At 42.9% G+C, this 72,089-nt stretch overlaps 1 protein-coding gene across 1 annotated transcript; it reads right to left on the bottom strand.

Moving 5' to 3' along the window:
• Positions 1-17,974: 17,974 nt before the first annotated feature.
• LOC134594283 (interleukin-18 receptor 1-like) lies at positions 17,975-59,830 on the bottom strand. The gene is made up of 7 exons (XM_063444631.1): positions 59,742-59,830; positions 54,176-54,241; positions 36,065-36,242; positions 23,546-23,685; positions 22,399-22,548; positions 19,188-19,343; positions 17,975-18,457 (listed from the first exon to the last, which is right to left on the bottom strand). Exons 1-7 carry the CDS (start codon positions 59,812-59,814, stop codon positions 18,117-18,119), a joined length of 1,104 nt encoding a protein of 367 aa, XP_063300701.1. The 5' UTR covers positions 59,815-59,830; the 3' UTR covers positions 17,975-18,116.
• Between the last annotated feature and the right edge of the window lie 12,259 nt (positions 59,831-72,089).

The raw sequence follows: 72,089 nt of genomic DNA, 5'->3' as shown, positions 1-72,089 counted from the left end.
ACTGGCCATCGGGCACACTGGGCAAATGCCCAGTGGGCCGCGATGGCCGTGGGGCCGATGCCGGCAGGGAGATCACAGGATCTCCCCTGCCGGTCTATGCAGGGCCGGCACTATCCGAGCGCCGGCCCCGCTGTTTTCAATGATGGGCCGGTGGTGAGATCAAAGATATCCCTCACCGGTCCACATAGAGAATATTCCGTCCGCCAGCGGGGAGAGAGGGAGGGAGCCAGGAGAGGACCCGGCGGAGCTCTATCTTGCAGCTCCGCCGGGTTCCTCTTGCGAGATCCGGAGCGTTGCCATGGCCCATGGACGACTGGACCACCCGGGATAGTGCCTGAACCCCCCTCCCAGATACCACCATGCCTGTCCCCCCCTCCAGGCTAAAAGGTAAGAAGGGAGGGGGGGACATAATGCCTACTTCATCCACAGCACTTTCACACTCAGCAATCTCACACACACCACTCTCACACCCATCTTCCACAGCACTCTCACACACAGCACTCTCATAGACATCACACACAGCACTCTCATACACATCACACTCAGCACTCTCACACCCATCATCCACAACACTCTCACACCCATCATCCACAGCACTCTCACACACAGCACTCTCACACACAGCACTCTCATACACATCACACCCAGCACTCACACACAGCACTCTCACACACAGCACTCTCACACACACATCACACACAGCACTCTCACACACACATCACACACAGCACTCTCACACACATCACACTCAGCACTCTCACACACATCACACTCAGCACTCTCACACACATCACACACACACATCACACACAGCACTCTCACACACATCATACACAGCACTCTCACACACATCATACACAGCACCCATACACACAAATCACCCACAGCACCCTCTCACACACATCACACAGCACCCACACACACATCACACCTCACACACACATACTGCACCCCTCACATACACACAGAAACCCCGACACACTGCACCACACACATACACAATACTTCCAAACATATTTATATATATATATACAGGGGCGGACTGACAGGTCGGGCAGATCGGTCATGGACCGAGGGCCCGAGGCAGTCAGGGGCCCGGCAGCACAGTCATGCTCTGGCTAAGGAGATCAGAGATCTCCTCAGCCAGAAAACATGATTTCTCCGTTATTCTAGTGATATGCTGCAGGGCCCCTGCAGCATATCACTCTGTAGTTAACCCCCTCCCCCCTCACCCGTTTCCCTTCTCTCAGGGAGACCTGGCAGTGAGTATTCACTTCTTGCTGCCAGGTCTCCAGCCGTGCGGTGCTGTGTGTGAGGAGGAAGAGGCGGGGCCAGGAAGTGACATCACTTCCTGCCCTGCCTGAAGAGCACTGGACGATAAGGAGCTGGAGCAGCCTGGCATACAGCACAGGTAAGCTTCTTATAATTTTAATTTACCCCCCTGTCTCCCTGTACCCAAATCAGCCCCCCCCCAGTACCCACATCAGCCCCTCCCCCCAGTACCCACATCAGCCCCCCCCAGTACCCACATCAGCCCCCCCAGTACCCACATCAGCCCCCCCAGTACCCACATCAGCCCCCCCAGTACCCAAATCAGCCCCCCGTACCCAAATCAGCCCCCCGTACCCAAATCAGCCCCCCCTGTACCCAAATCAGCCCCCCAGTACCCAAATCAGCCCCCCAGTACCCAAATCAGCCCCCCTGTACCCTCCTCAGCCCCCCTGTACCCTCCTCAGCCCCCTGTACCCAAATCAGCCCCCCGTAGCCAAATCAGCCCCCCCCCAGTACCCACATCAGCCCCCCCAGTACCCAAATCAGCCCCTACCAGTAGCCAAATCATCCCCCCTGTAGCCAAATCAGCCCCCCCAGTACCCAAATCAGCCCCCCAGTACCCACATCAGCCCCCCCAGTACCCAAATCAGCCCCCCCATACCCACCTCAGCCCCCCTGTACCCAAATCAGCCCCCGTACCCAAACCAGCCCCCCAGTACCCAAATCAGCCCCGCCAGTACCCACCTAAGCCCCCCCAGTACCCACATCAGCCCCCCCAGTACCCACATCAGCCCCCCCAGTACCCACATCAGCCCCCCCAGTACCCACCTCAGCCCCCTGTACCCACCTCAGCCCCCAGTACCCACCTCTGCTCCCACCTCAGCCCCCTGTACCCACCTCAGCCCCCCCAGTACCCACATCAGCCCCCCCCAGTACCCACATCAGCCCCCCCATTACCCACCTCAGCACCCCTGTGCCCACCTCTGCTCCCACCTCAGCCCCCAGTACCCACATCAGCCCCCCTGTACCCACCTCAGCACCCCTGTACCCACCTCAGCACCCCTGTACCCACCTCAGCCCCCAGTACACACCTCAGCCCCCAGTATCCACCTCTGCTCCCACCTCAGCCCACCAGTATCCACCTCTGCTCCCACCTCAGCCCCCCTGCACCCTCCTCAGCCCCCCGGTACCCACCTCAGCCCCCCGGTACCCACACAAGCCCCCCAGTACCCACCTCAGTCCCCCTGTACCCACCTCTGCACCCACCTCAGCCCCCCAGTACCCACCTCAGCCCCCAGTACCCACATCAACCCCCCCTGTACCCACCTCAGCCCCCACCTCAGCTCCCCAGTACCCACCTCAGCCCCTAGTACCCACATCAGCCCCCCTGTACTCACATCAGCCCCCCTGTACCAACCTCTGCTCCCACCTCAGCCCCCCTGTACCCACCTCAGCCCCCCTGTACCCACCTCAGCCCCCAGTACCCACCTCAGCCCCCTGCTCCTAGCTCATCCCCCTGTATCCACCTCAGCCCCAGTACCCATCTCTGCTCCCACCTCTACCCCTCATTACCCACCTCAACCTCCTTTACCCACCTCAGCCCCCAGTATCCACTTCTGCTCCCACCTCAGCCCCCAGTACCCTCTTCTGCTCCCACCTCAGCCCCCCTGTACCCACCTCAGCCCCCAGTACCCATCTCTGCTCCCACCTCTACCCCTCATTACCCAGCTCAACCTCCTTTACCCACCTTAGCCCCCAGTACCTACTTCTGCTCCCACCTCAGCCCCCAGTACCCACCTCTGCTCCCACCTCAGCCCCCCTGTACCCACCTCAGCCCCCAATACCCACCTAAGCTCCTCCTCCACACACCACATCTCCCCTTGCACCCACCTCAGCCCCCTTTCTCCCTGTACCCACCTCGGCCCCCCTGTACTAACCACAGCTCCACCTGCACCCACCTCAGCCCCCCTGTACTAACCACAGCTCCCCCTGCACTTGCCTCAGTTCCCGTGCACCTATCTCAGCCACCATTCCTCCTTGCACTTACCCCAGGATCTACCTATCCCTGTACCCACCTAATCCCCTATGCACCAACCACATCCCCTATGCCACCTCCACCTACCATAGCTCCTATGCCTTCCAGCACCCACCACAGCCACTATGTCCCTCCCTGTGCCCACTACAGCCTCTATGTCCCATCCTGTGCCCACAACAGCTCCTTGTCTATCCGCACCCACCACAGCTCCTTCTGCACACAGCACATCTCCCCCTGCACCCACCTCAGCACTCCCTTTACCCACCTTAGCCTCCTTGTCCCTGCACCAACCACAGCTTCCCCTGCACCCACCTCAGCCCCGTCTGCATCCACCACAGCTGCTCCTGCACCCACCTTACCCCCCCTGCACTCACCTCAGCCACCATTCTTCCCAACACTCACCCCAGGATCTACCTATCCATGTTTACACCCAAGCCCCTATGCTCCCACCACATCCCTTATGCCACCTCCAACTACCATAGCTCCTATCCCTTTCAGTACCCACCACAGCCCCTATGTCCCTTCCTGAGCTCACCACAACATCTATGTCCCACCTCATACTCTGTCCAGCCCCACCCCCACTTCAGTCCCCGTGCCTCCCTGCGCCCACCTCAGTCCCCGCGCCTCACAGTGCCCACCACAGCCCCTGTGCCTCCCTGCACCTATTTCAGCATTTATCCCCCTACACACACACACTACAGCCACTATCCAACTTATGCACAGTAGAACCTCTATTATCCAAACACGCACACACACTACAGCCCCAGTAACCACCAGATGCCTACTACAGATTCTATCCCACACACACTGCAACACAGCCAGCCCTCTACTCACATAAGGCACTGCAAATAGCCCCATTCACACACGCAAAAACCCACAAGGAGCCTTACTGTATAGACACACCACAAGCAGCATCCCCACACATACAAAATGACATGCAGCCTCCCTTCACATACACATCACAAACAGCATACCCACCATTGCAATACTGCACACAGCCTTCACACACACAACTTTTACAATCTCTTATAAAGCGCCAACATATTCTGCAGCGCTGTACAATAGGTAAAACAAGAGAGGATTAATCTAACACAACACTTTGACATACAGGAACACATCACTAACCACATCCCCACACACGCAACCCCACAAGTAGACACCAAACACATGTGGCTAGTTTTAAGGTTGTACATGTGGGGGATGCTGCTTGTGATGTCCAAAGCAAAATTAGTGGAAGTGTGTAATTAAATTTGCTTTATTTTAATTGCTGGGGAGGCACGCCAGCAAGGGTTACTCCATCTAAAAACAGTGTTTATTAAAACACTGGTTTTGGTTGGATTAACCCCTTAAAAGTAAATCTGGCCATTTTGGGGGGCACTCGTGGATGTGGGAGTCAGGGATGTGTGGCTCTCACACATCCATTCTGTGTGCTGGGCAGCTTACACATAATATATGTGTAAAAGCACCAGAAAGAAGGGGTAGAAGAATAGCAGGGAACCAGAAAACCTTGTACCAGGACCAGGAGGGCGGGCCCTTGATCACCCACTGCCCGAGGGCCCTGTGAGGTGTCAGTCCGCCCCTGTATATATATAATATTTACACACACACACACACTATAGCCTGTATGCACACTTTTGCTACATCCCCAATACACACGTTCTCTACAGCCCCTAGCCACATATGCATTACATTACACCACACACACAACACGACTAAAACCGACCTTATAACACAATACCACACCACAATCTGCTCACTCTGCACACACACAATGGCAGGCTCCAAACACATGCACAATACTCTTTCCTGGCATTTTTGTCTCCTGGTATCCATTTATATAGACACCAGAGACAAGTTGCAAGGAAACACAGTGCAAGCATGTTATTAAATTTGCTTGCGCTGTGCAGAACAAATACAGGGCTTTTTTCTCATGCTAGAGCTCTTCAGCAGAGCTCTGCGCATGGTCTGCCCTGGAAGAGCATTGTACCAAAATGCTTACTTTGAGAGGGGGCGTGTTTGTCATTAATGATGACAAAACACACTCTCTCTGCCCCACCCCCTTCTTAGTGGGCCGCTATGATAAAAAAATGCCCGGGCCGAATTTTTTTCCCAGTCCGGCCCTGCGTTAGACCATATCAGACTGAGCAGGATACGGACGCAGGATTCCAAAACCAGCAGCAAGAGATTTCTTCTCCTCTCCATCGAAAGTGTAACATCCTGAGATCCGGGGACCGGTCGGCCAACAGCATGCATCACCCAGAGTGAGCTCTGGGACGCACGCCAACCTCACAGCCGACAGCCAGAGATCACAGTTTTTGCAACACTGTATCTATATCCATCCTGGACGGTCCCTGCGGTTTACCTGATTTAAGAACTGCCAAACTACTGGTAATATCCTTGCAATACGTTACTGACTCATATTTTTTATATTTTTAATACTTTTAATATATTTCTAGTGTTTTTACTCGATTTAATCATATGTCTAATAAACTTTGCATTAATTCTATCCATCTATCTATTTAATCATTTATTTAATCATTTTTTAATATCTTAAAGTGATATGGCTTTTTAATGCATTACAGAATACAGTTACACATACTGTATGTCTATTTCATGAGGTTTACATCTTTGCCATAAAGTATAATATATGGTATATACCTCGCCTTATTCTGTCTCTAACAGATTTAAAGACGTATACACCGTATATAATTGTGCCAGTTTATACCATAAATAGGAAGCAGTTCCTCATACTGTCTTCCTATATCATCTTTGCAGCTTTTAATTAAAAGTATATTATTTGGTGTGTAGTAAGTTTGACTCTGCCTTTAGCAGATTTAAAACCATACACCCCATATATGTGAGCATTGTGTTCCTCTTGAACCACTAGAATCTATAGAAAGCCTCACTGAGTGAATCGACTCCTGGACCCACTGCACCTGATTTCAGGTGCGATCTTAACTAATGCTTTTATATAAGTACATCAATTAAACAATAAAAACAATCAAACACACATGTTACATAGGATACTCCTATTTCCATATATGGTCCGGAACGGATGCACGTTCTGCCATCCCCAAAATGGCGGCCATGTTTCACCACTATGTTGGTGGTCTTAAATGCATAAAAATACATACAGAGGAAAGGAGTATCTATAAATAATAGATAATCCTATAAATAAAAAAATAAAAAAACAACACAATTATTCAAAACATAGTTCTGGATATTTTCCAAATTATCTAAGGTTGTAATGATCGCGTGGATATCCGTCGCGTGTTTGATTCCGGCTTGATAGTCTGTCGCGTAATTTCCGTTGAGGTATTCTTTTCCGGCTATTCATCTCTGACGGGTGCCGGCATTGTCCAAAAAGTGCATAGAGACAATATGAGTCTCATGTGCCCGAGGTCTCGGGCACCATTTATAAAATGGTATAAAATCCCAACATATGCATAAAGATATAAGGACAATAAAAGGTAAGGGTTATAAGAAGGGAGTAAATAAGAGACATAAGAACCACCAGCTGAAACAAGTATGTGCAATAATAATTTTAAAAAAATGCAAAAACATTTTAAAAAAAATTTTTAATAGGGGTGTGTGGGGAGAAGAGGAAAATAACCTTTTATAAAATCTTGTTATCCAATCTCTATAAAGAATATTTTATAGAATAGTATTGATTTCCAAATCAATATTTAATCCTTTAGGTGTTAGAGTACATAACTCAAATATACATTTAGACTCCTGGATACTTAATATCTTAGCAATATTCCCTCCTCTCCAATGGGTATTGACCTTATCAATTGCACAAAATTCTAGATGACTTGGGTTAGACATATGATGCTTTAAAAAATGCCGGATTACGCAATGGTTTAAAAAACCTTTTCTAATATTTCTGACATGTTCACTCATTCTAACTTGTAATGGTCTAGATGTCTTACCTATATATTGTAGACCACAAGTACACTAAAGTAAATAGATGACATTAGAAGAGTGACATGTAACAAGGAATCTAATTTTATATTATTTTTTAGTAATAGCGGAATGGAAATTCGAAACTTTTTTATTTGATATTGTGGTGTTGCGGCAAAAATTGCACATCCCACAATGAAAAAATCCCTTTTGTTCTTGTGACCAGTCTGTTAAAAAGTTTTTTGGAGCATCGTTCTTTATAAAACTTTTAGTCAGAATTTGTTGTAAGATTTTTGTACCTCTAAAAATAAATTTGGTGCTATATGCCTGGTAGCCCACCTGGTGGGGTATCTGCAGGGGTGCTCAGTGAATGAAGGTTCCCTACTTGTCCATGAGGATGGTACATCTCTTTCCATGTTTCAGTTTTTTTGGGTGTTTCGGAAAGGTTTAACAGAGTTAGGTCTTTTGGCAGTGGACTTTGGAACGCACTCTTTCAGGATTTGGGCTGCAACCGAGGTTTGCGCCTAGGTGTCAGGGATATGATCAGAAGCCAACTTATTCCAGACATACGTACAACCACATCGATTGCTGTAGGGGCTGAGGGGCTGGTGTTGGTGTTTTGGTAGGCTTTTCCTTTCCTGTCATTGTAGGGATGAAATACATGGCTTGGATCAATGGTCACTCTTTTGAGGCTTGCAGCTGGGCTTTCCTACAGAGATGTTGCAGATAAAGTGGCTTGGGGTCCTGGGTATGTGGTGGGATGGTGTGTTTTGCCTATGGTGCTTCAATCCATTTGCCGAGGCAGCCACCCTGACGTTGTAAGGACTAATTTTGGGGGGATTGATAAGGGGCTGGTTCTGCAAAGGAAGTTGGTCCAGGTGATGTGGAAAAATGCATGCTGTGCATTGGGAAGTTGGTCCATAGGGTGAAATTGGTTTGGTCCGAGAAGGCCATTGTGGAGGTTTGCGAGGAATGTCCCGGCAATGAAATGCATCAGGGAAAGGTGAACAAGTTGATGGCCATATTTTTTAGGAATTGAAGAGAGTCATCTGCTAGGGCAGCGGTGGTAGCTTGCTCATGGAGATGGTCGATGGCTTCACAATGAGGATGTGGTGATAGCTTAATTTAGGCCTGGTGGGAGGTTTTGTGCTAGAAGAGGGGTTCTCTGCCTAATTGGGGGCTGGGCAGATGGTTTTGTCCCAGGAGTTGGATCATTTTTAATAGGAGGGATCCTGGGGCCAAGCTGGGTGGTTAAATTGTTAATGGTTAAGTATGTTAATTATGGTCTATAAGTTATTTATGGTTATGTTAACCCTGTATTTGTCATTGCCTAATGTTACTATAGGGTCCAATGTATATGCTATGTTAATTGGAGGCAATGATTGTTTCTGGAAATAAAACGGCTGTGGCCTTTTCTACCCACTATGTCTGTGTAATGTGGTTTGATTTATGTTAGACACAGCCTGGTAGTCGAGGTTGTGGCAGAAATGCCTCTGCCACGTGTTCTTGGAGGGGCCTGCTTGCCAGCCTCCTGCCAAAAGACTATGGGCCCTTTCCACCACCCATGGATTTTATATTTGGTTTGGGAACCGAACAGGCGTACGAACCAGAGACCACAAGGGAGCTTGTTAGGCCCAATTGACAGTTTGTAACATTTTCCACCGCAGTATTCTGAGTGTTCGTCTGGGTGGCCGCTGTTCGCATGAACGACCACGAGGTGGCGGCCATCTTGTTCACGCGAACCTAGGCAGCGGTGCTTGGTCGTCGAGTTCATGGAACTGTTTTCGGACACTGAAACTCCTGAACACCGCTCGACTTCCAGGATCACCTGCATTCGGTTCTACACAACTTAGAAGGGCACTGTTTGGTGGAAACTTTCCCACGAACATGGTGAAAAGCTGCAGAGTAAGAACATTGACTATGTTTGGACCTGCATGCAAGGCCAGTTGGGGCCGCCAATAAATGAGTTCCTCGTCACCCTCAACATAGAGCCTCATCTCATGTGTGGAGGGGACAGCTATATTCACTCCCTTGGATTATAATCACTAGCTCTTGTAAGAGCTACACTGCTATACCTGCTATACTCTCTTGGAGGAGAGGTCTTCTCACTGGAAGCTGGATCCAGGAATTTGGTCCAAGGTGAGAAGGTACGGCAAGACCCCAGCCAAACTGCGGCGGCTAAGGGGCTACGGTGCTTAATTTGTCCAGTGTGGTGCTTATGGTACTCAGCGACAGCTAGGAAGCAGCGATTGGTGGAAACACCCAGTCAGGGTGCCAGGCGGTTCACCAAAGAGGTTACCACTGTCAAGAACACAGGACTGAGCCCCTGGTACATGGCAGTTTTACTTAAGCTGAAAACTAGCACCCTGAGAAGTGGAACACCGGTGGAAGGAGGTAAAAGGGGCAGGTTAGTGATGCAATTGTGTCTCTGGCTCTGCCTAAAGAGGTTGATCCTTCCTGGAATAGCAGAGTATCCGCCAAAATTACTGGCAGGTCAGCCTGATGGATGTGAATCCATGTTAGACTGCCTGTCTTTCAAGCAGGCCTGCTGGCCCCCTCAGGGCAAGACTTGCAGGGAGCACTGTTTAGTTTATGCTGGATTTAATGATGTGTTTGCATTTAACATTTTGGGGATGGTTCCATGGTTGGAACGACGAGGCAGGATACAAAAATTAGGAATGTCCTACCAAAATTGGGATGGTTGGGAGGCATGGTTTTACGGTATGGCAGCTATGCTGAGAGGAAGTGATTACACTTCCTTCTAATGAACAGAGAGCCTGGGTGCAGGGCCACCATCAGGGCATGACAACCGCAACGGTTGTCATGGGCCCGGCGGTCCTGGGGGGCCCGGACTGCTCAAGTCGTCCGGGCCCCACATTCAGTGGGTACATACCGGGTCGCAGGGGGCCCTGCGACCCTGGTATGTACCCACTGGGCCAGCCTCTTCTCCTGGGGGGCCCAGTAGCCGGTCACCTCAGGGCCCCCCAGAGGCTGGCCCTGCTGACACCCGGCGGGCGCGTGAGGGAGCACTCTCCTCTGAGTACTTCCTCTTCAGCTCCCTCGCGCACCGTACTGATGCCGGAGCCGGAAGATGACGCCATCTTCCGGCTCCGGCATCAGTACGCGGCGCGCGAGGGAGCTGAAGAGGAAGCACTCAGCCAGGGAGAGTGCTCCCTCGCGCGCCCGCCGGTTGTCAGGGAGAAATTTGAGTGGGGGAGAGGGAGGGAGAAATTTTAGTGAGTGGGGGTGGGGGAGAGGGAGGGAGAAATTTGAGTGAGTGGGGGTGGGGGAGAGGAAGGGAGAAATTTGAGTTAGTGGGGGTGGAGAGGGAGGAAATTTGAGTGGGTGGGGGTGGGGGTGGGGGGAGAGGGAGGAAATTTGAGTGAGGGGGGAGAGGGAGGAAATTTGAGGGAGGGGGAGAGGAAGGAAATTTGAGGGAAGGGAGGTAATTTGAGGGAGGGGGGAGAGGAAGGGAGGAAATTTGAGGGGGGAGAGGAAGGAAATTTGAGGGAGGGGGAGAGGAAGGAAATTTGAGGGGGGAGGGAGGAAGGAAATTTGAGGGGGAGAGGGAGGGAGGAAGGAAATTGGAGGGGGAGAGGAAGGAAATTGGAGGGGGAGGAAGGAAATTGGAGGGGGGAGAAGGAAGGAAATGAGAGGGAAGGGGAGAAGAAGGAAATTTGAGGGGGAGGAAGGAAATTAGAGGGGGAGAAGGAAGGAAATGAGAGGGAAGGGGAGAAGAAGGAAATTGGAGGGGGGAGAAGGCAATGAGAAGGAGGGGGAGAAGAAGGAAATTGGAGAGGGGGGGAGAAGAAGGAAATTGACGGGGGTAGGGGCAGAGATTGACATCCATCACACACACACACAATGCACCCCTTGCACACAGAAAAACACACAATGCATTACACACAGACACACATACACAAGCAATGCATCCCTTACACACAGCAACACACAATGCACCCCTTCCACACACTCAGTGCATCCATTACAGACACACTGTCAGGATCGGGACAGGGATCCAACACGCAGAGTACAAACAGTAGAAAGGTACGTATACCGGACCTTAGAATGGCCGGACTAACGTACAGAGAATAATAGAGAATGGTCAGAGACAAGCCGAGGTCGAGGGAACGAGAAGACAGGTAAGCGAGAGACAAGCCGGGTCAAAGGGGTAACAGAGATAAGCAGGGTAGTACAACAAGCCGGGTCAGAACCAAAGAGAAAACTAGAATACAAGAGCACTGAGTGACTAGACAAGCTAGAACCACGACAGGGCAATGAGCTGAAGAGAGAAGCAAGCTTAAATACCCTGGCTCCGGAGAGTAGACACGCCTCCGACGAGTGCTGATTAGATATCAGTCAATTGAGTGACAGGTCGCTCGGGATTGGCGTCATGACGTCAAGTACCGAGCGTCATGTTAGAAAAGGAAGTGGATCCCTCGCGGCCAGCGTTTAAGTGACCGGATGGACCGCGAGGAACGGAGGAAACGGCTCGTCTGGACGGATAAACGTCTAAGTCTCTACCTCTCTCAGAGGTAGAGACTTCAGGTACCCTGACACACACACACTGCATCCCATACATACACAAACTCACCTTGCAGCCCTTACACATACAAACACAGATTCACACAATGCATTCCTTACACACATCAGGACATCCCCCCCCCACACACACACCCCTGTGAACAAACTCATTGGTGGAACATGAAGGTGGACCCTGGGACCCAGACCTTGCGCTGTGTAAAGGGCCCTCAAAAAATGGAGCTGCTTCCCGTTCTCCCAGAACATTGATTTTTGTGACCATAGTTACAAACCGCCTCCAAAGAGCCTGTTCTACACCAGACCAGTGGAGCCAGACGGCAGCTGAAGCCCATCATCATCCTCATCTGGTTGTAAGTAGGCAATCTAGTATATTATTCGTGGCACTAATCTCTAATTTACCTCACATTTAAGGGACACTATAGTCCCCAGAACACTGCAGCTTAATGTAGTGGTTCTGGTGTCTATAGCCTGTCCCTGCAGGCCTTTTATTGTAAACACGGCGGCACTGCAGCACTGTGTTAGTTAACATGGCAGATCATATGGGTGGGGCACTGTGATGTCACATGGGGGGCGGCAAACTTTACTTTTGCCTAGGGCGGCAAAAATCCTTGCACCGGCCCTGCAGACACTGCATCCCTGTGGGCGGACTCGGGGGGGCGGGGGACTCGGGTGCAGGCGCCGGGGGGCCCAGACCTTGAGCTGTGTCAGGGGCCCCAAAATTTCTGATGGCAGCCCTGCCTGGGTGCATGAAAAGAAAGGAGGGGAACATAACCTGTAACAGCACACAATTCCTTAAGCCAGCCACAGTCAGATTTCACTGAACCCCAGGAAGCAATCTTCCTGCACCCAGTGGTGTATTTTGGATTTGTGCTGCCTAAATTCGGGCACCCCTAAAGTCTAAATGTGCCCCCCCAATTTGTGTTAAGGCCATTTTTTCGACTGACAGACACCCTCATTGATACATGCACTGATATACACTCACTGACAGATACACAGTCATTGGCACACACATACAGTCAATGGCACACACATACAGTCTTTGGCACCCCCCCCCCCCCCCCCCCGAAACTGCCGCCCTAGGCAAATGCCTTGTTTGCCTTGTGGTAAATACATCCCTGCCTGCACCCAAAAGGTATGGAAACATGTGGCTGTGGGGAGGTAGATGCTAGGGGAAGAATGGGGCTGTGGGAGATCCACTCTCTGTCTTTTGAGACATTACGCATTTAGATTGTTGTCCTGGGAGAGGAATGTTACTGTGGAGTGAGATGTGCTGGGGAATATGTAGTGTGGGAAGGATGTAGTGGGAGATGTGCTGTGTATGAGCATGTGGCTGTGGGAAGATGAACTATACATGGTTATTTTTGGGTAGAGCAAAGTGATTAAATCTGTGGAAAGCCATTAGCTTGAATACTTGTCACAAAATGTCCCTGGAGCTTTTTGTCTAAATGCTTGCAACTGTGCTGCTTGTCTGTATATCTCTCTCTCGTTCAATGTCCATCTGTCTCTTGAGATGCTAAATGCACATTTTCATTTAATAGTGTTATGGAAATCTTTACTTACTAAAGGTTATTTCTTGGAAACTCCTACGGCTTACTCATTCAGACAGAAAATATTTCCCAATTAGAGTTTTACCTCAAGTATGACTTTTCACACCTCCAACTAATACAGCATAATCTACCTTCATTTAGTGGAAATCTTGGTATATTTTGTGAAACTCAATACGTGTCTCATTATCTTGATGGCGGGCAGGAAATTGAGCAACTACTGTTGGTAGCTCAACCAAAGAAACCCATTAGGCAATATGTAAATCTGATGTTCCACTTTATCTAAATGTTGTATTTTATTATGTCATCAATGACTTGCTCAGGAGAGGGCTGGACTTTTTTTGCACTTTAAACTCACAGATTATGTGGATGGTCCTACTGATAATGAGAATGAAATATAAATAAACATGATATATTAAGGCCGATAACTTAATGAAAATAACCTGTATAGTATGAATGAACACCTACAGAGACCTGTGCGTTGCCACCAGCAACAACTGACATGAGTTGTAAATAGACTTGTGCATAGCAGAAATACTTGGTTGTGCTGAATCACTTCACCTGAAAATACAATTTAGTTCCGGCAGTCCATGCAAATAATCTAGTGAAACCATTAGGACAAACTAAAAAAATATGCATATATTGTGCATTACACTGATAATAAAATCCTTAGTCACAGTCTCTTAACCATCAATCATTTTTTTCTAATCAATCATCTGTTGTTTTGGCCTACCATATGGGAGTGTAAATTGTAAGCCTTTGGTATAGCATTACAAAGTGCTCATTGCACTCACAGATCAATGCCAGGTGGGTGTTTGGGTTCAGATAATAATAATTAGACACATAAGTCAGGGCATGCATATGCATACACATTGATGTAAGGATGAATGGTAAACCAGGAGGTATGTCTACTTACAATTCAACAAATAATGAAAAAAAGTACCGGTATTTAAAAGTTGACAGACACATTAACAGGAATTGCTGCAATCAACTTTGGAGGGGACCTGCCTATCAGGAAAAATACATTTGTCTTATATAAGTATAGATTTAAAATGCATAGTTTCAACTAGGACCTCTAAAGCTACAAGTAACTGTGAAACCCAGTAGTCTCTAAGGCAGGGGTGTCCAAAAGGTAGATCCCCAGATAAAGAACTACAGCTCCTATGATGTATGGTCATTATACAGCATTCTAAAGGCTACCAAAGCATCATGCGGGTTGCAGTTTTACAAAATCTGAGGATCTACCTTTTGGACACCTCTGCTCTAAGGGAACAAGGATGGATGTATGTATGTGATATCACTCTTGTGCACCACATGGATCTTTGTGACATTTCATTGAGCCAGACAACAAATAGGAATACCACTAGAGGAACATTTCTATCAGCTATGTAAAACTCAAACGAGGAACATAAAGCATTAATACTACATTCTTCTTTTTAATCTCCCCATTCTAATCCGTATACCCATTTTAGTAATCCTACCTTTTTTCACATACCCAATTCCTTCTGCCCTCTCCATATTTTGGGCAATTGACTCAAAAGCTGTTTTATAGGGGGGGGCGGGCCTGACCACAGAGCTGAGCGGATGCAGGATAGAGCTGCTCCTGCTCCTCGATGCAAATTTTCCTGCTTAGAAGCCCTAAACGGAACTAAAACGAATCAAATAGGCCACCAACCGGGAGCTGATGGCAGAGGCTACACGCTGGCACCAAACATGCAGCATAACCGGCAGGAACCCCAGGAGAAAAAAACACGGCCTACAAGCATGGTCAGCGTGGGGGAGACTGACGCTCCCCCATCGCCTTCAATGGCTGACATCTTGAATATGGACCCTCGTTCCCAGGAAGTCCCCCTCAGATGCTGTGGCAGCAACGCCAACCGAGACCTGCTAGCCACAAAATGGCGGCGACTGTCCCAGAGACATCCATCACAACACAAGAACTTGACATTCTGCTGCGGCTGGATGCCTTATTCGAGGCCTTCTGGAACAAACTAGAAGAGAGACAGGCTACCGCACCCACTCCAGTCGAGTACTTACCAAAGGCGCTGCCCTCTCACTCGTGGTTCGGAAGCACGCCAAGCCGAACGCAGCAAAACAGAAAATGGCACAGCAAAAGACGTAACATCCCGCCGGCACATAAACCTGAGTGGCAGTTGCACACGATTGCAGCTAACATCCCGCGCAAGTCACAGCCAATTTTATCCAAGCCCACCTCCAATTCAAAGCTCGGCACAAAAGCCATGAAGAGCCTGCACTCTTATCCACGCTGGACCTGAACAACACCGACAAGCAGCCCTGGTCAGTCTACGGCATGACTCTACATGCGCAAGCAGATAAGCCTGACATCAGGGCTCTCAGGACTGGGATCTGTGATGGGCGAGTCCCTCTGCGGATTACAGGTCTGGGCAGTAACCCTTGAAGGCATAGGCTGAATGTGGAGGCCCTGCGGGACTCTCTGGGACACAGGGCCTATGACTTATTACCTACTATAAATCCATATTAGCAGAAAGCGACATGGCCATACCTTTTGCATGTGAACGAAGCTACCTTTTGAATAGAGTGTTTTTTTGTTTAGTTTTTCTGAATTGATTACTCATGTATCACAATATACAATTCAGCAGATCTACATGCATCTTCATGCCCTTTCCTGGGGGGGGGAGTATGGGGCTGCCATAGGGGGGGAGCTCCTAGGAAGATAAAGCTAGACAGTAGCTAGACATTTCAAACCTTGTTTTTTACAAATAGTGAAAATAAATGTACAATATAAGCTTACCTTCCCATAATCTTTCCAAACTGTCAGTAAGTTTAATCTGACTTATTCACACACCTGCCTTGTCTGGTAGCCAACGTGTTAGTTTACCTCTTGACCATTCTACATCATAATATAAAATGTGCAGTGTATTGGATGCCAAACAAATGTCTCTAAATGTTGATTAACATGCTAGCAATAGCTGTTGAGGCTTTGCTTGCCTCTTTGTATTTTCCATGCACGACAAAATAAAGAATTTAATTATAAAAAAGCTGTTTCATAGACAGGTGTGCGTTATTCCTTAGTTATTTCTTCATCAATTAATCAGGTAAAAGGTCTGGAGTTGGTTCCAGGTGTGGCATTTACATTTGGAAGCTGTTGCTCTGAACCCACAACATGCGGTCAAGGAGAAAAATACCCTCACAGCATCCAGCCAAGTAAAGAATGTTCTCCAGTAGGTAGGCATGTCATCATCCAAGTCTACCATTTAGAGAAGACTTCACGAGAGCAAATACAGAGGGTTCACAACAAGGTGCAAACTATTCATAAGCTTTAACAATAAAAAGGCCAGATTAGACTTCGCCAAAAAAACATCTAAAAATGTCAGCCCAGTTCTGGAACATCATCTTTTGGACAGATGAAACTGAAAAAAACCTGTACCAGAATAACCTGTATTGAAATGTTACATTTTATTTATTGACATTGTTTTTATTATTGTCCTAAATTGTCCAATTACGTTTGTGCCTCAGAAATAAGGGGACTGTGTATGAAAATAGTTGCAATTCCTAAAAGTTTTAAACAATATTCAACTCCTTGAATTAAAGCGGAAAGTCTGCACTTACATCTCGGGTTGTTTAATTTAAAATCCAATGTGGTGGTGTACAGAGCCAAAACTATGAAAATTGTGTCAGTGTCCACTTATTTCTAGACCTAAATGTTTATCTAGAACAATGTAATTGACCAGCCTTGGTCTTACGATGACACAATGCAATGGATAATGACTCTTTAGGTGCCTGGGAGTTTGTCATGTCTTTGACACTCAAAGGGTTAAATGCATTCTGCATTTGCCTGTCGATAACCAATGGCAGGTAATATATATATATATATCTTTTTTATTTATTTCATTACAAAACACACATTAATCAAATACATGTATGTAGTGATTATTCTCTTATAAGATGCAAATCATTTAGCTTATTTTATGCCAACATAAAGCAAAAATATTTTTATTTGTACATGTAATTTTATATTTACAAATGTTTTCAAGTAAAATACATAACATTAAGAACACACATAGGAAAAACATATGGTTAGTAACAGCATCATTTGAAGTTACAAACTTATCACTGTACTTCTTGCTCCCAGGTAGGTTGAGCAATTCAGAAAGTGAGATTTGTATATAGCACCATGATTTGGAAGTAATACATTTAAAAGCAATTCACTTTTAAAATGTGAAATAAACAACAAAAAAGTGCTTGTCCTTGCTTTACCCTGACTTCATGCTCCACGTAATAAAACCATAAATTAAATATAAATGGCATGGTAGTACTATTTCAACCATTGGTAACCTTGCAAAACATTAAAATAACTTGATGAGAATTTATATTTGTATACATAACATTTACTATTGGTCCATCTATTTTCTACAGTGTTGCTGTTCTTTCAAGTTAATTACCTTCATTCCTTATCCTAATGTTTTCCACCAAACTAAAATAGATGGGAAATAGTGCAACAGATCACAGGACAAGAACGAAAATGGAAAAAAGTTATACGGTATATATTATACATTAGAAGTAGTCTTTTAGATGCAGTACATTTTCATTCATTGTATTTTTCAGATAGAAGCATATTGAAGTAATATTGCATTTTTAACCTTGATTATATTGATTATATTACCTAATATGACAAATCTACCCACGTTTTTGCATTGCCAAACTGCTACACATGTTATGTATAGCTTTTATTTATAAAAACCTGTTCTTTATTTTGTAGAGTGAGCACCAAACTTGTGTATCTTTCTATTATTCTTTTTAGTTGGCTTCCAAATCATAACATTACAAAACAGCATAGACTAACATTCACATGAATATGACATTTTCGGCTTGAATGGCTTGGCTGGCATTAGGTACCGGATTTTTTTCCAGAATCTGGATTTCACCGAAAACGACTGATCCTTTCTCCATTTAACTCGACTGCTGGCTTTTAAAAGTTTCAGAGAATCTGGCATGACTTTAATACGTTCATTTAGTGACGTAAATTCAATCACGATAACTTTAATCTTCCGTTCTACCATGGCTTTGTGCATTCCACTTTCAAGCTCATACATTGCTCTGTCAGATATGTAGTTCTTGCTCAGGAGTATGATAAGCCTTCTGCATTTTTCAAGATAGGAGTCCATATCATCTACTGTTGCTGTGAAAGCATTAATTACAACATACAGAGGGAATTAGTGCATGTTTTATTAATGAAGTTGTCTTTGCTTGTATCTCAGTATATGTTATTCCAGGTTTTTGCAAGCTGCATGGCTACTTGCAAAATCTTTTTTAAGCACTCTCTTTATTCTTGCAGAAATACAAAATTTTCCGCTTGGTTAGATATGGAAAATGTTGTTTTTTTCCAAGTTGCCGTTTAGTAAAGGAAATTCACCATACTATTTATTTAAATCTCTATTAAAAGTCTATCAGGGTTATTCACTACAGTGAGAATTCAAAGTGAATTTCACATTTCAGACCAAAGTAGATAAAAATTGAAGCATACATGACATACATGAATATCTTCCAGTTCGGCCATTTTGAACTTAATTTGGAAATTAACTTTGAATTCACCTTGTTTTCTCTCTTTGGCTAATAAACCTGTGTATTGTAAAATATGTATTTCCACTTATATATGCAAAGGTCAGGTAAGGGAGTGGAGCATAGACCTAGCAGGGCCCCTTATTGCTTCATAACTCTCTGTATGTGGCACAAACCTACCCACCTACCTAAAAGGGTTATCTAGAAATTATTTACTACATGGCAGCGAGGTTGATGTATTGCATTCCTGAACTGATGCCCTTTGCATTCCAAACAATGGAGTGTAAAACATTTACACATGACCAATTATACTGGAGAAACTAGAAAAGCTTGTAACATTTCACACTTACATCCTCCTGGAATAATGTCTCGTTCAAGGAAGCATAACTTATAACCAAAGTAATTTTCCAAAATATTTGGTAAATTCTGCAATGCAAAGCTTCTCTCTTCCACATCATTGGATGAATCATAAACACAAGATACATAAGCGTCATACTCCTTTCCATCTGCAAAATAATGATAATCTCAAAATGGGAATTGATGAAGAAGAAGATTATCTGTCTGTCTGTCTGTCTGTCTATCCATCCATCTATCTTTCTCTATGTCCGTCAATCCCTCCATCCATCCATCCATTTATCATCTGCATATTTAAACTTGAGTAAGAAATATAAGCAGCCAGCAGTTATAACTTTTGTTTTGGAACCTTAGGTTTGAGAAAGACTGTTCTGACAGCTGAAATGTTTATATTATTATCCCTTAATAAAATGTCCGTGCAGTGTAAATGATGTGCATGGCCCTTCTTTTATTGGACTGCGGTTTGGTGAAATGACAAGCTATAATCATCAAGCTATAACACTAGTTTAGCCCTGTCTAACTCTAACCCTTGCTAGTCTAACCCTAGCTAAACCTAACTTTAGCTAACCCTAGCTAATTGTAACCTTACTAAGCCCTAACATTAGCTAACAGGGCACTGATTATTAGATTGGCTCCCAGGATCAATGATCATTGTAAGACAGCAGAGGCATTTTATTACTATGTTTGGCTGCCAGGATGATATTGCCTCCAAGTCTCTGTTTTGTTCATTGCATTCTTAGCCATCTCCTTCTGCTTGTTTATATGTCTGATCATACAGAGTGGGCCAAATTTCAGAGTACTATTTGACAGAAAAATTACTTATGTGTTAGTAGTTATTTTGTTGTTGTTGAAAGTACATATTATAGCTGAGGTCTTGGGAGATCCATCATTGGTAATTTCACCAAGGAACAACAAATTAGCCAGAAAAACAACAATGAATATATTATATCTTACTAATCTTATTTTCATTTAATTGGCTTTGTCAATAAGCAAAATTGTAATTTCTGAGGTAAAGAAAATCTACGGATAATTCATCAACGCCAATTGCACCCTACCTGATGCACCTTCTGGCGTGGGGAGACTTTTCAGTAAGTTATCGGTCAGAAATTTGAGCGCTACAGCCTCAAACATTAACAAATGTTCTAATGTTATGGACAATGCAATCATAAGAGCCCAATATTGGGAGGTAGCAAATTGAGCGCATTGAAAAGATGTCATCTTCTGTATCCAGTCAAATAAATCTCCATTCGTTTGGTTCATTAAAAAATCTTTTATTGACTCCTGAAATCTCACTCTAAATTTTGGCCCACTTTGTATATCTGTCTCTCTCTTTCGGCATGTTGTGTCTGCCTAGCTACCTTTCTAGTTTATTGTTTATGTAGCTATTAGGAAGGGTCTGTCTCTCTAGCTACCTGTCTATCTAACCTTATTTTCACTTCCAATTCTCTGTTTTGTCTGTGTTTGTCTATCTGTGTCTCTAAAATGGCTGCTGGAGTTAATAGCAGTGATGTGGAAGGAATGTATGGAAGGCATGGGGAAGGGTAGATGAGAAGTTCACAGCGGGGAATTGTGCAACACATTGATATGGGGTTTTGTAACATTTACAAAGATTATTGCATGTGGTTTAAATGTTTATATGTTAGTGAAGTGTGAATCTGTTTTCTAATGTTGTGACATTTATTCACAACATGGTTACAGCCATACACAGTGGAAAAAAATATACAATTATTGGGGGGGGGGGGGGGGGAGGGGGGGGGACTAATCTCTGAAACAATAGATTTAAATTATTTTCACATTTGAACCTTTTTGTATATATGCTCAATATGAAAAAACTCAATTTGTAAAAAATGTACAAAATAAATAGATACATTTATAAAACTACTCTGTGTAGGTAGATAAACAGGCAGACAGACACATCTTTTTTATGGAACACATTATGAAAAATCTTTATTTAGTTTATATTTATATATAATATATGTAATTCCCAGTTTTAAGCACAAATATTTAAATGTGATATATAAACCCCTTCAAATACATGGGATTTGTTAATTGTCTCTAAGATAATCCACCCATTCTATATGTAATTATAATGTAGTGTAATGAAACTGTTTGGTTATTTGTTATGTCCATTAAAAAATAAATAATTAGTATTTCTTTAGATTGGTTGCTTAGAAACAGCGTGTTAGAAAAAATAAGCAAAGTCTGATTAGCAGGTAAGACAGCACTTATCCTGTAAAGATGTATAAAGGCACGAGAGGAGCATAGAGTATCTGAAAAAGCCTACGTGGCGAAGAAAACTTTGTGTATGTGATGTCATGATGAGTGTGACATTAAAACTCTGGTAGTGCCAATATTCAGAAATACATTTAGTTAATGTGTGTGTTTTCTAGCAAACTTAGTGTTTACATAAATATTGTTCTCTCCTTCTCTCATTCAGGTGTGTATTGACGAAGACTCGGTTGTCTGGATACTACCAGCTGGGGAACAACAAAAAACATTTTAATGAGTAGTGTTATTTCTGCTTTCGCTGTGCGTGAGCTATGCAATTACCACCTGCAATATTTCATGACAGGTCCACCCTTTAAGAGGGTTTGGCAACCCACCTGAACAAGTGCTTCTGTGGTTCAAATTATGTGTGAGTGTATATGTGCTAGTATATGTCTGCATTTTGAATAGTGTGCATATGTATGTGTGCGTGGATGAATTTTAGTGTGGTTTAATGAATGGACAAAAATGGATTGAGCAACTAATTTCAGAAAGATTGAAATAGATCTGGCAGAAGAAGCATGGTAAAAGAGGGAGAGGATTTTGGGAAAAGTGATATGGGCAGTGACAGGTTAGCACCCTATGGGGTACGTAACATCTGGTGTAAATCGGTGTATGGGGCAGCAGTAACTTGGACAGGGAGGAATTGGATGAGGGTGTCAGTAGCATAACAAGTAATCAGAGGAATAGGCAAGACTTCTTGATGAATGGGCATAGTCTCAAGGTGAATGGGAAGGTTCTAAGAATGACAGATTCTAAGAGTTTCAGATTGAGTGACATTGGTTCTCAGGGTCACTCTCTAGCCCTAATTCCACTAACCTCAAACCTATAGTAGTTGACCCATTGCAACCTAAAACCTAAATGATTTACCATATACTCAGTATTAATGTACTTTTAACTGTACGAATTATATTTTACAATTATAAAAGATGGCTTACTCACCTGCAATGGTTTCATCTTTTCCTGTTATACTGCGGTATAATAAAACAATGTCAATCCTTAATAAGACACATACAATTACTAGGAGAACTATGCAGATAGAGCAAGTGATGGATGGGATGAAGACTTCTTGTGAAATATCTGATTTTTTTTCTAGATGGAAAGAGGCATAACAATAGATACATTGCAAAACAACAACTTATAATTTTACATATAAATATGTTGCTATGCTTTTTTTAAATAATGTAAAAATATATTGAGTTATAGAATTTACTGACGTGAAATAGTACAATTCTCTGTTTCCATAAAAAAATTCCTTCATTACCAAATAATATTTATTTAAAATAAGGCATGCATTGCTAGCACATAAACATAGGATAAACAACAATTTTGTGTGTAGATTGCTGTTCGGGGATACATAATAGGATACTTATCACAACAAAGGTGAATAAACAATATAGAGCATTATTAAGCAAATAAAAATAATAAAAATATAAAAAAAAATGAATAGATAAAATGAAATAAGAAGGACACTTAATACACCACTTGCCCACTACTCGCATGTGGACTAAAAGCGGCAGTAGTGTGAAACAACCATACAAGCAAATGTCTGGATACAGTAACCTAAAGAGTACTAACAAAATGTTCTCTTATCCACAAGATGCTACTAGTGAGTAGGACCCAGACTCAGGTACCTGACAATAGTAAAGAAAGATCGTCCAGTAGCAAATAAAGTAATCTGTGGACAAAAAGGGAGGGCTTTGAAAGAGGAATGCTCTGGTTCAATGGCAACAACACTAGATAGGGGTATGGGAAAACACTGTAACGGTCTGTGTAAGGCTTGTGTGCTCTTTTGTAGGGGTACTACAGCAAACAGGGATGCAAGGTGCTCAGGTAAAGTGATGTCAACGCATTTTGTTCCAGTATACCATTTGAAACAATTAGCCCTCTAAGTGGTGATGTCATTGATAAAAATTACTCCTCCAAGCTTGCTGTGAGGAAGGAGGAAATGGGAGTTGCCATTTCCATATGTTTTATAAGAAAGACAATGAATTCCTAACTTTGCAAATACATAACTGGTCACAAATGTTCTATGCTATACATTTTAGATGATCACAAAAGGATAAAAAAAAAAAAAAAAATTACCTACCTTTTATTTTGAGAGTATATATCTTTATCTTACTTCCAAAAGGAGTATCCATTTTGCAGTTATAATTATATTTAACATTGTCTTCCCTTATGTTTATTAAGTATAATTTAGTGCTAGCAAATACGTTACATGTTTGATTCCTAGAAATTGAAATGAGATATTATTCATATTAGTACCAATTAGCAAAACAACTCTGAAAACAATTAGATCACATTTTACTTGCTTTGTTGATTTTCTGTTGTTGGCAGAGCATATCAGAATACAGTTGTGCTCAAAAGTTTGCATACCCTGGCAGAAATTGTTAAATCATGGCATTGATTTCAAAAATATAACCGATCATGCAAAAAAAACAAAAACATTTTATTGAAGGATAGGGATCATATGAAGCCATTTATTATCAAATAGTTGTATGGCTCCTTTTTAATTCATAATGATAATAGAAATCACCAAAATGGCCCTGATCAAAAGTTTACATACCCTTGAATGTTTGGCCTTGTTACAGACACACAAAGTGACACACACAAGTTAAAATGGCAATTGAAGGTTAGTTTTTAAATTGCAATTAGTATCTGCGTATAAATAGACAATGAGTTTGTTAGCTCTCATGTGGATGTACTGAGCAGGCTAGATACTGATCCATGGGGAGCAGAAAAGAACTGTCAAAATATCTGTGTAGGGTAATACAACTTTATAAAGATAGAAAAGGATAAAGAAAGATATCCAAAGCCTTGAAAATGTCATTTAGTACTGTTGCATCACTTATTAAGAAGTGAAACATTTGGGGATCTCTTGATACCAAGCCAAGGTCAGAAAGACCAAGAAATATTTCAACCACAAATGCCAGAAGAAATGTTCAGGATACAAAGGAAAACCCACAGGTAACCTCAGGAGAAATACAGGCTGCTCCAGAAAAATACTGTGTTGTTGTTTCAAGGAGCACAATGAGCTGCAAGGTCGAGTTGCCAGAAAGAAGCCTTTACTGTGCCAATACCACAAAAAAGCCCAGTTACAATTTGCCCAACAACACCTTGACACGCCTCACGGCGTCTGGCACAATTTGGAGTGACGAGACCAAAATAGAACTTTATGGTCACAACCATAAATGCCATGTTTGGAGAGTAGTCAACAAGTCCTATAGTGTAAAGTATACCATCCCCAGTGTGAAGCATAGTGGTGGCTCACTTATGTTTTAAAGGTTGTGTGAGCTCTAAAGGCATATGGAATCCTGTGAAAGTTTATGGCAAGATGAATGCATCATGTTATCAGAAAATACTGGCAGACAATTTGCATTCTCCTGCACGAAAGCTGCGCATGGGACTCTCTTGGACTTTCCGGCAAGACAATGACCCTGTCAGGGTTTCTTTGCTGTTTTAAACAGCAACCCTTTCTGTTTCAGTGAATGAGTTTTCAGCTGCAATTACTATGAGCTCCTTCTGCTTGTTGCCACGGTTACTCACCTGAGAGTAGTAATCAACCCTGCTGCTAATCAGTTCTGCCTATTTAAGCAGAAAATCCCAGAACCTCCTTGCCCTTGCGTGGTTTCCTGTTTCCCAGAAGTCTCCTTGTTCCTGTGTTTCCTGTTTGTTCCTGGTTCCTGACTCCGGCCTTGTTCCTGACTCCGCTGCTCTCCGTGCTCCTGATCCTGGCTTGTCTGACTACCCGCTCTGGTGACTGACCCCTGCTTGATTCCTGGACTTTGCTTTTGTTATTTGTTATTTATTAATAAAGGTGTGTTTGCATCTAGTTCTGTCTCTGTCTGGTTCCTGGTCCCTGACAGACCCTAAGCATAAGGCCAAGGTGACCCCCTAGTGGTTATAGAAGAAAAAGGTGAAGGTTTTGAAGTGGCTATCACAGTCTCCTGACCTTAATATCATCAAACCAGTCTGGGGAGATCTCAAATGTGTGGTTCATGCAAGACCAAAGACTTTGCATGACCTTGAGGCATTTGGCATAGACAAATGGGCAGCTATACCACATGAATTAGGGGCAATTAGACAACTGTTACAAAACACTGCGCGCTGTCATTGATGCTAAAAGGGGCAATACACAGTATTAAGAACTAAGGGTATGAAAACTTTTCACTAGGAGTCATTTCATTTTTTTCTTTGTTGACATGCTTCGTTTTATGATTGTACAATTCTGCTATAACCTTCAGTTTATTATGAATTCCATATGAAATAAAAGAAATGTGCTTTGCCTGCTCACTCATGTTTTCTTTAAAAATGGTACATACAGTGAGGGGAAAAAAGTATTTCATCCCCTGCTGATTTTGAACATTTGCCCACTGACAAAGAAATGATCAGTCTATAATTTTAATGGTAGGTGTATTTTAACAGTTAGAGAAAAAATAACAAAACAAAAAATACAGAAAATGAATGTCAAACAAGTTATAAATTGGTTTGCATGTCAATGAGTGAAATAAGTATTTGACCCCTTCAACTTAGTACTTGGTGGCAAAACCCTTGTTGCAATTCAGAGGTCAGACTTTTTGTAGTTGGCCGCCAGGTTTGCACACATCTCAGGTGGGATTTTGTCCCACTCCTCTTTGCAGGTCCTCTCCAAGTCATTGAGGTTTTGAGGCTGACATTTGGCAACTCGAACCTTCAGCTCCCTCCACAGATTTGCTATGGGATTAATGTCTAGAGACTGGATAGTCCGCTCCAAGACCTTAGTGTGCTTCTTCTTAAGCCACTCCTTTGTTGCCTTGACTGTGTGTTTTGGGTCATTATCATGCTGGAATACCCATCCACGACCCATTTTCAATGCCCTGGCTGAGGGAAGGAGGTTCTCACCCAAGATTTGATGGTACAAAGTCCTGTCCAACGATGGTGTTCTTGGGGTCATAGGCAGCATTCCTCCTCCTCCAAACACGGCAAGTTGAGTTGATGCCAAAGAGCTCGATTTTGGTCTCACCTAACCACAATACTTTCACCCAGTTCTCCTCTTAATCATTCAGATGTTCATTTGCAAACTTCAAACAGGCCTGTACATGTGCTTTCTTGAGCAGGGGGACCTTACAGGCGCTGCAGGATTTCAGTCCTTCATGGCGTAGTGTGTAACCAATTGTTTTCATGGTGACTATGGCCCAGCTGCCTTGAGGTCATTAACAAGATCCTCCCGTGTAGTTCTGGGCTGATTCCTCACTTTTCTCATGATCATTGAAACTCCACGAAGTGAGATCCTGTATGGAGCACCAGACCAAGGGAGACTGACTGTTATTTTGTGTTCCTTCCAATTGCGAATAATCGGACTAACTGTTGTCACCTTCTCACCAAGCTGCTTGGCAATGATCTTGTAGCCCATTCCAGCCTTGTATTTGACAATGAGTTAGCGCACAATCTTTTTTGAAAGTTCTCCAATGGGAAAGTACAGAAAAATAAGAAATTATAATTATAACCTATTAACCTTATATAGGTTTAGAATCTTGTCCCTGACATCCTTGGACAGCTCTTTGGTTTTGGCCATGGTGGAGAGTTTGGAATCTGATTAATTGATTGCTTCTGTGGACAGGTGTCTTATATACAGGTAACAAACTGAGATTATGAGCACTCCCTTTAAGAGAGTGCTCCTAATCCCAGCTTGTTACCTGTATAAAATACACCTGGGCGTCAGAAATCTTGCTGATTTCAAATACTTATTTCACTCATTGAAATACAAATTAATTTACAACCTTTTTGACATGCGTTTTTCTGGATTTTTTAAATGTTATTCTGTCTCTGTTAAAATACACCTACCATTAAAATTATAGACTGATCATTTCTTTGTCAGTGGGAAAACGTTCAAAATCAGCCGAGGACGAAATACTTTTTCCCTCACTGTATATTACCAATTCTCCAAGGGTATGCAAACTTTTGAGCACAGCTGTATATATCAATAGCAGACAAGTGATGTGCAAGTCCATCACTCCCAATTGCTTGTCTTAAAAGGAACAGTCCCTCATTTGTGCCCAATTCCCCATGTCCCCCTTTTTGTTTTTTAGTATTTAAGCTTGACTTTGAGTGATATGATATTAAGAGAAAATACAAACATAAACATATATGAGTATCAGCCCAACAGAACTGCCTTAATGGTAAAGATAGTTACATGCCTGCGTATCTAAAGCAATTGAGTCTGCCGTAGAGCTTGCTGATGTAGTATAAGAAATGATAAAACTGCGCACTTTAAGAGGTATGTGTCGAATTTTAAGAAGATTATTATAAGCATTTCAAAATAACAGTATGCTATGCGCCTTGTTAGCCAGATGTTGAGCAACATGTTATTCAGCGTGTAAAAGTGAGCTTAAGTTACAGCTAGCACAGAGTCGGAACGGAAAGGCTTAATGCCTAAACCCTTGCACATCGTGTGATTGTGCACAGGTTAGTTCTGAATACTAATTATAGTTATAAGAATATTTAACACGGAGGTGCATTCATCAAACCTAACAAAACTGCTGCACTTTATTGGTAACTACATGCTATATTATCTATCTTGACATCTATGAAGCAATGTAGATCCTAATTATGTCTGAATTAAACGTTCCAACAGTGTTAACGTAAAGCTTGGTGAGAAACAGTTTGGTAGTGCTATCACGGAGGAGCATTTATCTAACCTAACAAAACTGCTGCGCTTTATTGGTAACTACATGCTATAGTATCTATCTTGACATCCATGAAGCAATGTAGATCCTAATTATGTCTGAATTAAACGTTCTAACATGAACGTAAAGCTTGGTGAGAAACACTCATTCTGATACGTTGGACCAGTAAGCTTAGGTAGGTCTCTAATGTTATGGTCTCTGTTTCGTCAGTGCTGTCGTATAGTTAGTGATGCCCCTGTTACCCTGGGGCAGGGGGGAGGGGAGCGGCGTGACATGGGGTCAGCCTTCTCTCAGTAGTTATGGTGACCTGCATTAGTGCGGGGGGTCCTCTATTTATGGTGTCTGGACCTTCTCTCCCGTCATGGTGGAGTGTCTGTGGTCTCTATTGTCAAGCCACTGTTCCATCTGTAAGGGATGGAATGAGAAATTAGTGTCCTGCAAAGTTGCATTATTAGTCCCAAGTTCCATTCAAGTTGAGCCTGTGGCTGAAGGCGTTCCAACTGGGCGTCGGGGTATAAATGCTGGAGCTTCGGCGTTGCCCCAGTGTGGAGGGTGTGTGGGATTTGTTGGGGGCATTGGTGTAGTGAGTGAGTCCAGGGGAAGGTCCAGTAGCCTCAGGGTTCTCTCTGCCTCCTGCATGTTGCGTATGTAGTGTGTGGCGTCGCCCTTGGTGACCTGCAGGGTATGGTTTGGGCCCCAGCGGTACCTGATATGCTTCGTTCTCAGGAGGGAGGTAAACTGTTGTAGGGTTTTCCTCCAGGCCATGGTAGCTCCCGAGAGGTCTGGATAGAATGTGAGGTTCATTTCTTCGAAGGGGTAAGTCAGGTGGTCTCTGACTGCTGACAGAACTGCAGCTCTGTCTTTCAGGGTCTGGAACTGCGTAATGATGTCTCGTGTGGCTGAGGATGGGGCCTTAGGAGGTTTAGGGATGCGGAATATGCCGTCAATAGCTACCGCTTTGGTTAGTTTTGGGGTGAGCAATGCTGTTAGTAGCCTTCTAATTAGGTGAGGCAACTCGGCATCCGGAATGTTATCCGCTATGCCCCTGATCTTCAGGTGTTTCAGGCGGCGTTTATCCTCCAATGAGGCGAGTTTCAATTCGTGGAGTTGGTGCTGCTTCCTAAGTTCCTGAATCTCTTGTTGCAGTTCCATAATTTGGCCTTTCTGGGTGTCCGTGGTTCCTTCCACCGCTCCCAATCGGTCATCCAGTCCCTGCAGGGTTTCTCTGAGTGAGGCTACATCGGCCGCGATTTTCTGGTGGTGGTCTGCCATTAAATCCCGTATAGCCTCCATGCTTACCGGTGTAGGGGAGGTAGCAGGTAGTTTTTGCTGCATCCGGGCTGGCGGTGGTTGTGGCTGGGCCTGTGTGGTGTCCCCCTCCACTTCATCCGACGATTCTTCGTAGAAATCGGAGCAGCCACCATGGAGGGACGCCATTCTAGAGTTCGAGGCTTCTGAGGCCTGCCGCCAAAGCTCGCCAATATGCATTCCTTGCCTCGGTTTTTCAGGCTTAAATTTTTTAGTTTTCCGCCCCATGAGGTATTGGAGGTATTGGGCTCTGTGTGTAGTTGCCGCTTAAGAAAGCCTCCAGGCCCTGGAGCATCGGCGCGTAGTAGGCCGCAGTCCGGCGCCGTGGCTTGGTGTGTTTTGCCGGGTACAAAAATGGTATCAATCGGTGCGGTGCCCCCCCTTTTTTTTTAAATGCCCCAAAGCTCAAAATGTTTTTGTGAGTGTTTAACAAAGCAATAAAATTCATACTTTGGAAGTATGAATCACGTCAATCTTTGAGTGTTTGAAGAGGCATACCTTAGAGGTGTTCGAAGGTAGAAATGTGCACCAGTGAAATTTTCATTTCGTACGAATGATTTCATATTAAATAAAAATGTCATAAGTCAATCCTGAATTTCACCCACAAGCCATTTGTTTTCGGATGAAATTTGTTAAATAATGATTTGTTTTCGTCAGGATGAAAACAGCACTGCGCATGTGCAAAAAAAAAAAAAAGCAAGGAGGCAGCTGGCAGCGCTACCCTGCATTAAAACCTATGGGGGTCACTATGGTCACCATATTAATAAAAGGGAGGTTAAATCCTCCCTAAATGCAACCCTAAATAAATAAATAATTTGGGGAACATAGTGTCGTCCCCAGGTCCCCACCCATGAGCGGCGGGTGGGGACCACAAATAATAAAGTAAATAGGGGTCCCCAAGCCAATAGTCACTCCCCCTCCCCCAATAAAAATTCCATACCTACCCTCCTCACCCTAATAATAGTGAGGGGGGGGGGGCGGGCAATTAACTAACCCTGTAAAATAAAGTTTCATAATTACTGTTAGATGTCCACAGTGTTATGAGTCAAATGACACAGCATGGAAAAATTCCAAAGAAGAGGAGATCGATCCAATGTACCAAGTATTGGAGACGGCCCCTAAAGAGACGGGAATCAAACACAACAGCCACCTCCACAGTCATACTCCTCCTGGCCCTCAATAGAGACAGGAGGAGGGGGAGAAACAGGCTTGGTGAACTAGTTACAAAGAAGAGGTTTCAACAAGGAGGTGTGGAACATATTGGGCACACGCATGTTCCTCGGAAGGTCCAAGGCATAAGAAACGGGATTAACCTTGCACAAGATGCAGAAAGGACCTATATAGCACAGAAACAACTTCATAGAAGGATCTCTGAGATGGATATTATGAGTAGAAAGCAAAACCCTGTCCCTCACAACATAGGAGGGAGCTGCTCTACGATGCTTAGAACCCTGTACCTTTTAGCAAAAAGCAGAATCCACCAGGGAATGCTGAACTTGTTCCCACGTTTTATGCAAACCAGCCAAATGTTCGTCCAGAACCAGCATACCCCGTGAAGAAAATGCAGATGGGAGGATGCTGACCATAAACAATGTAAAAAGGACTGTTACTGGAAGACTCGTGAGCAGCATCATTATAAGCAAATTAAGCCCAAGGGAGCAGGTCAGCCCAATCATTCTGATAGTGGTAAACAAAAAAGCAAATATATTGTTCTAGGGGCTGATTGGCACATCCAGCAGCTTCATTAGATTAGGAGTGGTAGGCAGAGGAAAAATACCCATCTCTGAACAAAAGGCTCTCCAGAACTGGGAAATTAACTGACTACCCCTATAGGACACTATAAAATCAGGTATGCCATGTAATCTAGACACTTCCCTGGTGAATATAGCAGGCAAATCTTTGGAAGAAGGTAACTTGACAAGTGAAACAAAATGAGCCATCTTAGAGAATCTATCAACGATCATTATGTTGACTGTTTTACCATTGGAAGGAGAAAGGTCAACAATAAATTCCATGGACAAATTAGACCAAGGTCTCTCATGTATAGGTAAAGGTTGTAACAATCCACAAGGAACCCTATGGGAGGTTCATGCTGGTCCAAGTGACACATGCTTGTATGTAATCTGTGATGTTCTTGCACATGGAGGACCACCAAAAGTTCTGTAAAACGGCAATTCAAGTTTTAGAGATCCCAGGATGCCCGGCTGTCTTAGTATCATGATAGAGTGATATAATGTCTTGTCTTTCAGTGAGAGCAACATATAGCTTATCAGCAGTTTTTTTCCTTGGTGCCTTGTTTTGTTTGGTTTGTATAATTTGTAGGATAGACAAAGAAATAGAGAGAAGAGTAGTAGTGATAATCCTGTCAGGTGGTATGACAGGAGTATCATCAAATTCTATTATCATTTTTTTTAAACTGCCTAGACAGAGCATCTGCTTTAGTGCTGCGGTCACGAGATCTATAGGTAATGACATAATTGAAGCATGATAAAAACAGAGACCACCCTGCCTGTCTAGAAGACAACCTCTTAGTTTCGCTTGAATAAGAAAGATTCTTATGATCTGTTAAAATGATAACATGATCCTTTGAACCCTCCAGAAGATGCCTCCACTCCATGAGTGCTATGATGATGGCAAGAAGTTCCCTGTTGCCAATATCGTAGTTTCTTTCGGCCTTAGACATTTGCTTGGAATACCAAAGGGCATCACGGTGTACTCATAGTGACCACTCCTGGTGCTAAAGGCAGTCTTCCACTCATGACCCTCTTTAATACATACTAGCTTGTAGGCACCCCAGAGATCCAGCTTAGTAAATACTGTAGACTGTAACCTGTTTAAGTCTATCAAACAATTACATTATCAATGGTATGGGATAGGCATTTTTTTATTGTGATTTTATTAAGACCCCTGTAGTCAATACGACTACACCTTCCTTCCTAGATAGAAAAAAGAAGCCTACCCTGGCTGGAGAAGAGAATCTCCTGATAAACCCTTGCTGTAATGATTTCTTGATGTACTCCTCCATGACAAGGTTCTCTTGGGTAGACAAAGGATACACTGTCCCCTTGGGAGGTATAGTACCAGGTAGTAAATCGATCATACAATCGTATGGTGTATGGGGTGGTAATTTCTCAGTTTCTCTTTTGTCAAATACCTCTCTTAAAGACATGTACTGAGGAGGTATAACAGTAGACAAAGGATTAGCTGTTGGTACGTTAATAGAATTCAAATGAGTAACTTTGGTGATACAAGGCTCATGACATTTGGTATTCCATGATTCTACTAGACCTGACTCCCAATTAAGAATGAGATTGTGTAAAAGCAACCAAGGATACCCATATATGATTTAAGAAGGAGAAGAAATGACCTGGAACTTAATCATTTCGGTATGCAACAACCCTGTTGACAAAGTTGTAATCAATGAAGTTCTCAGCCGCACCGGTGTCAACCAGGGCAAGAACATTCCCTATATTAAACTGTCAAAATGCAGGGAAACGTGGGAGAAGCAGTCTATTTAGAGGCAAATGTGGGGACTCTGATGTCACACCCAAGGCTGGTCCCCTACGGGGTCTTAGGTGTGAGAGTTTTCCTGCCAAACGGGACACTCTCTTCGCATTGGGCCTTTATTGAAACAGTAAAGGCAGAGTCCTTCCTTCCTCCTATACAGTTTTTCTGCATCAGTAAGCTTGGTAACCCCTAACTGCATAGGTTCTACCTCTGGTAAAGTGGAAATCTCAGGAACATCAACCTTAGGCATAACGGATACAGTAAGGCATCTATTTCTATTCCTGGTGTACAGTCTATCACAAATTCTATTGTCTATATCGATGAGGTAGTCAATAAGATGCTCCATGGCTACAGAGAGGTCTCTGATCGCTACCTCATCCAATGTAGCATCTAATAGACCTTCCATAAATGCTTTAACAAGCCCGCTGTTTGTCCAGTCTACCAGAGAAGCCAAGGTACGAAACTGGAGAGCGTAGTCAACAACGACCTGGATCCCTGTTTGATTCTCATCAATTCTTTAGCTGCATTTTTGTGGTGTTGGTGGTGTGGTGTTGGTAGTGTAAAACGTCCTGTGAAAAACTATAAGGAAACCTTGTAAATTGTTAACCAGAGGACCATTAGCCTCCCATATGGGATTAGACCACTCAAGTGCCTTATCAGTGAGCTGATGCATGAGGAACCCCACCTTTGACCAGTCGGTGAGAAAGGATCGGGGATACATTTCAAAGTGGAATTCCACTTGACTGAGAAACCTCCTACAAGTCTTAGCATCTCCTCCATACCTAGGAGGATGAGTCATGTGTGCTGATGCATTAGTCAGGTTAGATGCCTCTGGAATGGGAAGTACGGATAGAGATGGTACAGATAACAATGTCTCAGGGGCCAAATAAGCAGTTCTAGACAAAAGTGTCTGAAGCGCCTGGGCCATCTGGTCCATGTGGTGATCCTGCTCTTAAAAGTTCACCTCATAGGTGACCATTTGCTGTCCTAAACCTGCAGGGTCCATGGCCCTATCATAATGTCATGGTGTAATACCCCAACACACAGAGTTTAGTATAGCAAGGGACAAGACTAGGATATAACATATTACCGAGCATTAGAATGCCTGGACTAAATGTCAGACAGAGATAACGCGTTATCAGAGACAAGATGAGGTCAGGGTAACGGAAAGACAGCGAAAACGAGAACTAGCCAGAGTCAGGTACACGGTAATCAGTCAGACGGGCAAAGAAGACAGGAAAAGGTAAAAGATAAACTCAGAGTCAGGAACAAAGCCAAGGTCAATACCAGAACAAACACAATAGATCAAGGATAAAGGGTACTGAAACAGAAACCACAATAGGGCAAAGTAGATAGGGCTAGGGAAGTTTAAATAACCTTTAACTAACATTTGATTGGCCCACATGATGCCTACGCCCCCAAAACACGGGTGTGTGAGTGTGCCGGAATGACATGGGCCTGAATCCACTTGTGGCTTCCACTGCCCCTTTAACCCCTTAAGGACCAAACTTCTGGAATAAAAGGGAATCATGACATGTCACACATGTCATGTGTCCTTAAGGGGTTAAGAGCCCGATAGTGACGCGAGCCGCGCTCCTAGTGCCAGGCGGGCCACGTGACCGCTCACTTCGGTCAGTGCACACGGCCCGCTCAGAAGAGGAGATCGAGCCACTGGCGGCTCGGTTGGAGGCAGGAGTTATTGAGCTGTGTTCTGCTCGAGCTGAGGACCCCGGCCGGCCCCCCGAATAAGTTGTTGTGTCACAAAGGCAATCCCATGATCTCACTTTCTCCAGAAGGTTTACTTGTGAAGAGAAAAGATACAATACTGGGGAAATAGAACTTTTGAAAATCATCCAGGCCTTTAAAGAATGGAGACACGTGCTAGAGGGCTCTGCTTCTCCTGTGATGGCTCTCATGGTATTACAAGAATCACGTGTATATTGCAGATGTAAAAAAGACTCACATCTATACAGACCATGTTGGTTATTGGTTTTTATCATGAATCAAGTTCAATATTACTTACAGAAACACTAAGACCTACTCTCTTTCTAGGCAACATGAACCTATTGAAGTTGAGGAGGCAGAACCATCTCCCATAGTCCCTAAGGTAGGAATCATTGGCACTGCTACATTAATATAGACTATATAACATTGGAAAATATACAGCCTGCACCTACCTTTAACCCTTCTAGCAAGTTGTTTGTTCCTGTTCAAGAAATATAACCACTCTTGAATTAATTCAATTCTAGCAAGAAGCAGGAAACCAGGGGGTTTGGAAAACTACTTATCTTATATAACTAATACATTTCTGGTGGCCTTCTTTGTCTTCAGGCGATGTTGCTAATGCTGGTAAAACTTCTCCCCAGGCTAAATCTCCACACATTTAGAATCTGTCCTCAAACAACCACCGGTCCATAATAAACCCTGGCCCAGCCAATCCATTGAGATCATTGTAGCATTAACTTCTTCAAGAGACAATACTGTTCTATTATTTGAAGTAGACAAATTCACAAAAATGGCTCAGTTTTTCCTATTGCCTAACCTACCTTCTTACTCAGAGTTGACTTTCATTTTTGCCAAACAAGTATTTTCACTTCACGTTATCCCTAATGATATAATTTCTGACAGATGTACCCAATCTGTGTCACACTTCTGGATGGCATTTTGCTCTGAAATGGATATTAGCTGACCTTCTGATCTACCTATTATCCTGAAACAAAAAGAGCCAACCAAGCCTTGGAACAGTATCTACACTGTTTTATTTCAGAACATCAGGACAATTGATCTTAACTGCCCCCATGTGCCAATAATAACCCAAGATTCTTCTCAACACAGTCCTTTTTATGGCAAGTAATTGCATGTCCTGGATAAGCATCTGACAACCCTACATGACACCTGGGAGCAGGTTCAGAAACTCTTTTTCAAGCTCCTGATTGTTTAACCCCTTAAGGACCAAACTTCTGGAATAAAAGGAAGTCATGACATGTCACACATGTCATGTGTCCTTAAGGGGTTAAAAGACCAATGCTGCTACAATAGATGACAAATTACTTAAACATTAGGGTGCCATACCAGGTGACTCTATAGATACCTATCTTATACGTATATATTATATGTTTATTACTTACATTTTTATCATATTAGTTTCACATGTTGTAAAGATCATCTTTTCACATGTTTCAAAAAACTTGTCGTCATCACTGTCTTGTATTTCTTTATTTTGTTTCACTTGTACCCAGTACATTTCAACAAGTGTTGTGTCGCTACATCCAAAGAAAGCTTTGCATTCAATAGTCAGATTTTGTCCTAACAAGAAATATAAAAATAAAATAGAGACTTGTAAATTTTAAAGAAAAGCTTTCACATCTTTAATTTCACGAATTTAAATTAGTGACTTTTTGGAATGTGAAACTTAATCTGTCTCTACATGTAATAAATGGTTTTATCCTTTAAAAACAACAGCTTTAAAAATCCTATTTTGTCCTACTATTTATAGGCATATTATAATCTAGTGTCAGCTACCAATCAATAATACTCTCTAACATTTAGCTGGAACTTCACAACAATTATCACAATCAAAGTGATCACAATCCAGAATTCAAGGATTACCGTATATACTCAAGTATAAGCCGACCCGAATATAAGCCGAGGCCCCTAATTTTACCCAAAAAAACTGGGAAAACTTATTGACTCGAGTATAAGACTAGGGCGGGAAATGCAGCAGCTACTGGTGAATTTCTAAATAAAATTAGATCCTAAAAAAATTATATTAATTGAATATTTATTTACAGTGTGTGTATATAATGAATGCAGTGTGTGCGTATGAGTGCAGTGTATGAGTGCAGTGCGTGTATGAATGCAATGTGTGTGTATGAGTGCAGTGTGTGTGTGAGTGCAGTGTGTGTGTGAGTGCAGTGTGTGTGTGAGTGCAGTGTGTGTGTGTGAGTGCAGTGTGTGTGAGTGCAGTGTGTGTGAGTGCAGTGTGTGTGAGTGCAGTGTGTGTGTGAGTGCAGTGTGTGTGTGAGTGCAGTGTGTGTATATGAATGAAGTGTGAGTGTGTGTGATGCAGTGTGTGTTTGTGCATGTGTTGGTGGGGGTGGGCATTTTGATATATTATTAATTATTTTATTAATTATTTATTTTTTAATATTATTATATATTTTTTATTATTATTTATAATTTAATTGAATTATTATAATTTTTTTTTTATTATATATTTTTTTCGTCCCCCCTCCCTGCTTGATACATAGCAGGGAGGGGGGCTCCTTCCCTGGTGGTCCAGTGTCATTGGCAGTTCAGTGGGGGGGGAGAGGGGGACTGGCAGAGCTGTACTTACCTCTCCTGCAGCTCCTGTCAGCTCCCTCCTCCTCCGCGCGGTCTGTGCAGCTGTCAGGGTACCTGTTGTCTCTACCTCAGAGGAGGTGAGATAATGAGAATTCCGTCCTTTCAGAGGAACTGACTCACTCGTTCCTCGCGGTCCTCTCGGCCGTTTACACGCCGGACGCCTCTGATCCGCCTCCTTTTATGACGCGGCTTTAGTAGCCGACGTCATGACGATTAGCCGTTCCGACCTGTCAATCAGTCCTGTGCTCGAATCAGGACTCGTCGGGGGCGTGATCATCTATTTGGAACCAGGGTATTTATTGAGGTTTTGAGTATTGGTTCATTGCCCTGTCGTGGTTCTAGCTAGTCTAGTCACTCAGCGCTCTTACCTCTATTTGTCTCTTTGGTTCTGACCCGGCTTGTTTAGTCTACTCTGCTTACCTCTGTTACCCTTTTGACCCGGCTTGTCTCTCGTTTACCTGCTCTCTCGTTCCCTCGACCTCGGCTTGTCTCTAGACCATTCTTTGCTTACTCCTTACGTTAGTCCGGCCATTCTAAGGTCCGGTATACGTAACTTCTCCTGTTTGTACTCTGCGTGTTGGATCCCTGTCCCGATCCTGACATTATGACACGGCCATGGATCCTGCAGGTACAAACATTCAGGTCGGTTCTCCTGACTCTAGATTTGAGGCTATGGATCATAGAATGGACCAAATGGCTCTAGCGTTGCAAGCCTTATTATCTCGTTCTAGTAACCAATCAGAAGAGATGCGTACTGCTTCCATCTCCCCTGTAAGTTCAGGTCTAGAGGTAGCCACAGTAGGTGCTTCATCTCGTATAACTCCCCCTGTACATTATGGTGGCTCTCCGGATACGTGTCAAGGTTTTTTAAACCAGATAGGTATTCATTTCGAATTACAACCCCGCTCTTATCCTACAGATAGGGCGAAGGTTGGATTCATAATCACACTACTCATTGATAAAGCTTTGAGATGGGCTAACCCTTTGTGGGAGAATGATAATCCGTTAGTCTATAATTATAATGCCTTTGTCACTGCTTTTAGAAGGACTTTTGATCCTCCAGGTAGAAAGGTTAATGCTGCTAGATTACTGTTACGTCTTAGACAACATAACCGAACCCTTGTTGATTATGCCTTAGAGTTCAGATGCCTGGCAGCAGAAGTCAAGTGGAATGAACAGGCTTACATGGACGTATTTCTAAACGGACTATCAGACCAAATTCTATATGAGGTTGCCACAAGAGAACTCCCTGAAAATTTGGAAGATTTAATTTCTTTTATTTCACGAATTGATGAACGGTTAAGACAGAGACAGAACACTCGAGATAGAACCCGTAGACCTTCCTTTAGACTAGCTCCCTCATTTCAAAGTCCTGAATCTACAACTTTAGCACTTCCAGAACCTATGCAGATAGGCAATACTCGTCTCTCAGAAGAGGAGAGACAGTACAGGAGAAGGGAGGGGTTGTGCATGTATTGTGGAGCAAGAGGTCACCTACGCCTAAACTGTCCTAACCGCCCGGGAAACGCTCGCACCTAAGTTCCTCTAGAGGACAGGCCTTGGGTGTTTCTATCTTGTCCTCTATACATGACTATAAAGATCATAGGCTTCTACTACCTGTTTCTTTAGTTTGGGACAAGGGAGTATTAAATACCATGGCGTTGATAGACTCCGGAGCTGCTGAAAGCTTTATTGACCGAGCCTTCGTCACTAAACACTCCATCCCATCCCAGCTAAGGGATACACCCTTGGCCGTTGAGGCCATAGATGGTAGACCATTATCTGAACCTGTTATTTCTCATGAGACCTTACCTGTTAACTTAACTGTTGGTATCCTACACGAGGAGGGTATATCCCTTATGCTCATTTCATCTCCTTCTGTTCCAATAGTCTTAGGGTATCCTTGGCTTAAGAAACATAACCCCATTATCGATTGGGAATTGGGTGAAATAATCTCTTGGGGACATGGTTGCCGAAACAGGTGCTTACAGAAGGTCTCACCGGTTTGCGTAGCTGACACACTGGTTAATTCTACCCAATCTACTGACTTACATATACCACCCCTATACCTGGATTTAAAGGCAGTCTTTGACAAGAAGAATGCTGACACTCTACCTTCACACAGGCCCTTTGACTGCAAGATCAGACTCTTGCCCGGTACCATGCCTCCGAGGGGCACGGTATATCCTTTATCTACTAAGGAGAACCTAGTCTTAGAGGAGTATATTCGTGAGAACCTGGACAAGGGATTCATTAGGAGATCCTCCTCTCCTGCCGGGGCCGGGTTCTTTTTTGTGAATAAGAAAGATGGTACATTAAGGCCTTGTATTGATTATCGGGGATTGAATAAAATAACTATTAGAAATGCCTATCCGATTCCTCTGATTACTGAGCTCTTTGATCGTTTAAAAGGCTCCAAAATTTTCACCAAGTTAGATCTCAGAGGGGCGTATAACTTGGTGAGAATCCAACAGGGAGACGAATGGAAAACAGCCTTCAATACCCGTTACGGGCATTATGAGTATACGGTAATGCCTTTTGGTCTCTGTAATGCACCAGCAGTTTTTCAGGACTTGATTAATGAGGTTCTTAGGGAGTTTCAACATGATTGCGTTATTGTATATCTGGATGATATACTTATACATTCTAGTGAGATTGAGATTCATCACAGACAAGTCAGAAAGGTATTGCGCAACTTCTACAACATGGATTGTACTGCAAATTGGAGAAATGTAGTTTTGACCAGTCTCAGATAAACTTCCTTGGGTACGTTATTTCTGGGGATGGGTTTAAGATGGATCCGGTTAAACTCCAGTCTATTTTAGATTGGCCTTTGCCCAGGGGACTCAAGGTCATTCAGAGGTTTATTGGATTCTCTAATTATTATAGGCGCTTCATTAAAGGATACTCGTCTATTATTGCGCCTATTACCAATATGACTAGACAAGGGGCTGACACTAAGACTTGGTCTACTGAAGCCCTCGTTGCTTTCAAAACACTCAAGGATCTTTTTGCTTCAGCACCGATTTTGGTTCATCCTGATACGTCTTTGCCTTTTCTACTCGAGGTAGACGCCTCGGAGACAGGTATAGGTGCTATCTTGTCTCAAAGATTAGGTGTGGATAAACCATTACATCCATGTGGTTTTTTTTCCAAAAAATTGTCTGGGCCTGAGAGCAGATATGACATTGGTGACAGGGAACTATTAGCGGTTATTATGGCCTTAAAGGAGTGGAGACATTTATTGGAAGGGACCTTGCACCCTGTTACTATTCTAACAGATCACAAAAACTTGTCCTATATTGGGGAAGCCAAGCGCTTGACCGCCAGGCAAGCTCGTTGGTCCTTATTTCTCACTCATTTCAATTATGTGCTCACCTATAGACCTGGTTCTAAGAACTCTAAGGCCGATGCTTTGTCTCGCCAACATGAACCCTCTACTATATCTGAGGCGGTTTTGTCATCTGTAGTTCCCAAGTGCAATATTATCGCCAACACGAATCTCAGGATACACTCTCCGTTGCTTGCCGAGATCATGAAAGTGCAGCATCTGGCCCCCAGACAGGTTCCCGGGGCACGGCACTTCGTTCATCCTGAACTTCAACTGGAACTGCTACAATGCTTTCACAACAGCAAAGTGGCTGGGCATCCTGGCATACGCAAGACGTGTTCCTTGATTTCTAAAGATTTCTGGTGGCCTTCGTTACGTAAGGATATTAAGGATTTCGTCGGGGCATGTGAGGTCTGTATGAAGACTAAACAACCTCATACGCTTCCTTGTGGGCTCTTGCACCCCTTGGAGATTCCCGAGAGACCATGGTCCTGTCTGGCTATGGATTTCATTGTCGATTTACCTATTTCTAAAAAACAGACTGTTATTCTCACGGTGGTTGACAGGTTTACTAAGATGGCTCATTTCGTACCCTTACCTAAACTTCCGTCTTCTCCCGAATTGGCTGAGATATTCGCGAGAGAGATTTTTCGTTTACATGGTATACCCTCCGAAATTGTCTCTGATAGAGGTTCCCAATTTGTTTCCCGTTTTTGGAAGTCCTTTTGTTCTCAATTGGGTATCAAATTGAATTTCTCTACTGCATACCATCCCCAGTCTAACGGAGCTGCTGAACGCACCAACCAAAAGATTGAACAATATTTACGTTGTTTTGTTTCCGAACACCAGGACGATTGGGTCGGTCTGATTCCTTGGGCGGAGTTTGCACACAACAATCTCGTTTGTGATTCTACTCGTTCTAGCCCCTTCTTCATGAATTATGGCTTTCATCCTCCTATTCTTCCCTCGGTTTCCCCTTCCCAAGGGGTACCATCGGTTGATGTCCATGTTGCCAATTTGAGGAAGTTGTGGGATCAGACTCGACAAATTCTCCTTCATTATTCCACGTTGTTCAAACGACACGCAGACAAGCGTAGAAGGGCGGCTCCGGTTTTTATTCCAGGGGATAGGGTATGGTTGAGTACCAGAAACATTCGCTTGAAGGTTCCCTCTATGAAATTTGCGCCTCGTTTCATTGGTCCTTACAAGGTTCTGACTCGAATTAATCCTGTTGCGTATCGCCTTGCTCTTCCACCTGGCTTGCGCATCCCTAACTCCTTTCATGTTTCCTTATTGAAGCCTCTAGTTTGTAACAGGTTTTCCTCCACTGTATCCTCCCCTCGCTCTGTTCAGTTTGAGGGCCAGGAGGAGTATGAGATCAACTCCATCCTCGATTCTCGAATTTCTCGAGGGAGGTTACAATATCTTGTGGACTGGAAAGGATATGGTCCTGAGGAGAGGTCTTGGGTGGTCCAGGAGGAGGTGCATGCTCCTCGCCTCCGCAGGGCTTTTAATTCCCGGTTTCCGTCTCGTCCCGGTTCCTTCCGCCCGGTGGGCGTTTCTGAGAGGGGGGGGTACTGTCAGGGTACCTGTTGTCTCTACCTCAGAGGAGGTGAGATAATGAGAATTCCGTCCTTTCAGAGGAACTGACTCACTCGTTCCTCGCGGTCCTCTCGGCCGTTTACACGCCGGACGCCTCTGATCCGCCTCCTTTTATGACGCGGCTTTAGTAGCCGACGTCATGACGATTAGCCGTTCCGACCTGTCAATCAGTCCTGTGCTCGAATCAGGACTCGTCAGGGGCGTGATCATCTATTTGGAACCAGGGTATTTATTGAGGTTTTGAGTATTGGTTCATTGCCCTGTCGTGGTTCTAGCTAGTCTAGTCACTCAGCGCTCTTACCTCTATTTGTCTCTTTGGTTCTGACCCGGCTTGTTTAGTCTACTCTGCTTACCTCTGTTACCCTTTTGACCCGGCTTGTCTCTCGTTTACCTTTCTCTCTCGTTCCCTCGACCTCGGCTTGTCTCTAGACCATTCTTTGCTTACTCCTTACGTTAGTCCGGCCATTCTAAGGTCCGGTATACGTAACTTCTCCTGTTTGTACTCTGCGTGTTGGATCCCTGTCCCGATCCTGACAGCAGCTCCCTCTGTCAGCTCCCAGTGTAACACTGGGAGCTGACCGAGGTGCTGAACGGACGGCGCGGAGGAGGAGAGAGCTGACAGGAGCTGCAGGACAGGTAAGTACAGCTCTGCCAGTCCCCCTCTCCCCCAGTCTGTATTATGGCAATGCAAATTGCCATAATACAGACTCTGACTCGAGTATAAGCCGAGTTGGGTTTTTTCAGCACAAAAAATGTGCTGAAAATCTCGGCTTATACTCGAGTATATACGGTAATTATACTGCTGCTGATGCTTGTATGAAACACATTATCAATTTAAATCCAGGCCTAACTTGTAATATCCAAAAGAAAAAAAATAGTGATGGCAGCACCCCCTAAAATAAAGTGGAAAAAATATATATTGTAAGAAGGTTACAATACACTTGTTACACATGAGACGTAATATAATGTGTATTAGAGACCAAAAAAATCCTCCAATTTAGTTAGGAGATATAACAGGGTGAAAAAAATTATATATATATATATATATATATATATATATATATATTTGTGCTCGGAATTTTAATACGTAATAGATAGTATCTGTGAGAGCAAAGTTGGTTGTGGTGTGCCGAAACCAACGTACGAGTGGGCCTGTAAATAAAAGAGGGCCCACCAAGGAGAATGTATTTGTAACAGGGTGTAGGTGGGTGGGGACAATCAGCTGAACGGCAGAGGTGAGTAGGGGCTGTGAGTTTAAGAAGGGGACTTACTCCTCCCACAAATTCAGGCCTAATGGCCTTTCTACTTGTGCTCGGAATTTTAATATGTAATAGATAGTATCTGCAAGAGCAAAGTTGGTTGTGGTGTGCCGAAACCAACGTACGAGTGGTCCTGTAGATTTTTGAGAAAATACACACTTTATTGCATTTTACAAGACCAAGTTCCTGAAAGCTTGACGAAGCTCTTTCTCCGGTTGTGGAATATATGCATTATATATGGAGGATTTCCATCGCCCCAGTCTCTTGATGATGTGGACCGGTGTGTTTGTGCTAGAGGCTGATGAGGCGGCTCCTATGAGGAAGGAGTGCCCGGAGAATGCAGCCGGGTTGAGTCCGAACTTAGATAACAGAGTTCTGACATGTAACATAAATTTAGCCGTGGTAAGCGGGTGCCCTTGTAGTGTTAAGAGCGGAGAGTCTGGTAGGTGTGCTTGATGAGTTAACCGTAGGTGGTCTAGTACCTTGACCGGACACCAGGCATTATCAGTAGGGAAGAGAGGAATTATAGTAGGGTGTAGTGACTGATTGGTTTTAGTAGTAGGGATCGAAAGTAGGTAGTGATCCTCTATCTTAGTGAGGTGTGATGTTTTAAGACTTTGCGTGATATCTCCTTGACAAACCACGGTGAACTCTCTAGGTCTGAGAAAACCATAGAAAGCGAGATATATAGCTGATTTGATCACCGTATTTGTGTTGCGATCGAATGGGGCTTTGTCAAGGAGATTGCTAAATGATCTGAAGATAGGCCCATCTATAGGTAATCTAGTGATAGTGAGTGTGTAACCTTGGATATACCTTTCAGAACCTTTTTAATGGGGTATGATGACAAGAAAGGAGTGTTGTTAGGAAAATTGGTGAGGCTGTGGTGCTGAACCCCGGTGGGTATGGGGGCATCATAGGAGTAGGGGGTATCTGAAATAGGCTAATTGGGGAGGCATCCTATGGGTAGGGGGTATCTGAAATAGGGGTATGGGGGTATCTGAAATGGGTATCTGAAAAGCCACCATGGTTTGAATAGAAAAGTCACCTTGTAGACCGAATTCTGCGGTGAATTTGTTAAATATGGTAAGTGCCCTATTGTAAGTGATAGCAGTGTTGGGTGATAGTGCTTGGTGAGTGAGTGTTCTAGCGTGATGCAAGAGTGTGCTTAATCCAAGATTAGTTCGTGAAACCGTGGTGTCCTGGATGGCTGTTGGTGAGCCGTTGGGAGTGCCTGAGAGAATGCCTGGAATTGAGAACGAGAAAGAGCGTCAGCGGCCGTGTTGTGAATACCCGGGATGTGAAAACATACTAAGTGAAACTGACCGGATGCTGCCAGCCAGGTCAGCTTGTGAACCAGCCGCATGATGGTCAGGGATGATGAGCGCCCTTTGTTAACGATTTCGCTAGCCGCCGAGTTATCTGAGTAGCATTTTACTGCCTTGCCAGACCAGAGATGACCCCAGGTGTGTGCGGCTGCCACAATTGGATACATTTCGAATAGTGCTGAGGTCTCCCTGAATCCTGGCAAGGCATCCGTCTCAGTGGGCCAGTGGCCCCTAAACCAGTGGTTCCCAAAAATGGCTGCAAAACCCGTGTTGGCTGCGGCGTCTGTGTAGATGATGGGTGAAGTGGTGGAGAGAGGGGGGATAAACATGGAGATACCATTCCAGTCTGCCAAAAACTTCCCCCACATAGCTAAGTCAGCCTTGGCGTGGGGGTCCAAAGAAACTGGGCAGGAGTCCGGCACTCCGTGGAGCAGGCAAAGAAGTCTGGATGTAAAAGACCTTCCCTGCGGGATGATGCGCATGGCAAAGTTCAGGGATCCCAGAAGGGACTGAAGTTCCCTCCTGGTGCAAACATCATTCCGCAGGAACATGTCTATCTCCCCTCTCAATCGTGACAGTTTGTCGTGGGGAAGGCTAGCTCTGAGGTTAACAGAGTCCAGCTCTATCTCCAAAAAGGTCAATTTGGTTATGGGGCCTATAGTTTTAGATGGGGACAAAGGGACTCCAAGTGTGGAAAATAGTGCTGTAGTACTTCTGATTGCGGTGGGTGTTTGTGACCCTGGCTCTATCAGTAGAAAGTCGTCTAGGTAGTGAATAACGGAGTGACACCTGATGACGTTCAGAAGCAGCCAGCATAGTGACTCGGCGAAAATGTCGAACAGTTTTGGGCTGCTTCGAGAACCGAAAGTGATTCGTGTTGAGAAGTAATATTTCCCTCGCCATTTAACACCGTGTAAGTGCCAGAGTGAGGGGTGCATGGGTAGTAATTTAAACGCGTTTGTGATGTCTGTTTTGCTGAGCTAGGGGCGGTTACCAGAGGATATGATGGACTGTATGGCGTCGTCGATGGTTACGTACTGAAGTGAGAATTAGTCTGCTGGAATGAGTGCATTTATGCTTGGAACAAAAGAGGAGTGCAGTGCAGATAAATCAATAATTACACATTTTTTGTTAGAATATTTGTGAATTGCAATACCAATGGGGTTAGTGTGCCAGGGGGAAAATGGTGGGGAGGTGAAGGGCCCGATCATGAAACCGTTGGTGATTTCAGAGGAAATGAGAGTGTCTATGGAGACTGGGTCTAGACGTGCTGACTGGAGATTCAGACATTCTAGTGTAGCTGGCGGAATGGCTACTATACCGGTGAGAAACCCTTGTGTGAACCCCGTGGTGAGATATTCCACCAAGTGCCTGCTAGGGTGAGACCTTAGGTAAAAAAACAGGTTGTCGATGTTTATGTCGGTTAGTCATTTGTTTGGTGACAACCTGGCCGGACAAATAGTCTCGGTATGTGCCCTGAAGCATATGGAGCAGATGTGCAATAATCTACAGGCGCTGAAACTGCAGGAGCCTGCGTTGAAATTATTGCACACCTGCGCCTTACCTAAAAAGGAGATGGGCCTACCCAGCTTGTCACGCAGACCACCCGCTGGTTTGTTGTGAGGGGTGAAAGTGGGGTGAGGGGTGTGAGTGGAGGTGGTGGGATCTGCTTCGGCTGGACATTAGTCCGCCATGTGGGATGTGGAATTACATATGGCACAAGCCGGGAGCCTGAGTCCAGCGAAGTGGCGACAGAATAGTTCTGTATCCATCTGACCCCAGTTAATTCTTACATTGAACTGCTTCAGATGGGTCGCCGACTTCGCTGATACTGACTTGTGGTGGTCACAGAAAAAGGGAGCCCCCGTACTTGATGCCTAGATCCACCACCTTGTGAAGATGGAGGTCTAACTCTTCTCTCCTGTGGGGATATACCGTGCAAATGACGTCACGGTATATCCCGAAAGCTATCACGAACTAGGGGATAGAAAGTTTTTTATTGAGCCTAGGATCTCTCGTCTTGAGCACTACTGAAATGTCACCGTAGTTGTATGCCTTGTTCTCAAATATATCCTGAGAGGGTATGAGCAAAGACACCAGACACACGTCCTTCCCGTCTAAGATATCTTTTCTGATAGAGTCTGGGACGGCGTGTGCTGGTGACTCAAAGGGGGTTATGGCTGTGCCTGGTGCTGGAGAGGGGAGTATGGGGGGGCATGTTGGTATAGCGGGTACTGCCGTGGTGGAGACTGGGACTCCCGTGGTAGTACCTGGGGAGGAGATGGCGCTCTCCACCATAGATAGCCTGCTATTGAGGGTTTGTAGGTTGGCCAAGATTGCTGCCAGGGTATCCTGGGTGGCCGTGCTGTTGCTTGGTGGTTGTCCTTGAGAGCTAGTGCCTGGCCTAGGCTCGGGGGCTTGGTGGGTAAGCAGCCTGTAAAGTTCTGCCTTTCTAGCTGTGGCTGGAAAGGGGATTCCCCTGAGCCTAAGCTCGGCCGTAATTTTGGGAATAGTCCATGCTCTCAAGGACGTGGGGGTTGATAGAGTGAGTGATTCGCCTGGAGACTCGGGTCTGATTGGCATGAATGGTGTTTCTTCTGTCACTTCTTCGATGGGGATTGGTTCTTGGGACATTCTAAAAAGGAATGATTATGTGAAAGATATATTAGAAGGGGAGTAAGGTAAGTTGGAGGGATATGAGGGGTGGTGTATATGGAAGAACTGGACTGTAATGCTAATGCCAAAGCAAAAAACGTATCTGTTGAATATTTGTGTAGGTGAGGCCCTGCTAATGCCAAGTGGCGGTGAGAGGCTCTACCTATGATTTGGCTTATGAAGTAGTGGCCACAGACGTGGTGTCGGGGTGTTGGCCTCTCGGTGACAGTAAAGAGAAATCAAAACGTGTGGCCGTGACAGGTGAGGCCCTGACTAGAGCCCTGTGGTAGGGCGTGTGAGGCTTCTAACTATGATTTGGGCATGGGGCCATACCTCCGTGTTGAGGTGGGGTGGGGGTGGAAGGCCTCACGGGACTGGATTTCCCTGATAGGGTGAGCTAAGGCATTAGCCTAGACCCTGTAGCCAGTTCGATTGTATACTTAAGGGTAAAGTGAGAAGACTGGAGTGGTGTGTGGATACTAACCTTGACTGGTTGTAAATGATATCTGGAACCTTCTGGTAGTAATAAGTGTGGTGAGTCTTGTCTGCTGCTGTCCTTGAGGGAGAATCCTGGGGATTTAAGACAAATGTTGATGTATTTATGCGTATCGTGGTGGCGTATGGTTTGTATTGGGAGTTGGTTGTTAGGGGTGCAACGTGAGATCCTGCATTGAGGGATCGGGAAAGTTTTGGTGTGTGAGTGGGACGATTTAGAGTTTAAATGAGAAGGCTGAATGAGGCCTTGGGGTGGCAAATGGACGTACTTGGGTAAGGACGTAAGTACCTGAAGGTATGGCTGAGTACCGGGTCAGGTTTTGGTGTTTTCCAAGCCTGATGGCGGTATGACCGTATGTCTGGATAGAGAAATAGTAAAGGATTAGCGTACCGTGGGCGTAAGCCTGTGAGAAAGTTGTAATGAAATTGAGACCGCGTGAGGTTTTGTATGAAATGTTATAAAAAGAGTAGAGAATTTTACCTTGGTTTGACGTACAGAAACTATGTTAAGCGTAACTGGTTAACTGTGTGGAACCGGTGGAGGCCTAGAATAATACTGGAGCTAAGGATTAACCCAAGAAAAATTCAATAGTTAACGACAGATGTTATGGTATGTAATAAATCCCCATAGTTTAATTGAATTTGAGGCCTAGACCTAGATGAATCAAAGTGAGAAAATACAATACCTGTTCTGTAATAAGAAGACCTTGAAATAACAACTTTAGCGCAAAAAAGCGAGAAACCGATGCAATCTGTAAAGCCAAAACATGTGATACCGTGATTATATGGAAAAGAAATAGTACAGATGTTGATGTAACGGATATTCTAGAAAATTGTGTTTAATGACATGATATCTGTATGTCGGGTTTTGAATATGGTTGCTGTATATTTTAGAAAAGTGTATTTATATTTGTGACGTGTGAAGTATATACAATTTTTTAAAAAAGGATTTAAAAACGTGTGCTATTAGTTAAATTGGTGTATGGAAAACCGTATGTTATAATAATAGTAGAGATTTAAAATGTAAATATTTTAATCAGGCCACCATAGGTAGAAAAAGAAAAGGCTGGTAGTTAGACCAGATTGTATTACCACATAGGTATCAGTAGTAACTGACCGAACAGGGAATATACGTTTAGCAATACCAGGGTACTCGTGGTAGCAATACCAGGGTACTCTTTATATAGAAAAGACAGGGAAGGCAAGAAAGGGGGAGGGGTGGCCCTGTATGTAAAGAATAGCATAAAATCTAGCCTAATAAAGGTTAGTGAGGCGAACATAGAGTCAGTTTGGGTTACGTTAGAATTTGGTAATCACACAGTAACTCGTGTAGGTGTGATTTATAGGCCCCCAGGACAAATTGAAGAGTTAGATAATCTACTAGTTGAAGAAATAGCCAAAATGACAATGAAGGGGGAAGTTATCATCATGGGTGACTTTAATCTTCCTGATGTAAATTGGAAAACAAAAATAGCTATTTGTGCCAGGAGCACACATATTCTAAACTCCCTACTGGGATTGTCTCTAAAACAAGTCGTTGAGGAGCCAACTCGTAGAGAGGCCATACTAGATTTAGTGTTAACAAATGGAGATTTGGTATCAGATATTACTGTAGGTGAAAGTTTAGGATCCAGTGATCATCAGTCAGTGTGGTTTAATATAAGAACAGTGACTGAGTCACACCACACAAAAACAAAAGTTTTAGACTTTAGAAAAACAGACTTTTCCAAAATTAGAATATGTGTAAAGGAGTCATTATCAGACTGGAGCAATTTAAATGGAGTCCAAAAGAAATGGGATTATTTAAAAGTTGCACTACTGAAGGCAACAGAAAATTGCATTAGGCTTGTCAGTAAAAGCAAAAAATTCAAGAAACCACTGTGGTACTCCACAGATGTAGCCAAAATAGTAAAAAACAAAAAGTTAGCATTTAGTAATTATAAAAAAACCCAGAGTGAGGAAGACAGAATGACCTATAAGATTAGGCAGAAAGAGGCTAAGCAAGTTATAAGAGCTTCCAAATCACACACAGAAGAGAAAATAGCACAGTCAGTAAAAAAGGGGGACAAAACCTTTTTTAGATACATAAATGAGAAAAGAAAAGTAAAACAAGGATTAGTTAGATTAAAAACAAAAGAAGGAAGGTATGTAGATGAGGATAAAGGTTTAGCTGACTGCCTCAATGAATATTTTTGTTCGGTATTTACAGATGAAAATGAAGGAAAGGGACCTCAGTTAAGAAAAAGGATAAATGAGTCATTTATTACACGTGAGTTTACAGAGGAAGAGGTTCTATTTCAACTGTCAAAAGTAAAGACAAATAAGTCAATGGGACCTGATGGAATACACCCAAAGCTATTAAAAGAGCTTAGTGGTGTACTAGCAAAACCATTAACAGATTTATTTAACCAATCATTGATAACAGGAGTAGTCCCAGAAGATTGGAAGTTAGCGAATGTTGTGCCCATTCACAAGAAAGGTAATAGGGAGGAGTCAGGCAACTATAGGCCAGTAAGCCTAACTTCAGTAGTGGGGAAAGTGATGGAAACCATGTTAAAGGATAGGATTGTTGAACATCTAAAAACACATGGATTTCAAGATCAGAGACAACATGGGTTTACTTCAGGGAGATCATGCCAAACTAATCTTATTGATTTTTTTGATTGGGTAACTAAAATTATAGATCAGGGTGGTGCAGTAGACATTGCTTACCTTGATTTCAGTAAGGCTTTTGACACTGTTGCACATAGAAGGCTTATCAACAAACTACAATCTTTGAGTTTGGATTCCAATATTGTTGAATGGGTAAGGCAGTGGCTGAGTGACAGGCAACAGAGGGTTGTAGTCAATGGAGTATATTCGAAGCTTGGGCTTGTCACCAGTGGGGTACCTCAGGGATCTGTACTTGGACCCATTCTCTTTAATATTTTTATTAGTGATATTGCAGAAGGTCTTGATGGTAAGGTGTGTCTTTTTGCGGATGATACTAAGATATGTAACAGGGTTGATGTTCCAGGAGGGATAAGCCAAATGGAAAATGATTTAGGTAAACTAGAAAAATGGTTAGAGTTGTGGCAACTGACATTTAATGTGGATAAGTGCAAGATAATGCATCTTGGACGTAAAAACCCAAGGGCAGAGTACAGAATATTTGATAGAGTCCTAACCTCAACATCTGAGGAAAGGGATTTAGGGGTGATTATTTCTGATGACTTAAAGGTAGGCAGACAATGTAATAGAGCAGCAGGAAATGCTAGCAGAATGCTTGGTTGTATAGGGAGAGGTATTAGCAGTAGAAAGACGGAAGTGCTCATGCCATTGTACAGAACACTGGTGAGACCTCACTTGGAGTACTGTACACAGTACTGGAGACCCTATCTTCAGAAGGATATTGATACCTTAGAGAGAGTTCAAAGAAGGGCTACTAAACTGGTTCATGGATTGCAGGATAAAACTTACCAGGAAAGGTTAAAGGATCTTAACATGTATAGCATGGAGGAAAGACGAGACAGGGGGGATATGATAGAAACATTTAAATACATAAAGGGAATCAACACAGTAAAGGAGGAGACTATATTTAAAAGAAGAAAAACTACCACAACAAGAGGACATAGTCTTAAATTAGAGGGACAAAGGTTTAAAAATAATATCAGGAAGTATTACTTTACTGAGAGGGTAGTGGATGCATGGAATAGCCTTCCAGCTGAAGTGGTAGAGGTTAACACAGTAAAGGAGTTTAAGCATGCATGGGATAGGCATAAGGCTATCCTAACTATAAGATAAGGCCAGGGACTAATGAAAGTATTTAGAAAACTGGGCAGACTAGATGGGCCGAATGGTTCTTATCTGCCGTCACATTCTATGTTTCTATATAGTAGAATTCGTGTAAAAGAAATTTGTGCATTTCTTTAGCATGTTTTAACAGGATGTAACCGTAATATGGATTAGTACATAGCGTTCGTTTTTTAAGCGTACGAATCAATCGGTACTGGATGACCGAATGGCAATATGGGAATACAAAGAATAATATGAGTGTTATACTTTATATATAGATTCGGTAGTTTCTGTACGAATATATGAACGATGTGTAAGTGTGACGAGCGTTCGTCCGTTTTTGCGCGAACGCTGAATACTTTTAAAACGAGCATGGATTTGTGCAAAGAAGATAGAGGGAGCCTACCCCTACGGTTTTAGGCCCGAACGGAGGGAAATAGCCGAACGCAATTTCCCTCGCTTAGCTTATGTGAACGTGCTGGTCTCGTGACCAGAAGCCGGGTACCTCGACCGGGAGAAAAACAGAGTGGCAGGACCTCAAAACAGACAGAGGTTTGCTCAGGACTTCTTGTCTGCAGGAAACAGGAGCTGTTCTGGCGGGAAGCTTGGACCGGAAGTGCTGGTTGCTATGGGGACAATCAGCTGAATGGCAGAGGTGAGTAGGGGCTGGGAGTTTAAGTAGGGGACTTACTCCTCCCACAAATTCAGGCCTAATGGCCTTTCTACACACATATATATATATATATATATATATATATATATATATATATTAGTATTTCATTAAAATATAGCATAAAGAAAATGGTTAGAATACACTCACAGACAACAAGACACACAGATAACAAAGTGTGCAAGCTTTGCCGTCACCGGGCTGGTATAACTCCAATATCGGTCAGCACACCATATAACAAACAGGAAAAGTCTGGATGAGACTCCAGGTGCCTTATCCTGTTTCAGATCTCTGAAGTATGGAATTTACTCGCTTGACGTGTTTAGTCCGCTGTCCATGCAAACTGTTTTAAGAGCTTCTATTTCCTTCTTTGGCATTCCGGATTCATAAGCACTTTTCGCCAAAATACTTTCTCCCAGCGACTCCCCTGATGTCTGTGATGGCATTGTAACCGTGGTTGACATCTAGAAGGTGGAAAAATGCTGGCATGACCCACATCTCCCAACTGATTCACAATGCTAATCGAATTACCTTTCCGAACCTCCAGTCCTCGCTCAACTTTCTATCTAGCTTTAGATTCATGTATCTAAAACTAAAAAGCCTGCTTCATTTGCACTTAGTCACTTTAGCACACCCTTCTTGGACAGTGATTCCTGACATTATAGTGTTCCTTTAATATTGACAGAGGGTTTCACTCTCTTTTCCATGTATTATTATGTATGGTGTAAATAATGTTTAGTATTGCTAAAATATTGGTAAGCACCTATTACTGCTTCTTGTAAAACTGTAAATATATGGTGTGCAAAAAAAACTTACAATTGTATCCTTATACAACTTGTAGTTTTCTGAAAAAAATTATAGAAAAAATATTGCAACACGATTTAAATAATAACCCCCTTAGGTACCCTATGTGAATTAATTCACAAAAATGAATGGCTCTGTGCCACACAAAGAGCCAGGCAATGGGAGGATATGGACCCTTCTGAGCACTGGATTCAAAGTAATCTGTGGACTTTTATATTAATAAGGCCATAATCAAGACACTCTATGGTCGAGACCTTGAATTGCATATTTACTGCGTTTAATATCTGGAGTTTTACACTATAAATCACATTCTGGAAGTCCTGTGAGTGTATATGCTGCCTGTATACAGAATGCATATGCTTGATGTATATAGAGTATATAGTTTTTAATTCTAAAAGTGTCAGCTGTGTATTAGATGTGATACGCTTATACAGCAATTACATTTTTAAGGTTATCAAAGTAGAACTGGCACTCTCAGTCAATAAGCAAAACCTTACATTGCTCAGCTTAGCTCAGGAGAGCAAAGAGAAGTTCTTTTTTAGGAGCTACCTGCTCTCCAACTTTGGCAGTGGAGATGAGAGTGACACCTGAAGGACCCCAGGTAAGAAGTCAAACTGTTCAAAAACAGGTTGACTCTTTAAAATGGGGCAGAGTCAGGGCACTCCTGGGAGATTAACCCCTAAAATGGCACTTTTAATGGTACACCAATGGTGCATCAGGTCAACCTAGTGGCTCCATAGGGCAATCTTAGTGTCCACATGGGGCCAAGAAGGGACAGCTTAAATTTACATGACATGTTATATAGTTTGGAGGAATGGAGAGTAGGTGTACGTGGTGAAATGCTAGCAGTAGCACTGCACTGGTAAAAGAGCAGGGGAAAAATAAAGAAAGAGGAAGATGAAAGTGATTGAAGCTAAATCATCAGTTATACATCTAGTCTCAATTGCAATGTTCAGTAGAAGTAAAGTTATAAATACCCAGTTCTATTTCTTCAACTTTATTTTCTTCACCAAAAAAGTATGGTTGTACAACCTCATTCGGATCTAAAAGAAAAAATAAAACAAAATTAAAAGTAGATTATTAATGAAAATGTGTGCAAAAACATAACATTTTTAATTTTTAGCCAAGAGCCAAAGACCTTAAACTAAGACATGTAGCGGTACTTACCCTCTCCAGGGGTCGGCCGGGGTCCTCTGTTCGCGCCGCGCGCGGTCCTGCTGTTGCACGAGCCGCGCGCAGCTCCTCCAACGGTGATACTAGAAAGGCGGGCAGTGACCTCGTGTCTCAGGCGCGCTCTTAAAGGGACAGTGGGAGCCGAAATCTGAAACGGTCTCCCATTGGCCCCTGTCATGCCACATTCCCCATACACTCACGTTTAGGGGGCGTGGATATGACAGGGGCCAATCAAATTAAATGTTAAGGTATTTATGCTCACCTTTTTCCCTTAGTACCTTGCCCTATCGTGGTTTCTATTTCAGTTCCCTTTAGCGCTTGTTCTGTTCAGTTGTGTTCCTTCGTACTTGACCTTGGCTTTGTTTCAGACTCTGTTTATCTCTTGATCCCTTTCTGTTCTGTTTGCCGGCTTACTGACTAGTGACTACTGTGTACCAGACCTTGCCTAGTCCTGTTTATGCTGTCTCTTTGTGCCCTTGACCTTGGATCGTTCCTGACTCTGTATTTCTCTCCTTTACGTCGAGTCCGGCCATTCTAAGTTCCGGTAGATGTATCTCTGCTCTGTGTTGTCATTGTTGAGCTGAATCCTGTGAGTTGGGGTATATTACCGTTACAAGACCAGATTAAAAACATGTTACATTGTTTGTTCCCTTGCACTTTTTAAACTGAAGGAAAGACTGGACTTATTTGTGGATAGATGCAATTAACACGAGACTTACCAGAGTCTCGGTAGATGCAAAGCAGAGATGTTCACTACAAATCTATGTTGAAATGAAGGAAAAGCAAAGCTTTAAAAACATGCCATAAAACAAGTACAAAATAACAAAATCAGGGTTATTCAGTAAACTGAGAATTCAAAGTGAAATTCAAAGTTAAAGGGACATTATAGTCACCAGAAGAAATACAGCTTATTGCATTTCTTCTGGTGAGTAGAATCATTCCCTTCAGGCTTTTTTCAGTAAACGCCGTGTTTTCAGAGAAAATGCATTGTTTACATTACAGCCTAGGGATACCTCCACTGGCCACTCCTTATATGGCTGCTTGAAGTGCTTCCTGAGGCAGTGCTGCACAGTATGCAGCACTGACATTCAGTGTCTCCACCCTCTGGATGGAGACACTGAACTTTTCTCATAGAGATGCATTGATGATGAGATGCTGATTGGCCAGGGCTGTGTTTGGCATATGCTGGCTCTGCCCCTGATCTGCCTCCTTGACAAGCTTAGCCAATACAATGCTTTGTTATGTAAAAGCATTGTGATTGGCTCAGAGCATCACTTCTGATGATGTCAGTCAAGCAGGCAGATCAGGTGCAGAGCCAGCAGTGACAGACTGCAATAAAGATAAGATTTTTTTTTATAGAGGGGTAAGGAGGAGCCCGGGGGAAAAGAGGGGCAAGATAGTGATTTTAACACTATAGGGTCATGAATACATGTTTGCGTTCCTGTCCCTATAGGTTCCTTTAAGAACAGAGTAGCTGAATTGAAAGCATTGCTAATTTTCCAATTTGACTACATTGACTTTAAATTTAAAATTCAATTTGAATTCACACTTTTGTGAATAACCCTGTTTATTGAAATGTGTACTGGATGCAAGGCATGACAGGGAAAGTCAAAATAACTTTACACATTTTGGTCTCTTTATTCAGAAACAATCCAATAAACCTATAAATAAGGACGTCAGGGTCGAACACTGGTAAAGCTGTTTTTTCTCTCTTTTTCTACATGTTTCCCCTGTCAGACCTGATCTCCAGTACACGTTTCAATAAAGCTCTTTAATATCTCTGTAAACTCTTGTTGAAAGATGAAAGAATAAATTGTCTGTGCTTCTGGTTTGTGCCATACCAATTTATACCAGGAATTGGGGCAGTAATTGGTTGGGAGCGCTCATATGATGCTCCCTCGCAATCACTGCCTGTTACTTCTGGTATGGCATAACGCATAGCACCTTATCATCATTTGAGGCTGTGCTGCATGCAGCCATTCACTGAGAATCTCTACTTAACAGTAAATAAATGGTTTATTACGGATGCAGAACCGAACCATCATTCATGGACTCCAGGCACCACAACCACTTCAATTTGTTGAACTACAGTATTCCTTTAACTAATCCTAACATTTCACACCTCCTAACTTTACACTAACTCCTAACTTTACACTAACTGTAACTTTTGAATAGTGCTGTAATGAAACTACACTTTTATGAATGCAGTGACCTATAGCTGCAAACATTTAAAAATAAATGTCCACTTTGCAACAGAACCAGGCACGGACTGGCCATCGGGCACACCGGGCAAATGCCCGGTGGGCCGCGGTGGCCGTGGGGCCGAGGCCGGCAGGGGAAGGTCCCAGGATCTCCCCTGACGGTCTATGCAGGGCCAGCACTATCCGAGCGCCGGCCCCGCTGTATTCCATGGCGGGCCGGTGGGGAGATCAAAGATCTCCCTCACCGGCCCACATGCTATCCAATGCGGCCGTCGGCGGGGAGAGAGAGGGAGGGAGCCAGCCTGCACGGAGAGAGGACCCAGCGGAGCTCTAACTTGCAGCTCCGCCGGGTTCCTCTCGCGAGATCCAGAGCGTTGCCATGGCAACGACCGGATCTCGCGAGAGTGAACTCTAGCCCGCAGGCTAGAGTTCACTCACCACGAGGACCACCAGGGAACACTGCCACTCTGCCTCCCAGTCCCAGGTACCAGTCCCGCCCTCCCAGGCTAAAGGTAAGAAGGGAGGGGGGGGACATAATGCCTGCTATATTATTTGTTTATTTCCCCCCCCCTACACACAAAATCCATTCTAACATTTATACAGCACTCACACCCATCACACTCAGCACTCTCACACCCATCACACTCAGCACTCTCACACTCAGCACTCTCACACCCATCACATTCAGCACTCTCACACCCATCACACTCAGCACTCACACCCATCACACACAGCACTCTCACACCCATCACACTCAGCACTCTCACACACATCACACACAGCACTCTCACACATCACACACAGCACTCTCACACACAGCACTCTCACACATCACTCACATACAGCACTCACACACAGCACTCACACACACACACACAGCATACACAGCACTCTGACACACAGCACTGTCACACACAGCACTCTGACACACAGCACTCTGACACACAGCACTCTGACACACAGCACTGACACACAGCACTGACACACAGCACTGACACACAGCACTCTCACACACACAGCATACACAGCACTCTGACACACAGCACTGTCACACACATCACACACAGCACTCTCACACACAGCATCCATCACACACACATACTGCACCCCTTACATACACACAGAACCCCCCCCCCCCAACACACTGCACCACACACATACACAATACTTCCAAATATATATATATATATATATATATATATATACACACATACACATATACACACACACACACACTACACTCTTAACACACACACTCTGGATCCCCTATACACACACTAGATTCCTTGTAAGCAAATGCATACTACACCCCTAAACACACACTTTCTACAAACACTACACCACCTATACACACACACTATAGCCTGTATGCACACACTTGCTATATCCCCTATACACACATTCTCTACAGCCCCTAGCCACATATGCATCACATAACACCACAAACACAACATGACTAAAACCAACCTTATTACACAATACCACACCACAATCAGCTCACTCTACACACACACACACACAATACCACAAGCAGGCTCCAAACACATGCACAGTACTCTTTCCTAGCATTTTGGTCTCCGGGTATCCATTTATAGAGACACCAGAGACAAATTGCAAGGAGAGACAGTGCAATCATGTTATTAAATTTGCTTGCGCTGTGCAGAACAAATACAGGGCTTTTTTTCTCATGCTAGAGCTCTTCAGCAGAGCTCTGCGCATGGTCTGCCCTGGAAGAGCATTGAACCAACATGCTCACTTTGAGAGGGGGCGTGCTTGTCATTGGTGATGACAAAACACACCTTCTCTGCCCCGCACCCTTTGTGGGCCGCTGTGATAGAAAAATGCCCGGGCCGAATTTTTCTCCCAGTCCGGCCCTGAACAGAACAATCAAGAAAGCAGTTTTACATTGTTGGCCTTACCCACCAGTTTCCAAAGTACTACACACTATGTATCTGCCATATGACTCTAGTCATATAACTTGTAGCCATACCAATACAGTGGTACCTCAGTTTTCAAACGCCTCGGTTAAAATAATTTTTGGTTTACAAATGAAAATCCATTTAAAATAATGCCTCGGTTTACAAATTTGTTTTGCAATACAAAGCAAGTTTCCCCAATGCAGTGCACCTGGGAGGTTTTTAGCGCCACCCCCGTGCATGCGTGAGCCTGTGGGTAGCACGTGGCGTCGAGTGTGGAGGTGTTGGAGCGGCTTTTGCATCGAGTTTTGGAGCAGTTCTGGAATTTTTTTGAAGTGATTTTGGGACTTTTTGGAACTTTTTGGGTGCATTTCTCAAGCGGTGGAAAGGTAGGGACCTGAGCTTCGTCATTTGCATGCCTTTTACTGTGTGTTCTGCATTGTGGGTTAGTTTTCATGCCAGCTCATTTTTACTTTTTTCTGACCTCCAGAACGGATTAATTGGGTTTTCAATGCATTCCTATGGGAAACCACGTTTCGGTTTACACATTTTTTGCAATAAGAAACGTCCCGGAGAACGCATTAAATTCGTAAACTGAGGTACCACTGTATATAACAATATAATTAAGACCTACCAATTGCTTATATTGCAGATTATATCACCGAGCTCTCAGCATTTCTGGAGCACATCCTTGGGATAGTAAGGTTATTTACACTTTTACCCTACCTCTATCTATAGTTTATGCAAGCTGAGGATAAGTGGTGTCTTAGTGTCACAAGTCCTTTAAAGGGCATTTTGTGTAAATGCTATTAGATTTATTTTGTGTGACATTTTTAAAATGCAGAACCGAGAACAATTTTATAGCAGGACAGGAGACCAAAAACTAGGAATATTCTGTGAAAATCGGGACAGCTGGCAAGTATGTTAATTTTTGCCACTTTGATTACATTAACTCACGGTTTGAATTCACTGTTTTTAAAAGGATATAAGAAATTATTATATAACTATATATAAATCCACGTGGATCAATAAGGGTCCACCAATGCAGGATTTCAAAGAAAGAAATGACTGTCTTGATGTACTTTTTTCAAACCTATATAAACTATAATTCAATATGATACTGTAAACAATCTAGAAAAATGCAAATGAACATTATGAATACATTACAGCTGCTTCGTAAACAGGAGAAAGGTAACACCAGGTTAACACTACAGCACTCCTTAAATAGTAATCATGAAGTTTAGACGACTTACTTGCTTGATCAGGCTCTGCCGTGGTTGTAAGATTTGCAATGCTGAAAACAATGATTAAAACCACGGAGAACATGTTCTTCTCTTCCTAAATGCTTTCTATGCCCTTCGTTCAATAGAAAACATTCTGAACAATACGCTCAGCAGGTAATGTTTTGAGTTATGAGCAACAGTCTGGAGGACAAATGAGTTGACAGACAAATAAGTAAGCACTTCCTTCCTTTTGAAACTGACCATTTGCCTTAATGCAAGGAAATTTCATTATTAAGTGCAATTAAGATGTTGTAGGGATAGTTGTTAGAATAATATTCATATTTTCATAATATGTCTGACAATATTTTAAAGGGACATTCCAAGCACCTTAAGTACACAACATGTTCTGATGGTTATGCTACCAAATCCTAGCCATTTGTATTGTTTATATATCCTTAAGCAGTGCCCATCCTCCACCCTGTCTTCCTATTGTCAGCATAATGAGAAGGAATGCATGTCCCACTGGATCATCCAAGTACTTGTATTCTGTGACCTTATACCTGTTTTGGCAGCTACCCTAACTTTCAGGGGCTGTTCTGGAAGTGCCGTAAAGGAGGCTGACATGCACATACGCAAGGGGGGATGAAGTTTAGGTGTCACAGGTTTAGATTAAGTTTAAATTGGTGGAAGTGCATAAGGTGTCCCTTTAATAACCAAGATATGAAGACATTCAGCCACATCAAAGGGAGATTTGTCATCAGTTATCAAAAATGTTCATCAATGAAAGTAAATATAAAGGTATTAAAAAATAATCTTTATTCCATTCTCAAAATAAACCACAGTGTAACAAAGGTCACGATAAAGGGGTGAAACTTTTTACCAAAAAAAAACATAATCAATTAAACCCCCATAATCTGGGTTATTTTTTTCTGTGTCCCTTTAATTCCAAGAATTGTTTTCAATATATAAATTGAGAACGAATCAGGTCTTCTTTCCTCTTAAGCTAGAAAGTTGCCATAACTATTCCTGAAAAACAATTTTAAAAAATAGCATTGTGAATTTTTTCTTAACCACTTAATGACTTTATTTTATATCATAATTTAGTTGGACTTTAAAGACTATGGACACCACATGGTAAATCCTGGGTCAAAATATTATGGCAAATACAGCCGCCCTGAAGAAATAGAAGTCTGAGTGCATTGTGATTTTATTTTATTTTATTATGTCACAGTTATGGCACATCACTCTGCATGTCCACATTTTTGTGTGTTTTTTGTACATTTAATATTAAAACTAAATATTAAATGCCAGGCACAACCAACACATTTAATTCGTTTTTTTTGTTTTGTTTTTTTTTAAACAAACTTTATTTACAGAACCACTTCACAACACCATAACAACTTCATCTCATTGACGTTGTTATAGTGCTTGGAGGTTTCAGATGCAGTCTTACCATATGAACAACGAACAATATAACCCCAAAGTGCTTTTTGTGGCACCCATCATCTGTCCTTTTTAAGCTCTCTTAGTGAGAAGCCAGTGATGGGCTGAGAGCATTAGCTGAAACTCTTAACATATCACTGGCACAAATGGGAAAGGCTTGGGGCATGATTATTAGGAGGCAGAGAAGTCATAGTACAGGAGATAAATAGTTCTAAAGAAACTGCACTGCATTGTCCTGTCAGATTTGATTTAAAATTGAGCCATTTTTTGTGGAAACTGTGTCAGTCACACACAGCCATGGAAGATGTGGCTAGGGCTGCACATACAGCACATAATTTCTAAATGGACGAGAATTCAGCAGTGAGACCGCATGGCATTATCCATACACCAAACTGATTCATTAAGCTAAAGTTATATGTTGCTTCATATCGGCACAAGTGAGATAACCCTTGACTCGTCCTCTTGCCATATAATTTGACACTATTTGAGAAATGTCAAACGTTAGCATTATTTCTAAACCTAACCCTACTCATAATCCTACCTCAAACCTTAACAGCAACCCTATGCCTACCCTAACACCAATCCTAACACCAATCCTACCATTAACGCAACTTCATAGGTATTCTTTCTGCTGATGTCACATCCAGGAGATTCCCATCAAGATTGTAACATGAGAGGGAGGGGGCTTGCATGAATAGGGTCTTTTCAAACCCGGAGTTTTCACTCTGTGTCCTGCAAGCTCAGAATCCACTTGGCGTCAGAGCTAATCACTGGGTTAAAAGCAAAGGCTCAGCAGTACTTTAACCCCTTAAGGACACATGACATGTGTGACACGTCATGATCCCCTTTTATTCCAGAAGTTTGGTCCTTAAGGGGTTAAAGGACCACTATAGGCACCCAGACCACTTCAGCTTAATGAAGTGGTCTGGGTGCCAGGTCCAGCTAGGTTTAACCCTTTTTGCTGTAAACATAGCAGTTTCAGAGAAACTGCTATGTTTATATTGGGGTTAATCCAGCCTCTAGTGGCTGTCTCATTGACAGCCGCTAGAGGCGCTTCTGCAAGTGAGAAGACGCTAGCGTCTATAGGAAAGCATTGAGAATGCTTTCCTGTGGACTGCCTGAATGCACGCGTGGCTCTTGCCGTGCATGCACATTCAGCCGGTGACGTCAGAAGAGGGAGGAGAGTCTCGGCGCTGGAAAAAAGTCAAGGGATTAACTCCTTCCTCCCCCTTCAGTGCTTTTCCTGGCACTATAGTGGTCCTTTGAACCGATTTTAAGGGTATGTTCAGCACTCACTTTGAGGCTCCTGTATCAGTTGTGCCATGCAATAGAAAATATGCTTCTATGACAATTGCCAGAATTTACACCAGAAATGATGCTCCTGCCTCAGTTGTGACAGGTATTCCACAAATGGCTCTATGCCTCTATGTTAATTTCGGCAGCTCCACTTAGTAAATCACCCTAATGCACAGGTTATATTTCTATACCATCAGATGGTGAACTTTGGGAGACATCAAGCCTGTTAATACTTTATTTATATAATTGCTACACCTCTAGTGGCAGTGAGTTAATGTGCAGCACTGACATTCAGTGTCTCCATTCTCTGCATGGATGCTCTGTATGTTCCTCATGAAGATGCATTTATTCAATGTATCTCTATGACCTGCATTTTGCCATTCATGCAAGATAGCCTCCCAATAGTTTCCTATGGGAAAGCATTGGATTGGCTGAGATCATCAAGTTTGATGATCTCAGCCGAGGGGGCAGAGCAGGGGCAGCCAGCCGTGAGGAGACCTGTGCATTGCTGAAAAAGGTGATTCAAATCACCTTTCACCTTGCTGACAAAGGTGCTGGTTACCTAATCAAAACTATTAGAACTATAGTGACAAAAATACACGTTTGTATTTGTGACGCTATAGTGTTCCTTTAAATCCATAGTTTAAAGGATCACTATAGGGTCAGGAACACAAACATGTTTTCCTGACCCTATAGCATTAACACCACCATCCATCCCCCCTGGGCCCCTCATGCCTCCATAAATATAGTAAAAATCGTACTGTATTCAATCTTGAAGCTGTAGCTCTGCATGCTGTTAGACTCAGAAAAACAAACAGTCTGCTGACATCATCAGAAGTCATAGCCTGATCCAATCACAATGTTTTCCTATAGGATTGGCTGAGACTGACAAAGAGGCAGATCAGGGGCAGAGCCAGCATGATTCAAACACAGCCCTGGCCAATCAGCATTTCCTCATAAAGATGAATTGAATCAATGTATCTGTATGAGGAAAGTTCAGTGTCTGCATGCAGAGGGAGGAGATACTTAATGTTTGGATGCATTTTAGGCAGCCATGACCCAGGAAGGCTCTCTCTAACAGCCATCTGAGGAGTGGCCAGTGAAGTTATTACTAGGCTGTAATGTAAACACTGCATTTTCTCTGAAAAGCCAGTTTTTACAGCAAAAAGCCTGAAGGTAACGATTCTACTCAAGAGAACAAATTCAATAAGCTGTATTTCTTCTGGTGACTATAGTGTCCCTTTCACTTTGAATTTCACTTTGAATTCTCAGTTTACTGAATAACCCAGATTTTGTTATTTTGTACTGTTTTATGGCATGTTTTTAAAGCTTTGCTTTTCCTTCATTTCAACATAGATTTGTAGTGAACATCTTTGCTTTGCATCTACCGAGACTCTGGTAAGTCTCATGTTTATTGCATCTATCCACAAATAAGTCCAGTCTTTAGTGATGTCGCGAACATAAAATTTTCCGTTCGCGAATGGCGAACGCGAACTTCCGCAAATGTTCGCGAACGGGCGAACCGGGCGAACCGCCATAGACTTCAATAGGGAGGCGAATTTTAAAACCCACAGGGACTCTTTCTGGCCACAATAGTGATGGAAAAGTTGTTTCAAGGGGACTAACACCTGGACTGTGGCATGCCGGAGGGGGATCCATGGCAAAACTCCCATGGAAAATTACATAGTTGATGCAGAGTCTGGTTTTAATCCATAAAGGGCATAAATCACCTAACATTTCTAAATTGTTTGGAATAACGTGCTTTAAAACATCAGGTATGATGTTGTATCGGTCAGGTAGTGTAAGGGTTACGCCCGCTTCACAGTGACAGACCAAACTCCCTGTTTAACGCACCGCAAACAACCGCAAACAGTCCATTTGCACAACCGCAAACTCCCCATTTGCACAAGGTTGGATACCGATCGATGGTTCGATATTCTGAGCCCTCTCTGATTTACTGTACACGAATTTTCGATATTCCCACAAATTTTATATAGCATTTCATGTTTGTTTGAGACCACCTTAAAAATATTGGATATCGCTAAAAATCATGATCACTATATACTTTCTCTACAAACCTCTAAAACAAACCAACTACTCATCCATCCGCTATACCACTTTATCCCACCTAGAACTAGTGCCCAGTTAAAATACTTGACTCTTACTTACCCACACTCAGTCATGCCACACACATTTCACCACTACTCTCACTGAATCCCTCTGACTATGGCTAAATTAATCTTCTACATCAGAACACTACTCCTAAGATTGGGTTGAATCCATGTCTCGGGTCTTTCATTTAGAATAGGGGCAGCTTCGGTCTCCTTCAACACTGACACTCCAGTGCATATTATTAAAAGATTGGGCAGATGGAAATCCTCAGTCTACAACCGATATATTCCTCATCCCGAGAAAAAAATGAGGAAAGCTTTTAAAAGCTTTTAAAAGTTTGGCTTTGTAAATTTGATGCAATAACTGTGTTTTTCTTTAATACCTTTTCACCCTCTTTGCATGAACTCGATTTACATATATTACTAATATGTTTCTGAACATATATATTATATTATTCACTCACTCACTCTCTGGGCCGGCCTAAGACATCATGCTGCCTAGGTCCAACGATAAATTACTATGGGGGATAATGTATAATAAACACAGGTTACTGGCTATGGGAGGGATAGTGTATAATAAACACAGGTTACTGGCTATGGGAGGATAATGTATAATAAACACAGGTTACTGGCTATGGGGGGGATAATGTATAATAAGCACAGGTTACTGGCTATGGGAGGATAATGTATAATAAACACAGGTTACTGGCTATGGGAGGGATAGTGTATAATAAACACAGGTTACTGGCTATGGGGGGATAATGTATAATAAGCACAGGTTACTTGTTATGGGAGGGATAATGTATAATAAACACAGGTTAGTGGCTATGGGAGGGATAATGTAGAATAAACACAGGTTACTGGCTATGGGGGGGATACTGTATAATAAACACAGGTTACTGGCTATGGGGGGATAATGTATAATAAACACAGGTTACTGGCTATGGGGAGGATAATGTATAATAAACACAGGTTACTGGCTATGGGAGGATAATGTATAATAAACACAGGTTACTGGCTATGGGGGATAATGTATAATAAACACAGGTTACTGGCTATGGGGGGATAATGTATAATAAACACAGGTTACTGGCTATGGGGGGATAATGTATAATAAACACAGGTTACTGGCTATGGGGATAATGTATAATAAACACAGGTTACTGGCTATGGGGGATAATATATAATAAACACAGGTTACTGGCTATGGAGGGATAATGTATAATAAACACAGGTTACTGGCTATGGGGGATAATGTATAATAAACACAGGTTAATGGCTATGGGGGATAATGTATAATAAACACAGGTTACTGGCTATGGGGGATAATGTATAATAAACACAGGTTACTGGCTATGGAGGATAATGTATAATAAACACAAAAAATAATAATAATAATAATAATAATACAAAAAAATAAATGAATCTAAATTGTATAATTTTTATAATTTTAAAACTGATCTTGCAATTTCTCATTTTAAATTTTTCTGCTTTGGATACTTGTATAATTTTGAAATTACTCTCTCTTTAAATACTTATACATAAATAAGATTCAAATATCCGCTCTGAGTCTGTATTTAGCTTTAAGCAATAAAATGTCACTATCACTTTAAACATGTCACTATCACTTTAAATAACATTTCAAGTATAGTTAAGAGGAAGATCATAAGATATGTGTATACAATTGAGAATAATAAATATACACTAACATATATTCTCTCTCTTTCTTTCCATATGTATTTCTAAATTAGGCTTCAAAGAAAATGAGTGTGGATATAATTTGATTTTGTACATATGTTTTGTGATGTTGCAATGGAGTAAAGTTATTATCCATATTGTGTATAGGTATATATATCTGCTAAATAACCATATGCATATCAATTTTGCAAATGTGGGCTGCCCATTCCAAATGAAAGTCAAGCAGGCATGTTTAGCTTGCCGATCTGGAGGCTCTCTGGACGTCCCACATATGCAAATTGAAGCAGGTGGAATACACCAATGAGATGAAAGACTTTTCGTATAAAACCCCTGAGAGTGAGGAGGGACTTAACAAATTTACGTCCTGACGAAGCCGTCTGTGAACGGAGAAACGCGTAGACGAACACGGAAGTATTTTGGGAAGGGGCGGAGCCTATCAACTAACCGGGACTTTTGAAAAAGCAACAGCTGATCGCTGGCATATCCCCCGGACTACAGCAAAAGGAACTCCACTTACCCCCCAACTCAGGAGACATCTCCCAGTGCGGGAAAGCCTGTTTGTGAGTAACGGGAATATTTTTTTTACTCACCACTCCATCTAGTAAGCAGCCAACCTGCCTTTTTTCTTATGTGTCTAACAGTAATTTGTTTTGTCTGTATATTGAGCACTACCTGCTTCAAGAATGTCAACTAAGCAGTGATATGCTATACATTGAATTTTATATTTAATTTTATACTTATTTTTAATTTTTGTATCATTGGAATTGTTATACTAGTAATAAATTGTTTTATATAAAAACTTAATTAAGCCATTATCTGTACTTTGAATAGTACTTAAGAGGCTCTCTAGCAAGCCATACAGATCTGTTCTATGATCCTTCTGTTTCTATATTTTTCTTACATGCCGGGCATGAATTGGAACATCATTCAGTGAATAATATAAGTATTCCCTTTCTTTTCCTTTGCAAATTTTGGTGCATGTGGGAGAGGGACCTATTACAATTTGAAAATCGCTCCACTTTTTAATATTTTGTTTGTATTACGTGAGATATGGTGAAGGGATCACTCTGAAGTGTTGTAGCGAATATATAACAAATATCTAAAGATTTGAATATTCATGAATAGCTCTATATAAGTCCCTATAGAGTATTTATATATCAAGCGCTCCAGTATTGTGCATTTTATTCTAAATTGTATACTGTCTAGGAGGTGGGAGGGTCTGGGAGGGAGGGTCTGCTGCTGATTGGCTGGAATGTTTCTGCTGACTGTGAGGTACAGGGTCAAAGTTTACTCAATGATGATGAATAGGGGGCGGACCGAACATCGCATATGTTCGCCATCCGAGGCGAACGCGAACATGCAATGTTCACCAGGAACTATTCGCCAGTGAACATTTCGGGACATCACTACCTGTCTTTCCTTCAGTTTAAAAAGTGCAAGGGAACAAAAAATTTAACATGTTTTTAATCTGGTCTTTTTTAACTAAGGCCCAACTTGCCCAGTGAATGCAAGATCATTCAATAGCAGGAACAAAACAAAATCAAGTGTATTTAGAATAACCGACTTTCCAGCAGATTACATCCAAATCCAGCTTCACTCTATTAAAGACAAGGAAATAAGATAAACTCAGCAAGTCTGTGATTATCTTTGCTAACAGTGAGCCTGCATAATGAATAAATGTGTTACCAAATATAACTAACTATAGTGAAAAACAAAATGATTAATAAATATATACCTTATATAATGTTAACCTCTTTTTAATATTGAATACGTTTTTAATGACTGGTTAATTCTCAGAACTTGGGAGTGTTGCAATATATGGCAACGTTTTAAACAATTTAAAATCTGAGCTGTCTCAAAGAAAGAGGGCAATAGAGAAAGGATATATAAAACCACATGACCTACTTAACTTCAAAATACATTTCCTGTAACCCTGTAACTGAGTTTTACTAGGCACCTTTTTTTCTTGACATTGTTTTAAACATGAAAACAATTGCTATTTCAGAGAAACTGATTAATCATTTATTTGTCTGTTCTATAAAATCAGGTCTATGGAAACAAGTAATGTAAACCCGAATTTATACGTTTATGTGAACTGATGACTCATTATAATGAAGTATATGACACAGTGAGCTTAAAATAATAAAAAATACAAAAAAATACAACAAAGAAATGAAGACTGACAAACTGTTGACAAAAGTGTGTATACAGGTATACAATAAATATTTGATATTTATCTCAAATATGAACCCATCCTAGGCCAGAGAGTATATTTATTGCCCATGTTGCCATTGTTATTGAAGATCGAAAAAGTTAAAATTAAGAAGGTTTGGTGTTAGAATGTGAGTGTTACTGACCAAAAAGAGCATATTTCTATGAAAAGGAACTCTGTGGTCAAATGAAATCATAGTATTATATAAACATGTATGTATAAAGTCTACACCTGCTGTAATAAAGGGACACTATAGGCATCCAGACCACTTTGTCTTAATGCAACTGAAAGAATTGTAGTTCTGCAGGTTTAAATACAGTTGCAAAAAAAAGTATGTGAACCCTTTGGAATGATATGGATTTCTGCACAAATTGGTCATAAAATGTGATCTGATCATCATCTAAGTCACAACAATAGACAATCACAGTCTGCTTAAACTAATGACACACAAATAATGAAATGTTGCCATGTTTTTATTGAACACACCATGTAAACATTCACAGTGCAGGTGGAAAAAGTACGTGAACCCTTGGATTTAATAACTGGTTGAACCTCCTTTGGCAGCAATAACTTTAACCAAACGTTTCCTGTAGTTGCAGATCAGACGTGCACAAAGGTCAGGAGTAATTCTTGACCATTCCTCTTTACAGAACTGTTTCAGTTCAGCAATATTCTTGGGATGTCTGGTGTTAATCGCTTTCTTGAGGTCATGCCACAGCATCTCAATCGGGTTGAGGTCAGGACTCTGACTGGGCCACTTCAGAAGGCGTATTTTCTTCAGTTTAAGCCATTCTGTTGTTGATTTACTTCTATGCTTTGGGTCATTGTCCTGTTGCAACACCCATCTTCTGTGGAGCTTCAGCTGGTAGACAGATGGCCTTAAGTTCTCCTGCAAAATGTCTTGATAAACTTGGGAATTCATTTTTCCTTCGATGATAGCAACCCGTCCAGGCCCTGATGCAGCAAAGCAGCCCCAAACCATGATGCCCCCACCGCCATACTTCACAGTTGGGATTAGGTTTTGATTTTGGTGTGCTGTGCCTATTTTTCACCACACATAGTGTTGTGTGTTTCTTCCAAACAACTCAACTTTGGTTTCATCTGTCCACAGAATATTTTGCCAGTACTGCTGTGGAACATCCAGGTGCTCTTGTGCAAACTGTAAACGTACAGCAATGTTTTGTTTGGACAGCAGTGGCTTCCTCTGTGATATCCTCCCATGAAATCCATTCTTGTTTAGTGTTTTACGTATTGTAGATTCGCTAACAGGGATGTTAGCATTTGCCAGTGACTTTTGTAAGTCTTTAGCTGACACTCTAGGATTCTTCTTCACCTCATTGAGCAGTCTGCGCTGTGCTCTTGCAGTCATCTTTACAGGACGGCCACTCCTAGGAAGAGTAGCAGCAGTGCTGAACTTTCTCCATTTACAGACAATTTGTCTTACCATGGACCGATGAACAGCAAGGCTTTTGGAGATACTTTATAACCCTTTCCAGCTTCATGCAAGTCAACAATTCTTAATCGTAGGTCTTCTGAGAGCTCTTTTGTGCGAGGCATCATTCACATCAAGTAATGCTTCTTGTGAAAAGCAAACCCAGAACTGGTGTGTGTTTTTTATAGGACAGGGCAGCTGTAACCAACACCTCCAATCTCATCCCATTGATTGGACTCGAGTTGGCTGACATATCACTCCCATTAGCTCTTGGAGATGTCATTAGTCTAGGGGTTCACATACGTTTTCCACCTGCACTGTGAATGTTTACATGGTGTGTTCAATAAAAACATGGCAACATTTCATTCTTTTTGTGTTATTAGTTACCCCTTAAGGGCACAACTTCTGGAATAAAAGGGAATCATGACTGAATATTTCCGTCATGTGTCCTTAAGGGGTTAAGCAGACTGTTATTGTCTATTGTTGTGACTTAGATGATGATCAGATCACATTTTATGACCAATTTGTGCAGAAATCCATATCATTCCAAAGGGTTCACATACTTTTTCTTGCAACTGTACCTCTACTGGCTGTCACTCTGACTGCAACTTTAGACATTTATGTCCAAATAGTCACGTTAAACTATTCCCACTCTTTTAACCAGATGGTCTTGTTTGCGCACTTGCCTCTCTAAAGGGGCACGATAGGCATCCAGACCACTTCAGTTTATTGAAGTGGTCTGGTGCAGTGTCTTTGGCCCCTTAACACTGCAGTGGTAATTAGAGATGTCGCGAACATAAAATTTTCCGTTTGCGAATGGCGAACGCGAATTTCCGCAAATGTTCGCAGGCGAACCGGGCAAACCGCCATAGACTTCAATAGGCAGGCGAATTTTAAAACCCACAGGAACTCTTTCTGGCCACAATAGTGATGGAAAAGTTGTTTCAAGGGGACTAACACCTGAACTGTGGCATGCTGGAGGGGGATCCATGGCAAAACTCCCATGGAAAATTACATAGTTGATGCAGAGTCTGGTTTTAATCCATAAAGGGCATAAATCACCTAACATTCCTAAATTGTTTGGAATAACCTGCTTTAAAACATCAAGTATGATGTTGTATCGATCAGGTAGTGTAAGGGTTACGCCTGCTTCACAGTGACAGACCAAACTCCCAGTTTAACGCACCCCAAACAACCGCAAACAGTCCATTTGCACAACCGCAAACTCCCCATTTGCACAAGCTTGGATACCAAGCTAGCCATGTCCCGTTCCTTGTCCTCACTGATGTCATTGAAGGTCTCTTCCTCCACCCAGCCACGTACAACACCAAGGGTCCCCGAAAGGTGACAACAAGCCCCCTGGGACGCCTGCTGTGTTTGGTCTTCCACCTCCTCAAAGCCACCTTCCTCCTCTGACTCCTCTTCTTCAGACTCCTCTCTCTGCGTTTCCTCTCTCTGCATTATTATAAGGTGTGTTAAGTAGTACTATTCCTATCAGTTTAATCCCTGTTACGTCCCCTATCAGGGGACATGTATATGGCATTGATTTTAGGATCCGGGAGATGGAAAAAGATGCTTGGTCGGTCCTCCTACTTCAAATTTGGGGCACTGCGCGTGCAATCTAAAGTGCCACCAGAGAGGAGTGGTGTGTTAAGTAGTACTATTCTTATCAGTTTAATCCCTGTTACGTCCCCTATCAGGGGACGTGTATATGGCATCGATTTTAGGAACCGGGAGATGGAAAAAGATGCTTGGTTGGTCCTCCTACTTCAAATTTGGGGCACTGCGTGTGTAATCTAATGTGCCACCAAATAGGAGTGGTTTGTTAAGTAGTACTATTCTTATCAGTTTAATCCCTGTTACGTCCCCTATCAGGGGACGTGTATATGGCATCGATTTTAGGAACCGGGAGATGGAAAAAGATGCTTGGTTGGTCCTCCTACTTCAAATTTGGGGCACTGCGCGTGTAATCTAATGTGCCACCAGATAGGAGTGGTGTGTTAAGTAGTACTATTCTTATCAGTTTAATCCCTGTTACGTCCCCCTCATCAGGCCTTTTTTAGTCGAATGTATCGCCCACTGTCAGTCCCTTCGGGATCCATCCCTCATTCATCTTAATAAAGGTGAGGTAATCTAGACTTTTTTTACCTAGGCGACTTTTCTTCTCAGTGACAATACCTCCTGCT

Source organism: Pelobates fuscus, chromosome 1, assembly GCF_036172605.1.
Source record: "Pelobates fuscus isolate aPelFus1 chromosome 1, aPelFus1.pri, whole genome shotgun sequence".
Classification (NCBI taxonomy): domain Eukaryota; kingdom Metazoa; phylum Chordata; class Amphibia; order Anura; family Pelobatidae; genus Pelobates; species Pelobates fuscus.
Note: the sequence above shows the minus strand (reverse complement) of the source record. Positions and strands in the feature narration are given on the sequence as shown.

Bases quoted from the DNA above. Each gene is read 5' to 3' on its own strand.
- LOC134594283 (XM_063444631.1), bottom strand. From the start codon at position 59,814: ATGTTCTCCGTGGTTTTAATCATTGTTTTCAGCATTGCAAATCTTACA. The intron at 54,242-59,741 runs GTAAGTCGTCTA...TTTTTCTTTTAG, and splicing joins GGCAGAGCCTGATCAAGCAA to ATCCGAATGAGGTTGTACAA. The intron at 22,549-23,545 runs GTAGGTAATTTT...CTTTCCATCTAG, and splicing joins ATATACTCTCAAAATAAAAG to AAAAAAAATCAGATATTTCA.